General features: G+C 33.2%; 3 protein-coding genes and 1 pseudogene across 3 annotated transcripts; 2 read left to right on the forward strand and 2 right to left on the reverse strand.

Moving 5' to 3' along the window:
• Window positions 1-3,515: 3,515 nt before the first annotated feature.
• On the reverse strand, window positions 3,516-17,910 carry LOC100265434 (stress response protein nst1). Its single transcript, XM_010655050.3, has 4 exons — window positions 17,699-17,910; window positions 15,881-17,517; window positions 14,239-15,326; window positions 3,516-3,837 (listed from the first exon to the last, which is right to left on the reverse strand). Exons 2-4 carry the CDS (start codon window positions 17,378-17,380, stop codon window positions 3,726-3,728), a joined length of 2,700 nt encoding a protein of 899 aa, XP_010653352.1. The 5' UTR covers window positions 17,381-17,517; window positions 17,699-17,910; the 3' UTR covers window positions 3,516-3,725.
• Window positions 17,911-28,452: 10,542 nt separating this feature from the next.
• On the forward strand, window positions 28,453-29,511 carry LOC100249873 (ketol-acid reductoisomerase, chloroplastic-like; annotated as a pseudogene).
• A 9,969-nt stretch (window positions 29,512-39,480) lies between these two features.
• Window positions 39,481-41,602, forward strand: LOC100244745 (adenine/guanine permease AZG1). The gene has a single exon (XM_002266588.4). The coding sequence runs from the start codon at window positions 39,734-39,736 to the stop codon at window positions 41,459-41,461; it is 1,728 nt and encodes a 575-aa protein (XP_002266624.1). The 5' UTR covers window positions 39,481-39,733; the 3' UTR covers window positions 41,462-41,602.
• Window positions 41,603-55,710: 14,108 nt separating this feature from the next.
• CIPK08 (CBL-interacting protein kinase 08) lies at window positions 55,711-57,642 on the reverse strand. Its single transcript, NM_001281109.2, has one exon. It carries the CDS (start codon window positions 57,318-57,320, stop codon window positions 56,013-56,015), a length of 1,308 nt encoding a protein of 435 aa, NP_001268038.2. The 5' UTR covers window positions 57,321-57,642; the 3' UTR covers window positions 55,711-56,012.
• Window positions 57,643-72,089: the final 14,447 nt, after the last annotated feature.

Below are 72,089 nucleotides of genomic sequence, written 5' to 3' on the forward strand. Positions count from 1 at the left end.
TTACATAATAGGAAAATCTGTAACTCAAGGACAATAGAACTAGTTTCAAAAGGTTGATAACTTTTTTTTGTTAGACCATGGACATCAGTTCATTGGTAGACTGAATGCAATGGATTGCTTGTCACTAAGCACTTTGTGTTTCATTATCATTTACGTAGGGTAATAGAGTGCGATTGATTTTCTATAGTAGGATGTTGTGTCACCTTTAAAAATGGATTCTAAAATAGTCAATATTATCCTATAGGTCTCAATGGTCCCCTCTCAAGCTCATATACCTTATTGGCATAGTTTATAAGAGTTTGGTTTATGACTGTTGGACCGGTTCTTGGTTTACTTATGTTCATAAGGACGTTTTAGTAATTATGCAAGGTTGCACATAAGTTAGTGAACAACATCTCTAAAATTAATTAATTGATTAATTTGATGACTATGTGGGGTTAATTAATTAATTACGATCTAATTTGAGCTAAATTAAGTGACTTAAGCCCATATAGGTTCAATTTACTTAAGTTTAGTTAAGAACTTTATAAACACCCTTTAAGAATTAGGGTTTTCATCACTTTTTTCTTCCAACATCCAAAGAGAAAAGGGAGTCTTAGCCTCCACCCTCCCAAACTCCCTATCATTTGTATGTTAAGGAACGAGATTGAGTCATCGGGACGGAAGATCGTGGGTTTACAAGACTTCCGAGGATATCAATTTGACTCTTCAACGCTTAGAATTTAAGGTTTGAGAATATTAAAATCTAAAGGTTAGTATCTTAACTCTAAAGATTAATTTAAAAATAAAAAGAAATAAAAAAATAAAAATTGGTATTACTTTTCTTACTTAAATCTAAGATGCTAACATGAGGGTAGACCAATCATCCCTCCATTATTTAAGGATGATGTAGACAAAAACTCTTTATCTAAAGCCCTTGATTCATCCACCGTACTCTCTCTATACTTTGGCCTCATAAGAGTTTCAAGGAGTTTGAGCTAATCCATCTCCCTAGACTTTCACGATCAAGTCCTAAACTATGATTAGAAAAAATGAAGCACAAAAACTGAAGATCCAATGTATTTCTAAAAAACAAAAATTGTACACTTCTACAACAAATCTAAGAGGGTGATTGTTTTTTTTTACTTTTTGCTGAAAATAATTTGTTTTCAGAATTTAAGTTGTTTGTTTTTCTACTTTTTCATAACTTATTATAAACTTTTTATTGAATAGAAAATGTCAAAATATGTAACTTTTTCTAAATAGAAAAAATAACATATTAGTTTTTCTCTACTTTTTAATACTTAATAGAAACAAAATACTACCAAAACAAACAACCTAATATTTAATATTATTAAGCATTTTATTTAGAATTAAGTAAAAAACAAACATCACCTAAGATTAACCTTGAAACTTAAAAGAAACTAAAGATGGGGAGGGGCCCACAATGAAGTCCATGTTTTCTGAACAATGGAATGTAAAAAAATCAAGAAAATTAAGAGGGCAGCTAAAGGCACCTTCGAGGATAGAAGTAAGAACTAAAAAGCAATTTATAAAGTTATAACCTTGCGTATGTAAAAGTGTTTGAAGTGAAATTGGTGAGGGTTTATATACACAAGCAAATGAAAATGAAAAACCATAATGAATGGAAAATTTTAAAATATTTCCCCTAATTAAGTTTTTTGTTTAATTATTTATACGTATGTCATATATAAAATTTAAAATATTTCTAGATTTTTTTTTTTTTTTAGAAAATGTCCTTATCATAAAAGGATATCCACTCATCTCCTATCAATAATTTGTCAAATTATATGTTTTCCTAAAATATTCTTTCAATTCCATATCAATAATATCTCTCATTATTTCACGTGTTGAAAGTATTATTTATATTTGTCATTATTTATGTCCACTCATATCCCATCAACAATATCTAATTATTTTATATGTTAAGAATATATCATTCCTTCTGTTGTTTTCCGAAAATGCAAAATTTCTTCACCAAGAAAAAGAGGTGATTTGTTAAAGCCTCTCTTGGCCGTTCAAGAACCATATGCCATACATGATTCTGAGCTTGAACAAATTTCATTCATAACTACTCTTGGATTGGACATCCTATTTCTTCGACTCCTTTTCAGTGATTTAAAAGCGGACGGGTTTACCATGAGCTATTTTCAGATTTTCCCGACCTCTTTCTCGTCCAGGATTTCAAGGGGTGTATTTGCATATCCACCATGTTAGTCTCCGATAATTACATATCTAAGCATATTTCATATTTTTTATGCCATACATCCAACCCACCAAACGTGATTCAAATTAGCATATTTAAAAATGATTCAAAAATTATTCACACTGAGTTGCCTATTTTGTAAATTTATTTATTTATTTATTTATTTAATGTATTTTGAATGGCAGAGGGTGGATATGATCCTGGTACATGGCTTCGCTTCAAGTTCAACCAAACGATCCATATTCCAAAATCGACCAACCGACATTCCAATGTGCAAATCAAGTTGCTAAAAAATTCTGTATCATCCATCATTTCAACGGTTAAATCCTCTAGTGAACATGGATATAATCAGATGACGAAATATATAAATATAAATAAGTAGGAATACGAAGGAAGGTGCCTAACTCCCAAAGGGACATATATTCAACCCTTTTGACCCACAATTAAATAATGCTACCTAACAAGATAATACACAAGTACTTCTAATTAAAGTAAGTTTGTGACGCGGAGACAAGCCATGCACCCTGATAATGCCATTGTTTTAATTGCTCCTTACTTATAATAAGGCCATTACTTTGACGCTATTACCAAGATAATAGATCATGATCCACAAATACGCAAATTGTAAGCACTTGTGCACTCAACTCCTTGGCACAACAAAAACTTCGGTGGGATATCATGTACTGTCCCCACCAACTGAGATCAAGGTTCAAGGATACCAAACCCCCATTTCAGGCTCAAGAGCCAACCCCAGAAAGCACAGTGCCAAAACCAAACCAAACCCAAGTGCAACTTTACCCCCTCCCACTTTGCTTCCCTTTTTTTTTTTCACTTTTAAACATTAACTATCCTCAAGATTGAAAGTCAAGCCTCAATTGCTTTTCAATAAAGCCAACTGATTGGGAGTAAGATCTAGAGTTGTACAGAAGAAAAGAGATTCTCAGACAATGCCTCACATTATATGTGGTCATCAATGTAATATCCCTTTCACAACCTTCTATAAATATGCTATTTCTCTAGAAAAACAAATTAATTTTGGAGTTTGGAAAGGAGAATGGGGGTCAACAAGAAAAAATTTCTTCTAAAAGGTATAAACAGCATAATCTATGAACAGATTAAATCCCACAATTGGTCTAATCTCATTGCCCCTCCAATCAACATCAACAACAGCAGCTTGTAAGAGATGGCACAGAGAGGAGGGGGGTTAGCTCCATTAGGTGATCTATTTTTCCTGAAAGACGAATCAAACACCACCTACCTCAAAACTCCAGCAGACCAGAAACTATAGAAATCACTCCTACCTGTCAAGTGAGCAAGTAATGCATGCATACCACGTGTATTCCTATCCATGCTAATGTAAGTAAACATCAATCTCCCTTACAAAGAAGAGAAGGAAGATACAATGCATTCAGTTTTCTGAACTCTCCTCCAAAAGAAGCAGTTTGCCTCTTTGAGCTCAGGAGGTGTATTTAAGTCCCTCATACTGTGTCACTTTTTTTTTTCTTTTTTTCCAATCAAATTACCAAAGAGGCTGTACATCTGGGGTTGAAAATAAACCCCCAATATGGGGCTTCACTGCAGCCGAGTTCCCAACACCCTCCTCCCCTGAGCCGTGCACAGCCCATTCCTTCCTGCAAGAGAAATCAAGTGAAACAAGCATCAGATTACTATCCCGGTATTTGGAACAAGGATGAAAACACATCAATCATGAAGGAGTTAACTGAAAAAAAAAAAAAAAAAGACATCACATCCATGAATCCGAAACAAATAGAACCAAGCACAATCACGACTCCCACCACTGAGTCCATGTACCATTAAAATACAAGCAGATACAGCAGTCAGAAATATCAATCTCAGGCTACCACTCTCAGATAATTTACAAGATTGACATAAAACAGTTGAAGCTGGAAAACTATACATTCCACTATATTTAATAAAATGATAAGCTGAATTAAGAACCCTGCAGTAACATTGCATGTTCAGATCATGCGAAGCTTTACCATTCTCATCACTAATCAAAGGTTTCCCACTCTATCACATGACCACATTCATTATATTTCGTAACATACACCAAGTTGTAATCAATTTTTTCGCAGTACAAGCACTGGTATTTTACTTTATGAATTGCTTTTTGTTCAGCTATATGCACCCAATTCAATGAGCAGAACCCTTGCTGTAAATACATACATGTTTTCATTCAATTTTAATTGATCCAAATAAGTTTTCATTTTTATTTTTTTTTTGATAGGTTGATCCAAATAAGTTTCCATTATTCTAACACACAATCAGAACAGTTATATGTATCAGCAAATACTTCTTTCTATATCCTGTAAGTCTGTAACCCTCCACTATGAAGAGAAGTAGTTTCATCCTATAACTTTTTTCAGGATGTTTAGAATGGCTAATCACTTCTCAATTATTTCATTTTCTGTTAATATGCAAATAACTGACAAGCAAAACCAAGGTAGCAACATTACAATCATAAGGATATATCATCAAGCATCTACTTAATTTTACTTTCCATCAACATAAACACACTTTGCAGATAAAGATTTAATGTCAGAAAGGAAGTTGAGTACTAGTGCAACCCATGTAAAAAGAAGTTAAATAGTGGACGAGGTTGAGTATGACCGTAACAGGTGGGATAAAAAGTTGAACTTACTGAGAAAAATTTAAAAGCTAATAGTTGCGACCCTATAAAGGTATAACAGGTGGAATATGATGTTTCACTGGATATGGGATCCATGAGGATATAATTTCCATTTTATTTTATTCATTTTTTATTACAAAGGTAAAGAAGGGTATTGAGTTTATAAGCAGAAAAGCAAAAGAATAGTGGAACACCAATTCACCTGAGTTTATAAGCATAAAAACAAAAAATAGTAGAATGACAATTCACCTCCTTGGTAATAATATTAATAGATAAATTTATGGGGAGTGTGTGACAAGGAAAATAAGAACTGTTTTCTGTTCTAAAAGTTAGGGTGGGGGGGAAAGAGAAAAACAGGGATGATTCAAAAAAACATGTACAGATAGCATGGTTCAGTGACTAACAGTTAAAAAAACAAAAAATATTGTTCTTAGTTTCTGTAAAAATGCAAGCACATGACAACAGAAAACCATTGAAAAATGAAGATTTTTCATTTTAAAAAATTATAACATTATTCAGTCATAGCTACCAATTAGGCCCTATACATTGGTTATAATTTTTTTTTTAGAGAAAAAGAATTAAAAAAAAAAGTAGATCCTCAAATTTTACTCAGAATATCTCAGTTGGATATGTGTAGTTATCCACATCAGATATGACTGCTTCAAAATACAGATTAGAGAGAGAGAGGACCTTCAACAAATAGACATAATCCACATATTCAGAACTCTCCACCTACATGGGATAACTAGTCATTGCAAATGAACTACAGTCTCATGTTCTAGCATATAAATGTTTGGTAAAACAGAAATTTGATTGCAACCAAGAAATAAATAATAGAATCAAAATAAGACCCCGAAAAGATAATGTTTGCTTTGAAACAGGATTAAGGTATAAATTTTTGAAAATTTATATAGCAATTTTGTAGCCTACATCATGACCCAATATCCGAGGAAGCAAAATACTGTAGTTCATTTCTATTGAAAGTTGACCCCTACAAAATAACAATTAATAGTGCCCTTAGCAGGAAAGAAGAACTGCAGAAGAGATGAGAGGTAAGAACAATGGTTCATCACAAACCTGAGTTTAACAGCCCAGCCAATTTGGATAAGAAAATACAAGAGAAGCAAGAGAGATGACTGGAATGTTGAATGTTAATTAAGGACATTTAAGAGTACACTTAAAAATACCCAAGGGAAAAACCGAAAATTCAGATTTAGATTAGGAGAAATGATATTTAAAACTCCTGTATCAATAAAATATTGCTCTCAATAAAATATAAATAGAAAGCCAACTGTCTATAAGAATACCAGACTAAACAGAGGAAATGTACAAGGGCAAGGTCAACAAAAAGTGCAAAAATACATTAGGGTCGAATGTTTTCAATGTTATGGCTTAGTTCCATATAGAGGTGTTCAATTAATGGACAAATATATGGACCAGGGATAGCAAGGATCAAATTATATCAGTTTTGTATTCAGAAGAATTGAATCAATTAAAGCTTATCTAACCTTTGCTCCAATAAATTTGTTTTACCAGGGCAACTTACCAATATTAATGAACCCAAATGTATATGCATGAAACAAGAATAATCTGCTAGGATAATCTTTCCAGTGTATGTTAAAATAAATAAATAAATAAAATTTCTGCTTATTCAACAAACGCTGCACTAGTTCATAAGTGATTTGCCTGATTAAGCTCTGTCTAGAGTTCAATCGATCAATTTAGGGAAAGCACAGGTTCTCACACATTCATAGTTTTACTGTGAGAGAGTGTATGCATGAGAGACAGAGAGAGAGAAAGAGGAACAAAGCTCAATGTGGATAATGGTGTTCTGTTATATAAATTAGTATCTCCCTTCAAAAGTTATATTCTTCAAAACAGTTGGAATGAACCACACCAAATTGTATAGCTGAATTACAAAATAAACTAACATAGGTATAAGTCAAAAATTAAAAAATTAAAAATTAAATTAAAATTAGAGACTCCATCATATCTGATCATGAAGAAGAAGATCATATAGACTCCATCATATATGATCATTTCAATCAGCTTATGTGCTCCTAAACAGGGCTGCAATATTGAGCAGATTGAACTAGACATCATTTGAGGCCAACTGGATCATAAGCCAAGATTAGGCTGAAAGTTTTAAAGAGGTTGAAGGATTACACTAAGAAATCTCAACCTAAGGTTACATTGGACCTTGGATTGCAGCCTCAACCAACCAGATGAAATTTGAACCCTATCTATTAGTTTTACATATAAAAGATCATCATTCACACAATACAAATAATCCCAGCTATCCTACCCTAACCTGTGGCTAGTTGCATTCACCTGGGGCAGCCTCCTCAACCATTTAGGCCAGAGCTTTAGTTGTGCCCTCTAATCTGACCCAACTGTCCAACTAGCAACCCTACTTTTGTGCGCTTATGCAAAGAATTTCAGTTATTGAGAACCAGCTACCATCATATTGCCTCATCACATTGATTTTACAACAGTAGCTTTTACATAAATATTTTTCTCGTTATGTACTGATCTTAGTTTTTTGTGCACTAATGCAAAGATTTTCAGTTGCCCTAACCTGTGGTTAGTTGCATGGATCTTGGGCAGCCTCTTCAACCATTTAGGCCAGAGCTTTAGTAGCCCTTTAATCTGACCCAACTATCCAACTAGCAACCCTACCTTTGTGCACTTATGCAAGGATTTTCAGTTATTGAGAACCAGCTTCCAACCAATTGCCTCATTACAGTGGTTTTACAACAGTCTCCTTACCATATCCATACAAAAAATAGCAACAATTTTGCAAGAGATTAGTTGCCATGAGGAGATTCCAATTTTGTCAAAACCCTTCTATGACAGAAGCAAATATAGAGTCCTTTCAGTTTACAATTGTGCTATAAGATTTTTTCACTTGCTGAATCCACTAATAAGATCCCAATTAACTTTCAAAGTTCAAACTCCTTACATTTGATTAATTCCATGACACAAAGCACCTCCTTCATATTGGTACTTAATCCACTAATAAAGTTCAACTCATAATCAATTAGTTCCATAACACAAGTGCTTCCACTAGTCTTTGTTACACATGACTGAACCTTGTATATGCATAATAGGTGCACACAGACAAATCAAAAATAAAAAACAAACACTTCATTCCATTGAAATTAAATAAAAAATACAAAAAAGAATGATGAACTATCCTTCAAATAGGGATACATGCCCAAAAAACAAAAACAAGTACAAAAGAGTACAATTCAAGCAGGCACAAATACCTCACACAAAAGACAGCAAGTTAGAGGCCCCTTGCTTGGACAAACTATATGCAATGTGATTAGCTGCTCAAGGAATCCAAGAAATGGGGCTCGACAAAGTTCTAGCCAGGTCAAATAGATTTATGCACTCAAGAATTGAATTTCCAGGGGCATTTTTCAACTCAACAAACCTAGCCTATAGCCACCGTTGAGTCTCCCTCGGCAAAAATATTGTCATCACCGCCAAATTCATAACAGTTAGGCCTTTGAATAAAGCAAGGATCTCAACCTCCACCAATCCCCTTTTTTAATAGGTAAAGATCAAATATATCAACAGCACTTAACAAAGGGCACAAAAAAGGACACACGACGTACACAATGATGACAAAAGTCTAAAACAAGGTGAGGGATAACCCAAAAATAACCACGCCTTAGATAGAACTTAACCACTCTACAAAGTCCATCATAGACAAGGCTCTATAACCTCTATACAGTCTAACCCCTACCAAAAAAAAAATATACATAAAGGATTGTTTAAGTGTTTGGTCAACTTGTTCAAGCTTTTCAAAAGTTCTCCTATTTCTCTCCCGCCAAATAGTCCAAAAGAAGCACAACAGAGCAGTTTTCCAAGCCTTTTTACTCTTCTTTCTGACACGAATCATGTCAACTCAAAAGGACATTTCTCACATAAGGATGCATCACCCATTTTACTCCAAAAAGAGCATAAATCAATTGCCACAAAATAATTACTTCAAGCAGTGAAGGAGGATGTGATCAACCGTTTCTTTTTCTCCTTTGTACATATAGCACCTATTTGGAAACCGTAACCCTTCCTTTTGAGTTGATCTAGTGTTATTATCCTGTCCCATATAGCTTCCCATGAGATAAAATTGACCTGGATGGTACCAAAGAACTGCAAACTATACAACAAGGGAACGCCTCCAACCTTCTGCATGATAAAAGCAATAGAAAAACTTAACCAAGAAGTTGCCACTCTTCATGTTCAGCCAAACAACCTTATCCTTATTATCCCTAACAATGGTCTACGCTTGCAACCTCCTAAAAAAGGCCCCCAACCCCTCTAAATTCCAATCATTATCATGTCTTGTAAACCTAGGGTTCTAACAATCTTCGTCCCATCCAGCTCCTATACCTCAATTGCCCACGCATCTTTGGTAGTGGCAATTGAGAAAAGTTCTAAGAAAGCTTCCCTTAAGGGTACGTCCTACACCATATATCCTTTCAAAATTTCATCCTTTTGCCATTGCCTTCCACAAGCCCACACCACATACCCTTTCCTTACTCCTTTAGAGCACCAACTCCCTTCTCTTTCCCCATACTTCCACGAAATCACCCAATTCCAAAGGGATTCCCTTTCAATCACAAATCTTTAACACTTCTTTCTAATAAGAACCTTGTTAAAAGTGGACAAATTTCTAATTCCCAGACCCTCATTGCTTTTATCCAAACTATAGATCAATTCACCATATGCAACTTTCTCACCAAAGTCCCTACCCCTCAAAAGAAAATTTCTTTGCATCTTTTCTAATCTTGAGGTCACTTCTCCTAGGATAACAAAAACCAGCATGAAGTAAATTGGCAAACTGGACAAAGTGTTTTTTTATTAAAGTTAACCCTCCTCCTTTTAATATTTATTCTCTTCCCAGAACCAGAAGTTTCTAAAAATTTTCCTCCACCACTTCCCAAAGCCAAGAAGATCATAAAGGGGCTCCCAATGGAAAGCCCACACAAGTGTTGAGGATATTGCCCACCCTACTCCCCAAACTCCAAATTGGGATAAGCTTACCTTTTTCCAAATTGATTTTTAAATTAGAAATTGCTTGAAACCATATCAATGCCTAACTCAAATGCTCTATGTGCTCCTACCAAGCATATTGCATAGAATAAAAGTGTCATTTGCAAAGAACATATGAGAGACTTCCAACCCCGCACCTCCTCTTCCCCTAATTGAGAACCTTCTATGAAGGCCCCTTCCTTAGCCCTAATTGGAATATAGGAGAGAGTCTTCATGGCATGGCCAAAATAAAGAGATAAGAGGATAGGAGGACCACCTCGTCTTTATACTCTTTTAACATTGGAAAAAGCCAATGGGAGTCCCATTCACCAAAACAAAAAAACATGCATCATTTGATCCAACTTATCCGCTTGAAGCCAAATCTCATTTTTTCCCAGACCGCTAGTAAAAAAACCCAATTGACAAGATAACACACCTTCTGGATGTCCAGCTTATAGATGACCCCATTGGTGTTGTCTTTTAGCCTTGAGTCAATGGCCTCATTAGCTATCAAAACTGCATCCAAAATTTGTTTCCCCTCCACACATACATGCTAGAAATCCGAGACACTTTTTCAACCACCTTTTTTAATGTATTAGTAGGCTTTTGCTAGAAGCTTGTATAATCCCTCATAAGAGTTGAGTATTCAAAGATGACCATCTTAACCAATATTCACTTATCTAATACATAATTGGTTTCACTTGACTCACCTCAAATTTATCATGCATGAAGTCATCCACAACTAGTAATTCATTTTTAACATTGCCTACAACTATGATAAAGAATGTGAAAACTAATTTCGAAAACAAAGGTAGGCAAGGCAACAATAAAGTATACATCTTATAAGATTTCGGAAAAATCACTCTCACCTCCCACATTTCTGAAATTATGTTAACCTCCCTTTGATTCACTAATAACATCACTAACCCCTAGTCCATAAGTTAATTCCTATAGAAAACTTTGACACCACTAGCCTCTTGTCAGAATTGACATTTTACTAACATCGATTGACTTTGTTAACTAAAAAATGCTAATTATTAGTTTCAAGTTAACTTAGCACAACACTTAAAAAGTAGAACTTACCATACCAATTCAAAGATTCCCAACCATCAAAGACCCCACCATCATTGCCATTTTTGGCTATAATCTCCCATCAAGTCATCTCCATATCATCATAATAAATATCAACAGTTATCATTGCTATCATGAAGCACTGTAACTTAGGTTCACATCCTTAGTCATACCACCTTCATTCCCGCCACATGTGAAATGGATTATCCCTACTCCACAAGTATATCCATGGTTGGCTTGTAGCAGCAACAACTTTTTTTAGTTTCATACTGTAGGCACCCAACAAAGGGAAGTGTGTCATACATACACAGGTGGTATATAAGAGGAACTAAAGAGTAGACCCTTTCAGGATACATCAAGCCTATGTACTTTTATCCAGAATTTAGGCTATCTATAAAGTCCAATAATGTACAATTAGCCAATCTTACTCCTAGCAGGACCCCAGACTGCTCCCAAAGGGATTTAATGAGGGTCATCTCCAGCTCTTAATTTGATTTCTATTTTTTTTAAAAGTTCAGTCATTATGCTCTCTCCAAATGCACCAAAATAAGTAGGGGGAATCATTCATCAAACCACAGCAACCTGAAAATATTCAACAGCAGAACCCAAAGTTGTCTGATCCTAGCGCAGGCTTTGTAAAGGTTGCACCTATTCACCATCAACCAGCCTCTCCTCATGAGAAGGTCTATGGGTAAAATCTTTCCTCTCAAAAAGGATTAAAAAAAAATAAAAAAAACCAATTCTTCATAGGAGCCCTATTTCTCCAAACCTCATAAGCAGGGAACAAAACTGTCTGTTCATCTTTGGAGCCACGAGGTGTTTAAATTGATAGGAGATGGTTGTGGATCAACTTAAAAAGTGGGGGTGGATGGTGTAGGACAACCCTAGGATGGTTGCCTACACACTCAAGGGTAGGTGAGCTAGGGTTTTATTTTAGGATGTAAGGAGAGAAACAAGGAATAAATTTTATGGTAAAGAAAAATATAAGATAAGAAATAGAGATAAAGAAAAAAAACAACGAAGTAAAGATCAAAAAACCTTAGAGTCTCACTAAGGCCTTCTAGGAGTCTCACCTAGAAGAAAATTAGTGGAGTCTCACCATTGAGAGTTGCAACCTTACAATGAAAGAAAACATAATATTATTAATATCAATTCATCTCTTTTATTTACATTGATTAGCCTATTTATAGGCTTCTCTAAGAAATCCAAAGTCTATTAGAAGTCTAATAACCTATTATGATTCTAATTCTAATTATAACATCCAAAGTCTACTAGGACTCTAATAACCTATCATGACTCAAATTCTAATTATATTATAACTCAACTAGCTAATCCTAATTAAACTCCAAAAAATACCAATCTCAATTCAATTTTAATTAATATTAATCATACTTAAAGTTTACTTAGGTCTTCCCTTTCCTCCTTGAATAAACTTTAAAAGGCTTTCCCCCATTAGTGGACTTTAGCTAATAGATACTTCCTTTGTTGTGTGGAAGAAAAGTCTATTGATCATATTCTAATTCATTGCACCCAGGCAAGAGTTTTATGGGAGTTATTATTTGCTCTTTTTGGAGTGATGTGGTTCCTTCCTTATTCGGTTAGAGATACTCTTCTTGGTTGGCATGGTATCAACATGGGCAAGAAGCTAAGTAAGATGTGGATGGCAGCCCCCTTATGTCTTTTTTTGGGTAGTTTGAAAGGAAAGAAATAGAATTGCTTTTAAAAATGAGGAGCTTTCGATTCACAAGATGAAAAATTCTTTTGTATGTAATTTTTGGCTTTGAAGTAAGTCGATTATAGATAAAGGACCTCTTCGTTTAATCAACTCTTTTAATTGGTTGGGTTCTAGATGAGGGCTGGTATTTTTTATATCCCCTCTTCTTTTTGTTCTTGCTTTTTGGCGCCTCTTGTATACCTCTGTATGCTTTGGGTCAGCCTTAAGGCGCCCTTTCTTCTAATATATTTTTTGTGTGTTTACTTATCAAAAAAAAAATTGTCTCTTTAGTACACTTTAAAATCCCCGTTTTGTCCTCTCTCTACCATAAGTTGTCTTCCTCTACTGCTTGTAATCTCACTCCTCCATTTACCAATCCTAAAAATACTTTCAGAACTACTAGACCTAAAGGCTAACCCTGCCATCCTCCACCTCCCACATGTCCACTACTTTAGCATTATTGAAAGAGGAAAGGCTAAACAAAATGGGGAAGGCCTCTTTTAGAGATCAATCCCCTATCCATTTATCTGCCCAGAAATTAGTCCTCATCCCATTCTTGACCACAACAGAAGTTCTGGAATTGAACTCCTCCCATCCTTTTCTAGTATCTTTCACAATCCCACATCATAAACCCCTTTTACTTGTGTGCACCAACCCACATCCACCTTTCTAAATTTACCATGGATAATCCTCCTCCACAAACTGTCGCTCTCATGAGCACATCTCCATCACCACTTGCCTAGAAGAGTCTTATTAAAATAATCCAAATTTCCAGTCACCAAGCCTCCATTCATTTTGTCCTTACAAACCATTGCCCAATTTACAAAATGGATTTTTCCATTTTCTTGATGATTTCCCTGCAAATGTTTGGATTCTATTGAGCCTACCCTTCACTTTTCTGGGAATCTCAAATAAAGACAAAGTAAATTAGGAGGCTGGTGGAGGGATTTAATGAAAGAGAATTCAAAGACAATGGTGGTAGATGTTGAATGCTTTTGGGACCACATAGTGCGCATAGGTTTTCAAGAGAGAAGTTAGCCAGGCAATTGGAAAAATTACGAGATTGAGCAAGATCAAGAGATTTCAAAATGAATATCCCACAGCTACTAAGAATGAATCCCAGACATAGACAAAAACATCATCTCTCATGTCTTATGCCAGTTTGTGATAAAACTTACAACCATAGTGACTAACGTGTTAACTATACCAAGCAGAAATAATTGCTTTTGGTTTTAGACTTTTTAGATGGTCTGCCAAATAAGAATTTCCTTTCTTAGGATCATCACTGCAAAATAAACAATAAAAATAAAAAAGATAGAAAATTTAAAATAAAAAAAAATCTAAAAAATAAATAAATAAACAAGCAAACAAACAAATAAACACATTATCAAGCCTGTAAATGTGCCAAAAGCCCATCTAAGACTTATTATTAGCTTCATCAAAAAGATTTTATTAAAAGAAAAACAAAAACAAAGAAAAAAACCAAAAAAAAAAAACAAGATTGAAGGCATAGCAGTTTGAGAAAGATAGAAATTCAGAGCATTATGAACTTACTTGGACCAACAAGTGGATGGAGACAGCTCAAATGGATGGTTGATAGAGGAACTGCCAGTACTCCCATAAATAATTTCATTCTGAGAAGTCTCCTCCTGAGGATTAAGAGAGAAATGGCTTTCATTACCAGACAATGGCTGGTAGAACGTTTTCTGCAACCATGGGTCATGATCATTTGAACCAGAAACAGGAGAACTAAATGTCCCACCATTTTGGCAATTGCCAAGAAAAACCTTGTGATGAGGAGGAGAGCCAGAAAGTAGTTGATCCTCTTTTGTAAAAAGTGATACCATAGGTTTGTGAGATGAAGGGTTCACAATATCATCCTTGTTTGATCTGTTCAGTTCTGGGGGTAAAAGCCAGCCGGATGGGCCGCCACCTACTAAACCTAAACCATCCTGACCAAGAGGAGAACTGTTCCACATCTGCCAAGTACCCTTATCATTTGCATTACTCAAATCATCCATAGGTAAATGGTGCAGATCCTGGGTCATAGGGGTACCTGGGAAGCGACTGGAATTGCCATGCCTGTCATCACTGATCCGTAATCGTGACAATGGAGACACAATTGGAGATGGAGATGGCCTGTTGACTTCAGCAGATACAGGTACATTCTTTAAAGCATGAGTTCTTTCCAATCCCAAATCTGGTACAAAACCAGCTCCCAGGTCCAACTGAAAATTATCAAGTGACTCAGACACAGGCCCAAGCAAGGACACTGGGTCAGGAACATAGCATGGGTCTTCAAATAGTTCTGGATCTTCAGACATGAATTCATGGGTTCCTTCACCAGCATGAGGAAACAAGGGATCAATTGCAGAAGGAAAACCAGAACTACTACTAGTTGATCCATTTGGAAAGGTAGGCAGATTGAACAGCGATGGCAGCCCAAAATTGATGGGATTATCAAAATGTTGGATTGCTGGTGAATAAGCAGGAAGTTGACTGCTTTGAACTTCTGTTTGGGATTTCCCATTTGGTCTACTAATAACATTTCCAGTTGATGAAGGAGGAGCAGTTGATGAGCGAATAAATAATTGTTGCCATGATTTTTTAGGAGCTGTCCTTGGCTGGGGCTCTGATAGAACCTGCAGTAACAATCTCAACATTATTAAACTCAAGATCGCTCAAGACTCAAAATACAATAGACTGGAATTCATTATCATAAAAAAAAACCATAATTTCCTTGTGGTACCATAAAATATGGCATGTCAGCTCATAGTTCCTGAAGATCGTAAATGAGAATAGATCCCCCAAAAAACAAAAACAAAGGGTTGGAGCTAGAGCAATTTCACATGCCACATGTCAATCAAAAAGGGCTAGTTCTTAAAAAAACAAACAAGAAGTTGGAGCTAGAGCGATCTCACATGCCACATGTCGATCAGAAAAGGGCTAATTCTTCTAATTTTCTGGCATGCCACTGGTAACCACTTGAACATTTAAAAGTCACATTAATGGGCTATAGGCCACATGTTTGACAAGAGGGATAGGCTCAAAAGAAGATAATGTTCACAACATGTCACAAATTTTAACCAGTAAGAGCACAATCAATTTAATCTTTCCACACCTTTCTCTAACGATAAACACACTAAACTAGTGACAAGCCAAAGTACATAAACCTCAAATTAATAAGAGAACTCACAGGGCGGCTGATGTTCTTTTCATCTCCAGTCATACTTAATTTCACACCGACACGATCTAGCGGACAGGTATCCCTCCTGTTGGAAGAAGCTTGTACATGATCTCCAGAACCAATAGGCTTGTTTTCTTTTAAAATAGTAGAAGGGTTACTAGCACCCCTTCCGAAGAAACTGCCTCCACTGAAAGCTTTCGAAGAAGATAAAAAGGTACCCCTCACTCGGTCCAGGTATCGACTTCCAGCATTTCCCCTGTTAAAGTTGCTTGCAGAAACACTCTTTAAACCATATCCCATTTCCGTGCCATGGGCTTTGCTAATTTCTGTCCCAGTTTTCTGATGTTCCCGGCGATCTATCTCACTCTTCCTATCCAACTCCCGCTTTCGCTCACTTTCCTTACCAGCTTTTCTTTCCATCTCCTCTGCATCAGAATTGCTCTTACTAGATCCCTTGTCCCTCTCCTTCCGTCTTTCCTGACGTTTCTTCTCTGCTTCCTTCTTACTATCTTTCTCCCTAAAGGGAGGCTTGCCACGATCTTTCTCAGCCTCCATCTTCTCATCCCTAAGTCTCCTGCGTTCCTCAACCAACCTTGCTACCTCTTCCCTCTGCTTTCTCTCTTCCTCCTCCAGAAGTTCCTTTTCTAATCTAGCTTGTCTCTTCTCTTCAGCTTTTCTTCTTGCCTTTTCTCCTCTACTCTCATTAAAATTTGACCCATTCTCACCCCTCTTGTTCAACATCCCCCTATGCTCAGTGTCAGATGAAGCATCTTCTCCTGACGAACTAACCCTAAAAATCTTTCTCCAAAGCCAACGGATGCTCAAGAAAAATGATGTCAACAGTTTGCACGCAAAAATAACAACACCTGAATAAGATTTCTCTGCTAAACAATTCTCGTCACCCCCAAAAACCCCACCATTACTCCTCCGCCAATGACTGGGCTTACCCTGAAATGAGCCACCAGCCCAATGTCCATTCTCCAACCAATCCTGACCACACATCCACCCATTGTCAGACCATACCTTCCCATTCAATATCTTCCCACCCTTACCGACCAAGTCCTTAATAATCCCAGAATTTGAAATTCCCAATCCAGCTGGCACAGGCAAGTCCAATACTGGTCTCTTCGAAATATGCCCACAATAAGAGCACATAAACCGCCCACCACCCGGATTCTGATCCCGATAGGGAGTCAAACAGTTGCGGCATCTCCGTGTTGCTGTCTTCCGAAGCTTTTGCAGTTCTATTGCTTCAAACCTTTTTCTCTCCCTAAGGCGCGCATTCCTACGGACACGCCATGCCGACAGCTGTGGCATCAAAATTTCATACCAAAATAAGGTAACTAAGAGTACAAACACACACGCCAGCCTGGGTGACGTAATCTCAAATCGAAACGCCGGTGGCAACAGCTGAGAAAGAGCCCACAGTCCTATAAGTGGAATTACTAACCAAGGAAGCATTGTAGCAACCCGGCGAGACCACTTCTGAATCACACAGAGTATACACATTATCCCCTACCCCACACCTATCTTCCCCGTACCCAATACCCCCAATCAACACAGCTCTGCAACACAATCGAAAACCCCAACCCTATCTTCTCCTCCAAACTTCAACAACCCTAACACCGTGATTTGTGAGAAAAAACCTAAATCACAATCCAAAGAAATGAGAAATTAATCAGAATAGCAAGTTTCAGAAATGGATCGGCAAGGGTTTCTCAACATGTCCAAAACGGCGTCGTTCGAGCTCCGATTGCAGCCGTTCGTGGCACCAACAAACAAACAAAACGAATCAATCGAATGGAGAAGAGGGATTCGGAGACTTACAGATTCGGCTACCATGACGAAACAAATTCTGTCCGATGACCGAAATTTCGGAACGGCGCCTGCCGATTCAGGCTTTGAAGCGGTGGTTGGCTCCTTCGTTCGTTCTTACCAGCGAAGAAACTGTGCGAGACAGAATATTAAAAAGATGGGATAAGAAGAGAGATGGAGAAGAAAATGAGGGAATTTAAGGATAAAAACAAAATACATTTATATATCACCCACCACTTCAACCGGCTTCGGCTTTTTTTCCCATTTGCCCTTTTAACTGAACCGGGTTCATCCATTTCCCCTTCTCACCGACTACCACGTGTCAATGTTTATACCATCTGGACCTACAAAACGATATAACTGATAATTAATTTTGAAGATATGACACAAGTAAACTACAGCTGAAGTGTACAAATTATCCTTTACAACACTCTTTCTCTTTTAAGGAAAAAAATCTTAAAAACTTTATTAATTCAACGCCCTACTTTGACCGATTTATCCATCCATTAAAAATATTAAAATTGAAGAAATTTTTTAATGTATGACTTAAATTATCCATGATGATATTAAATGTGGAGTCCGCTGCATTTCTTTGCATTAATATATGGTCACGGGAGATCGACATGCATAAATGAAATGGAGGAGGGCGTGTCAGGCACATTAACCATTTCTACTACACCACCATTCAAAATTGGTACACATACATGGAGTTTCTCCAAATGTATGTTATGTTTCATTCCGGAAAAGTAAAAATATATATATTTAGATAAATAATTTTCTCATTATAAAAAATTAAAGAATGGATATAATTAAAATTATTATAAAATTTATATATTTTTAAATTATTTAATCTTTATTTACAATAATTAAATAAACGAAAAAAATAATAATAATTTATTGACTTTAAATTTATTTTTTTGTTTTTTCTTTTTTTTTCTTTTACTTTTCCCTTTCATTTTTTTTGTCAAACTTTCTAAAACCAAATATACTCTAAATATTTATTAGTTTTGTTGTAATAATTTATCATTAACCAAAGATTTATCATATGCTTAAGGTAACAAATTTCAGGTTATTTAATAACCATAATATTTGGTATTTGATTTTCAACCATATAAAGAACTTAATCAATTAATATTATTATTATATTTATGATGATCATTTCATTGGCATCCCATAATATTTGATACTTAATTATTATGGTTAATTATTTTATTTATGAATTTTATTTTTTTAAAGACTTTAAGTTTAAAAAATAAATTATATAAAATAACATACATATATAAAAATATATCTTATACTTGTATTTATGAGACGATAACATATGATAAAATTTATATAAAAAATTAGTCTACGTAAGAATTGACATATTAGTTCACATAAAAGTGCACGTAGAATGTTAAATAAAGTTATTCATGTTCAAGTAAATTTTAACAATACCATTGTGACCATTATATATATACACAGAGTCGGGTGTATTTCTTGGTCCTCGAACAATACTTGTAGATTCAGGATACAAAAAGAGAGATGTCATTTATTATTCAAACTATAACATGTAATGTTTTTTGTATAGGAGTGGATCAAAGTATGCAATGAGCAAAAGTCATGATAAAGGGTTAGTTTACAAAATTTAAAATTAATAATAAGTTAATACATTTATACTAAACTTTGAGGTGTGTAAGTGGAATTAACTATGTAAAATAAAAATGATACATACAAATTGAATAATATTTTTACAAAGAAATAATAAAAAGTTATCATTTGAATTTATAAAAATATAAATTATAATGTTGAAAATACAATTTTAAAAAGATAATCACAACATTAATAAATATTAGATAAAATGATAACTTAAGTCAATTAGCAATTTCGGTTGGAATTAAAATATAAATCATAACATCGAGAATACAATTTTAAAAGGATAATCACATCATTAAGAAATATTAGATAAGACGATAACTTAAGTCAATTAGCAATTTCAGTTCAAATAAAAAAGAAAACTTATGTATATAACTACTTATTGACTTTTAAAAAGTTAATTTTTATTGACAAATCCATATGATAGATTTTCTGTGAAATAAAAAATATATTTGATCAGGTTTTGCACAAGGGAGTCCATTCTCGGCCCTTATTTTATTAATATATATTATATTTTTTTATTACGAGAAAACGTCACAAATATTTTAATAACGAAGATGGTACAAAATTTCCCGAATGAATAATCTGGTTTCTGTCACCTCTACAAACTTCCTTCTATACACAAATGACGTGTCATTTATATTTTATTAGAGAAAGATATATATATATATATACAGAGAGAGACGAGCTTTGGTAAATGTCGAGATTGGAATTTTCAAGGAAACTTTCCAAATCTGCCTTGGATCATCTCAAGCATATTCTTGGTTCAACGTGGAGACACTTTTGACCAAGTACCAACCCCTTATTTTTCCCAACTATTTTACGGTTCTTTTGACCGAAAAAGATCAAACCCATTAGGGTCATATTTTCTCCCTTAATTTCTCCAATTCAAGTTATTTTACATTTAATTATAATATACAAACTTCTAGAACATTCTTTCTATTTTCAAATTTTTCTTAAAAATTTTTTATTTTCAAATTTATTTATAATATACAAACTTCTAGAACATTCTTTATATTTTCAAAGTTTTTTTAAAGATTTTATAAAAATTTTATATTTTCAAATTCTTATTAAGAGAATTCAAAGGTTCTTATATTCGTTGTTCAACTTTATAACTATTGTTTAGTCTAACTTCACAAAGGTCCTCACAATTTATATGATTAAGATGAACTCATAATTATATAGTTTTAAGGACTTTTCTCGTTATCCGACATAGGATATGGTAAAAATATTTGAAATCATAGTTCTAAAAAATATTATGTTTTTGAAAAAATTTAAAAAAAATTATTTAAAATTTTTTTTTATTAAATGCGTTTTCTAAATTGAAGAATTATTTCCTACTCCAAAAACTAAAGAGTAGTTTTTCCAAACAACCCTGAGTTTTGCTTTGGTTTCCACGGGTCTGGAACCAACCCAAAGGTTTTTCCCAAACATACCTCTGCTTTGGTTTTCATGGGTCTGGAACCAATCCACACAAGGAGTAGAGCGACCATACCGGACTGGGCTGGAACGGCTTCGGTCATCGTATCTCCGATCCAGGATCAGTTGAAACAGACTTGGGCCCAAATAGATGAAAACTGGGCCAGCTCGAAACAATTTTGCTTCCGTACCCCAAACTGCCCGCTCTGCTTACCATGATATGGATATGGATGGATATAAACGTCTATAGCTCTACAAAAATTGTATATTAATACTTCAAATTTTCAATTGGAAACCAAAAATGAAGAGGAATGGAGATCAAAATTGAACATTTCGCTGATGTGGTATATTTGTTTTTTATTTATTTAAAAGATGAGTATATCTGAATTTGACTTAGATTCGAACAAACTTAAATATCATTAAATGTTTAGATTGTTTTTCTTATTATTAGTTATCATATTAGTTATTAAATCATTTATTTTTATTAACATCTTAATATTGTTTAGGTGCTAAATTTATTTATTTTTTTATCTTAATTTTTTTTTATAAAATTAGATATTATATTTTTTTTTCTTATTTTAGTTTTTAAAAATAGTATATCAAATCTTAATATTTTATTTTTCAAAATTAAATGGACTTGTTGATTTTGGTAGAGATTTAGATAAGTATGAATTATATTTTGAGGTTCTAATTAAAAAAATATTGTAATAGATGATATTTTATTTTGGATTTGTTATATATAGCAAATTCATTTCTAACCCAAATTTTATTATTTTAGTATTGTTGATTTTTATTTTTAAATAAAGAATAAGCATATATGGAATTTAATTTCATGAATTATGAGAGAAAAATGGTAGTTACATGCGGTGGAATTTGGATTTCCATTTTGGAATTTTGTGAATTTATTTTAGATTAATTTCTTATCTACAAAATTTAGTGAAATTTAATTTCATAATTATCTGCATACAATAGACACTTTGGAATTTCATGAATTTATGTTAGTTTAATTTTTTTTTATATCTAAATTGGTTTCATTTTTGAGTAACAATTCATGAAAAAAAATTAAATCTAATTTTTCTAATTTTATTTTAAAACTTAAAGTAAAAAAAAAAAAAAAAACCAAACAAACAATGCCTTAATTATGGGATTTTTCCCTTAATTTATTTTCTGTTTGCATGGATTTAAATCATGTGAGATGATCCACATCAATTTATTAAAAACTTTTAAAAGTTAAAATTTTATTCTCATGGAAAACAAAAACTTCCTTTTTACATTGATATTTTCAAAAGAATTCTTTACTAGGTTAAGGAAAGGAAAAAATAAACTAATAAAAAATTTGCTTATACTATTTTGAATACCATGGAAATTAATGTGAGTCTGTATTTGGTTTTCTAAAAGTTTGAAGTAAAAGAAAAATAAAGAAATAATAAATTATAAAACTTTCTCTTATTTAATTGGTCATGTTTGGATTTTCAAAATTTTGAGAAAAAGAAAACATAAAGGAAAAATAAAATAAAATAAAAATGCAATGAAAACTTATAAAAATTTTCTCTTATTTGCTTCGTGATAGAAAATTTGAGGAAATAAAATAAAAAAATTTCTTTTTTACCTTTTTTTTCTTCTAACTTTGTGTTTTTACTTTAATCCAAACAATGTTGAGGTACCTAAATTAGAGGAATCTAGAATAGAAGAGATAGACAAGCAGTTCAAGATTGATCATAAGCACTAAGACCAAAAGTTTTTTTGAAGTCTTCTCTTGATTATTTATATGCTCCTTTTGTAGCTATAGGTCTAGATTCCCTAATGCCAAGCATTTCTCCCATTGGTGAAGGTAGCTTATTAGCCTAAGAGCTTTGGAGTTATACTCTTACTTCCTCTCACATCTATTATAGAAATATTGCATTCATTTTGTTGCTAGTGCACCGCTTGTTGATCCTATATTTGAGATCTCATTTGGGTAAGTTGCACCCTGGATTGATTAATCTCCAAGTGAGGTTAGTGATTTACCTCTCTTTTGATTTGAAGAAGCAAAAATTCTTTAATGAATAATTAATGAGGTGATAAGTTAGGTATGAACTCTTGCTTTCTTTGATTTACCTTTTTTTTATAGGTGTTAGTTGCAAGCCCTACACCTTTTTTTGGGCTTACAACACCTTTTTTTTTTTTTTTTTTGCTTACAACAGATTGATAGTTATCTATTTTTCCTTGAGAGTTAGATGAGCTTCAATTATTGATGGCCAATACCTTTCACAACCAAATTATCAATCTATCAATTGAGAGAGATCCCATTTTCCCTATACCATGAATATGTAATAATAAGTAGAACATTTCCCTTAGTAAATTAAAGTTATTGAATTTTAGGAGAAAACTACTATCAGACAAATGACAATATGATATAGAAGGTTGATTTGGAAAAAAAAAAAAGCATAATCTTTGAATAAATTACTACAAAAGAGAGTGGGTATGTGGAGAAATTAAGATAAGGTGCTAGTTTTTATATATATATAATGCTTCTCTTTTGAAAGATCGAAGTTTCAACCATGGTTTTAGATCACCAAATTCTCCATGTTTTTTCATGGCAACCCATTTTAGCCATGGTCTATTATTTTATCTTTATGGATAACAACCACATTGAATTTGGCTCTCATAGTAGTAATATTAATTGATGTCATTAACCGTGGTAAGAACTCATAAGAATAATACCAATAAAGAAACATCTAGGTTTGAGCAACAACCCTATTATATAAACAATTTGTTTACTTGCTCCCTCTAACAAGGTCATTTAGCTTACATGGGAGTGAAGATTGACCTTGTGGTATTCCTAAGACAATTTATCATTATGTGTTATGTTAGAAAAATTAGGTTAATCTAATCTAAGGCAATCATCCTAGAGGGGGGGAGGAGGGGGGGAATAGGGTGATGGTCTTTTTTTTGCAAATTTAAATTATGTGAATGCAATAGACAATTATATGCAAATATATAATAAAACAATATAAAAACAATTGCATATAAAGTAAGAGAATAGAGAAGAGAGAATGCAAACACAAGATTTTATAATGGTTTGACGCAACCTGACCTATATCTACTCTCTTCTAGTTTCAATCCCAAGCTTAAGGTTCTACTAATTCAAGGTTTTCAACACAAGCTTTCAAGCAATACAATTGAATTATGGTTCCAATAAACCTTATTGGACTTTTGGCTCTAAGTACCCTTTACAATCCTTAAGAAATACCTCACTCTTAAACAACTCTTCAAGTGATACCCCACACTTGAGAATCTCTAAGTGATACCTCACACTTAGATTCTTCCTCTCAAAGATTTACAAATAATTTCATAAAATCTTAGTACAAAAATTTAGGTTCAAATGATACAAGAAAACTATGATTGAATGGTGCACTAAAAAATACCTTCCAAAGGTTCAAATATATTCAAGAAAGGTTTAGGAAGGTTAAACTTTTGAATTAATGAAGATTGGAGTTTTTTAATAGAGGAAAAAAAAATGTCAAACTAGTTGTTTGAGCTAGATGTTGACCGGTTGACTAACCGATAGCATTTAATGCTTGACAAGTGATTGTTGGACCTCAACCGCCCATTGATCGGACGTCAACCAGTTGAATAAATGTTCTGGAAAAGATAGAGAAGGTTTTTGCATTCCTCGACCGGTTGAACTGGGGATCGATTGATTCCTCATTCGATTCAACCAGTTGAGCCATTTTTGGCTCAACAATCATTATTTTCAACTTAAAACCTTTTAAACAAGTTTGAAAAACATTTGACACAAGGTTTTAGTTGAAAACATGAAATCATCGAATTTTAAAGGATTTAAAACAAAATTACTTTTGGATGATTTTGGTGTATAAATTAAAAATGTAATGCATGAAAAACCTAGTATACCAATAACCTTACAAAGAGATCCTATAAAGTTTAGGTCTTGAAAAAAATACTTTTCTTTGAGGTCTTTTTTTTTTTTATTGATTTCTCTTTGACTTGATTTTGTTTTTATGATTGTCACTTTGGAAATCATCTTGCCTAATCACACTTGAAATATAATTATTAGTTCTAAACCTTGTTTTGTTATCATCAAAATCGAGATTAACCAAACCCTGGTTTCACATGTTCCACTCTCTAAGTGTGGATCAATTTCATAAAGCAGCATGCATATAAAAGTGATTTTAAATGTCACTTTCTTAAAGTTATCTAGGAACCTAATTACTTTTGATATCAAAGCCTCTAGGGTTCCTCTCATGCCATGGTGTATTTAAACACTATTTATTATTAATGAACACAAAATATATCATAATGGGCAAAGCCCCTAGTACCCCAAATAATGGTTGAATTGTAATTTTTGAGTGCAAAAACTTTATAATATTATTGGTCAAAAGGGCACTAGAACCTTGAGTGGGCACTATAACCTTGAATCATTTGTCAAAAAGGCACTATGGCATTGAGTGGTTTGATATTTCGTTAGGGGTTTAGCCTACAAATGGTAAATCCAAACCCCCAACAAAAACAATCTAATGAAATCAAAAGATTTTTGGGAAAATATAGTGATTAAACAATTAGTTTGGTGAAAAAAAGACTCACATATCAACCATGGAAGAAATCTCCTCTAGGTTTTCCATAGAGTAAAACTATTATTGAGTAGGAATTTAACTTTTTGTTCAGTTCCCACAAATGGTACCATTGTTTGTGTATAAAAAATAAGCAATGGTGTAAGCTGGTGTTCGACTTTGGTCGTGCAACAAACACTTTTTGTTTGGTTGTGGAAAGCCTACAAAACAAAGGATGTTTGAGGAGGGTCTTAGAGATCCCTTTCCAATGGCTCAATCAATATTTGTTTCATGGAAGAAAAAAATAAGAGAGAAGAAAGAGAGACCCACTTGTCTAGTTTTTTTTTTTCTTTTATAATCGAAATGCTCTTCTCTTTCCTACCCCCAGCCTATAGAATGAAATGGGCTTGCCCTAAATATTGGATTGGGGGCTTGGTTTATTACTAATGCACAAGCCACGGGCTACAATGGGTCTCTCACATGTATTTTTTATTTTTTATTTTATTTTTTCACTTTTCTCTCTTGTTCATTGAATAAATCATCATAGAATTTTCTATTTTTCTCTTTTGTTTTACTTTGATAGTTAATAATAATAAAATATTTTCAAAGAATTTATTCCAAATAGGTATGGAGTTCTTTGTTTTTATTTTCATTTTCAATATGGTACACTTTTGTCTAAAATGAACAAAAAAAGGAAAATTTGTCTATGGTGGTGTAAACCTTCCATTTTGTTTTCCCTTCACCCTATGCTCATGTTATAACGTGTTTAGGACTCTTTTGCTTAGTCATTCGCCGTGTCCCCAGTTAGTCCGTTATTACTCGGTTCGTTATTGATTTTTGAGTCATATTTTGAAGGCCATTTAGGGGTTATTTTAGCTTCTAGCTTGACCATTTGAGGCCCCTTAGGTTTAAGTCCTAAGCTAGTCCCATTTAGCATCCTTAGTTTGGGTTTTTGAGGTAGGTTCTACTTTAGGAAAGTCTCTAGGGTTTTAGAGCTTTTGACAACTTGGTTGGAAATGAGGGCAAGTGTCCTCATCTCGGTCATTCTTTTCCCTTCATAAAAGTCATTTTGGTATCTTGTGAGGGAATACCATTTTTAGGCCACCTTAGGAGACATTCTCTGTTTGTTTGTTTTTTTTTTTCTTAAAGAACATGTTGTATATAGTGGGTTATTAAATAGAAAGTGTGAGGGCATATAGAATATTCTTCTTCTATTAGATGTTTATTAGAGAAATAAAGAAAACTTGAAAAAGAATAAAAGGGAACCGAAGAAGAAATGAAGAAAAAGATGAAGTTCATTGTTTTTCTCATTTTTGGAAAATGAGTGTGAAATAATGTTTGGTTAATCTCGATTTTGATGATAATAAAATAAGGTTTGAAACTAAAGATTATATTTCAAGTGTGATTAGACAAAAAGATTTCCAAAGTGACAATTACAAAGACAAAATTAAGTCAAAGAGAAATCGATAAGAAGAAGAACTCAAAGAGAAGTGTTTTTTAAGACTTAAGCTTCATAGAATATTTTTTTAAGGTTGTTGGTGCACTAGGTTTTTCATGCATTATATTATTTATTTATGCAACAAATTCATCCAATAGTTTTTTTGTTTTAAATATTTTAAAATGAAATGATATCATATTTTCAACTAAAACTTTGTATTAAATGTTTTTCAAACTTGTTTAAAAGGTTTTAAGTTGAAAATGATGGTTGTTAAGTAAAAAACGGCTTAACCAGTTGAATCGGATGAGTAACTGGTTGATCTATTCAACTCAACTAGTCAAGGAGTGCAAAAATCTTCTCTTTCTTTCATAAAACTTGTTCAACCAATCAAGGTTGAACCTTAATGGGTCGATGTTGAACCAATTGGTTGAAGGGCGCTCGAAGTCCAACAATCACTTGTCATGCATTAAATACTAACGGCTAGTCAACCAGTCGAACCAGAGCTCGATCGGACGAACCCTCAACGAATGGTTTGACATTTTTCCTCTATAAAAAGGCTCAAATCTTCATTGTTTATAGAATTTAACCTTCCTAAACTTTTCTTGAATATATTTGAGCATTGGAAGTGTGTTTTTTTAGTACACTTTGTTTTAAAACTTGTATATCTTTAGTGCACCATTAAATCTTAATTTTCTTATATCATTTGAACATAAAGTTTTCTACTATGATTTTGTGAGAATATTTCTTATCCTCATTTGTAAATCTTTGAGAAGAAAATTCTAAGTGTGAGGTATCACTTAGGGGTTCTCAAATGTGGGGTATCACTAAGGGGTTGTTTAAAAGTGAAGTATCTGCTGAGGATTGTAAAAGATGCTTGGATCCAAAAGTCCAAGATGATTGATTGGAACCATATTCCAATTGTATTACTTGAAGGCTTGTGTTGGAAGTCTTGAATTAGTGGAACCTCAAGCTTGGAATTGATGCTAGAGGAGAGTGGACATAGGTCGGGTTGTGTCGAACCACTATAAAAATCTTATGTTTGTATTCTTTTTTTCCTATTTTTTTTTACTTTATATGCAATTGTCTTTATATTATTTTATTATATATTTGCATATAATTCTCTTTTGTATTCACATAATTTAAATTTGAAAAAAAAAAAAGACCATTGCCCTATTCTCGTCTCCTCTAAGGTGATTACCTTGGGTTGAATTAGCCTAATTTTTCTAACAAGGAGAAATGAGCTAAAAGCCCAATAGATTTTGCTAGAGAGAAGTGTTTTTAGGTATGGTTGTTGTAGGTTCCCTGTTCCTCTTTATCACAATATAGTTCTTCATTTTTTATTGCTATTTTTGCATACCATTTCCTTGATTTGGGTATAAATATCAGGCTACATGCATGTCTTCAATTAAGTTCTAGGTTGTCCATGGATTTTTTTGGTATTGTTGATTTATTATTTATTTTTTCATATGGTTTTGTTTGTGGGTAACTTGGTTTTGTTGTATAACATTTGAAAGTTTTACTATTGTTATTATTCTCTTCAAATATATTTTGATATCTCACATGGTTTTCAAGCCTATTGATAAGATAATAAAATGTGGTTTCCTCTTGTTATTTGTATGTTTCTTTTTTATGTTTTGCTTTCTTCATATTCTCCTATATTCTTGTTTCTTCTCATTCATTTTATTTTCTAGAGATTGTTTTTCATTTTACACATTGAGGTTGCACTTATTGTTGTATGTCTAAAATGAATGACGCCTTTTGTGAGAAGACTCTATGTTCAAGGCAAAAAGGTAAATGGTGTAGGAATTAACTTCAATTTTTCTGTTCATCAGGATGTTGATATGGTAGAGCTATGAATGTTGTATTAGGATGGTTAGTTGCCCTTGGTTCTCATTTTACATTTGTCATTTCATTAGAGTAGGAGTATAAAAGTGACATTTCTAAGGAGTGGAGTATTCTACTTAGTACTGTTCATGGAGTTGTGGAGTCCTTGTTTAGAAGGTACACTAAGAATGGAATCAACGAAGATCTAGCTTACACGAATATTGTTGAGTGCATTATAAGAATAATATCAAAGAACATTTCTATAAGGGACATGTTAGTTGTATACAACTCTTTGTCAGAGGATAGGAAAAAAAAAATTTGAGATTGCATATACTACTTCATTTTGTCCTTATATGGACACCTGTATGAGTGTTGTGAATATGTTGCTAATGGGAGTGAGATTCATAGTGTTACCTCAGCTAAGCATCGATTTTATGAAAAAGATGGTATGCTAGTTTTCCCCATGGGTTAGATTGATCAGACACGAATGTGGAAGGTTGGTGAAATACTGTGATCAATATGACCAACTGGTGACTTAGGTCCATTATACCCACTACTGGTGTGTATGTGGCTCTTATAATGGCACAAATTGAGTTTTTAAGAAAGAAATAGTATTAATACTCAAATATCATCAATGAAAATGTGATTGAGTTAGTAGATTCCTTAAATCCCTTCATGCATCCTCGTGGAGTTTTGTTCATGGTTGATAATTATTTAACCACAACACGTCTAGGATAAAGGAAATAGGCCCCATGATTTGATTATACATCATCACCCAATAGGTGTTGATGGTAATGGTTAATGGTGTTCCTATCATTCAAAACCTCACCAACAACTTCCTCTACAATCTTGTGCATGGAGCCATTAAAGTCTGTGCTCAATTAAGACCACCTGTTGACATTTCAATGCTTCTAGATGTAGATTTTGTTTTCTTAGAGTTGTGGCAGTCTAGTAGTTGATAGGACTTGGAAAATTTAGTTAAGTTGCATTACCACCTTCAATGAACTCCATAATATGTTACCACTGGAGACGTTGGGAAACTCTTTCAAATCCCCTACTTCTAACCCTTAATTGATGATGACATGCAGAATTTTTGAGTTTAGAAGTTAATGCAGTACTAGTTAACATTGCCCCCAGAAGACCCCATATTCTACTTACAAGCTAGAGGGCGTGTCTTTGTTGCTCCAAGACCAAAAATTCTCATGCATGCAAAAAAGATTAACATTGTTAATCAACCATTGGCTGAAACTATTAGAAAAGGGACAATGATCCATGAAGATGAGATGTTGGAAAGTCAACTACTAAATAATGAAAAACAATGTGCAAAACACATTATGTTGGTTGATTTGGGGTGAAATGTGTTAGAAAGGTTACCAAATTTGGCTTTATAAAGGTGAAATACATCATCACCCAATAGGTGTTGATGGTAATGGTTAATGGTGTTCCTATCATTCAAAACCTCACCAACAACTTCCTCTACAATCTTGTGCATGGAGCCATTAAAGTCTGTGCTCAATTAAGACCACCTGTTGACATTTCAATGCTTCTAGATGTAGATTTTGTTTTCTTAGAGTTGTGGCAGTCTAGTAGTTGATAGGACTTGGAAAATTTAGTTAAGTTGCATTACCACCTTCAATGAACTCCATAATATGTTACCACTGGAGACGTTGGGAAACTCTTTCAAATCCCCTACTTCTAACCCTTAATTGATGATGACATGCAGAATTTTTGAGTTTAGAAGTTAATGCAGTACTAGTTAACATTGCCCCCAGAAGACCCCATATTCTACTTACAAGCTGAGGGCGTGTCTTTGTTGCTCCAAGACCAAAAATTCTCATGCATGCAAAAAAGATTAACATTGTTAATCAACCATTGGCTGAAACTATTAGAAAAGGGACAATGATCCATGAAGATGAGATGTTGGAAAGTCAACTACTAAATAATGAAAAACAATGTGCAAAACACATTATGTTGGTTGATTTGGGGTGAAATGTGTTAGAAAGGTTACCAAATTTGGCTTTATAAAGGTGAAATACATCATCACCCAATAGGTGTTGATGGTAATGGTTAATGGTGTTCCTATCATTCAAAACCTCACCAACAACTTCCTCTACAATCTTGTGCATGGAGCCATTAAAGTCTGTGCTCAATTAAGACCACCTGTTGACATTTCAATGCTTCTAGATGTAGATTTTGTTTTCTTAGAGTTGTGGCAGTCTAGTAGTTGATAGGACTTGGAAAATTTAGTTAAGTTGCATGACCACCTTCAATGAACTCCATAATATGTTATCACTGGAGACGTTGGGAAACTCTTTCAAATCCCCTACTTCTAACCCTTAATTGATGATGACATGCAGAATTTTTGAGTTTAGAAGTTAATGCAGTACTAGTTAACATTGCCCCCAGAAGACCCCATATTCTACTTACAAGCTAGAGGGCGTGTCTTTGTTGCTCCAAGACCAAAAATTCTCATGCATGCAAAAAAGATTAACATTGTTAATCAACCATTGGCTGAAACTATTAGAAAAGGGACAATGATCCATGAAAATGAGATGTTGGAAAGTCAACTACTAAATAATGAAAAACAATGTGCAAAACACATTATGTTGGTTGATTTGGGGTGAAATGTGTTAGAAAGGTTACCAAATTTGGCTTTATAAAGGTGAAATACATCATCACCCAATAGGTGTTGATGGTAATGGTTAATGGTGTTCCTATCATTCAAAACCTCACCAACAACTTCCTCTACAATCTTGTGCATGGAGCCATTAAAGTCTGTGCTCAATTAAGACCACCTGTTGACATTTCAATGCTTCTAGATGTAGATTTTGTTTTCTTAGAGTTGTGGCAGTCTAGTAGTTGATAGGACTTGGAAAATTTAGTTAAGTTGCATGACCACCTTCAATGAACTCCATAATATGTTACCACTGGAGACGTTGGGAAACTCTTTCAAATCCCCTACTTCTAACCCTTAATTGATGATGACATGCAGAATTTTTGAGTTTAGAAGTTAATGCAGTACTAGTTAACATTGCCCTCAGAAGACCCCATATTCTACTTACAAGCTAGAGGGCGTGTCTTTGTTGCTCCAAGACCAAAAATTCTCATGCATGCAAAAAAGATTAACATTGTTAATCAACCATTGGCTGAAACTATTAGAAAAGGGACAATGATCCATGAAGATGAGATGTTGGAAAGTCAACTACTAAATAATGAAAAACAATGTGCAAAACACATTATGTTGGTTGATTTGGGGTGAAATGTGTTAGAAAGGTTACCAAATTTGGCTTTATAAAGGTGAAAAAGCTTAAAGTTGTTGAGTACTTTTCGCATGTAATGCACATAAGCTCCACAGTTGCAATGGGAAGAGTCTAGGTATGGGCCATTTAGTTGCTCAGACCATTGTCTCTTATATGACACACTGCAAGGATGTCAAATTGCTTAAGGACCCTGGTCCAGTTCGACCGACATTGAACGAGAGTGGTTCAACTGTCAAATCAGACGATGGTTCAGTTCAACTAAGAATTTAGGTTTTAAAACATGCCTCAATTACCAATGGGCCACACCCATTCATGGCCCAACCCACCATGGCCAGCAACCAATTGAGATGTAAACATCTAAATGAGGTTTTTAAAGGTATTTTTATGCTCTTGTTTTTCCGATGTGGGACAAGACAAGTCTAACAGAAAACAATTAGCATTTATATATGCATATAGTTTACGACCTTGGGGCTTGAACCTTGGTCTAAGGGTTCAAGGTGAGCATGATTGCACCAACCTGTTGCTAATTGGTTTATGCCAAGGGTTGTAAAAAACATGATAAAATCATCTCAAATATCTAATATTTTTTTTAAACACTTCCATTTTCCATATGTAATATTATATATGTTTTATTTAATAAACTTTAAAATATTAATATATTTATATAAAAAATGAAAAAATAAATATTATTGATTTTTAATTTTATTAATATTTATATTTAATTTTTTTAATTTTAATAAAATATAAATTATACATTTATGACGTCATCAATTTGACCGCGATTTAACCACTGGTCCGACTACTAAACCGTGAACTGATAACTTTTTCGGCTCGTTGACCAGTCCGATTCTAAAAAACATTGGTTTTAGATGATAAACAAAATGACCATGAGGGCAAAGCTGCCACTCTAGCTCATGCCATTAACTTTATTGAAGTAATTTTTGTTAAGAAATGATCTCAACTTTATTATTATGAGAGTCAACACCCCTAAAATCCCTTTCTTTGGGCCTCAACACTACCAATATCTCGTCCTTTACTTTCACCATATTTTCTTTCCGATGTGTGTTTTTTTTATTTATCTCATGTAACTTCTACATGCTTTTAATTGTTTTTTTTTTTTTTTTAGTTTTCTTTTTTTAATTGAATTAATTCTTGTCCATATTTAAAGATTTCTCTTTAGGAAATTTGGGTCACTAAAATCTTGATTTTAATAAATATTTGCTGCCATTTTTCTTCGAGCATGCACTTTTCACAATTTTCCTTGATTTTAAATAATTTTCAAAATTTCACATTTTTTTTAAGAACATGATTTAATTTTACAATTCCAAATAATGGAATTTTTTCGAGATTTCTATAGTCATTTTTTTATGATCATTAGGAAGATGGAGTTTTGTAGAATTAATTCATGCAAATATAAATTGGGCATTGGTGGGATTCATCAACCATGATACTCTTTTTTTATTATTGATTCTAAATACTATACTTGTTGAACATATATTACCTTTGCCTTGCTAGTGTGATATATGAGATTTATTTATATTTGTCATTATGTACTAACCTTGTTTCTCATTGATGTGGAGGATTAATTTTTGACTCATACATTTTATGATAATTAAAATAGCAAAAGAAGTTGTTTCTTTTTCCATTATCTTATAATAATAACAAGCAAAGGATAAGATTGCTTTTACTTTGTTAGTACAACATTTCTTAAAACATATCTTATTTAATCTTTTGTTTAAGTATAATTAGATAGGTTATAAAATATAAATATTTTGCCAAGATCAAAGATAAAGACGTAACATTATTTTAATCACTAATAAAGAGCCGTTAGCAGTATAGTTTTTAGGAATTAATATAAAGGTATGTCAATTTGCAATTAAGTTAGGCTAAAGTATTATTCTAAGACAATGATACATTAGTTAAGGAGAGATGAAACTTCAAAGGATTCAAAAGTCGTTATTTTTTGGGTAGGTAGTTAAACAATCCCCATACAGGGATGTCCATCAAAATAAAGACTTTCCCTAGTATCCATATACCATTTGAGAGGTTGATCGATCAATCGGTCAACCTATTAGATCACAGAGTGATTATTGTCTTTCAATTAGGTAATAGGTCAATTGATTGTAATAGTAAAAAAGCCTTCAAAGTCAAAAAGAGGGTAAAGAAAAAATGATGTAAAATTTTTAAAATTTTTTATTTTCTATTGTATTTGATTTTTGAAAAATTTCGAGAGAAAGAAAATAACAAGAAAATATGTATTAAAAAAAAAGACAAGGAAAACTTATAAAAAATTTATATTTGATTGTCCATAAAAAAATTTGAGGGAAAAATGATGAAATTTTTTTTTCTTTCTAATTTTCCTCACAATTTTTAAATGAAGTGTGAGAAAATCTCTTAGTTTTTATTTTATTTCCTATTTTCATTCTTTTCCATGCCACCAAAACTTTAAAAAAAAAAAGTATTTTCTTTAATAATTTTTTCCTTTTACTAATAATTTGCGTAAGCGTGTTATCCAAGTTTAAGAATAAATACTTTTTAAAAAAAAAAAATTTAATTTTGTTCTTAAACTTTTTCACGTTATTTAATAAAAACTTTTGTATTTTTTTCTTTTATCTTTCTTCATTTTACTATTTTTAGTCCCTATTTTCTTTGTCTCAAACTTATCGAAGAAACAAATCTAATCTAAAGACTTCAATGGTGTCGACATGAGTTTAAAATATTAGCTTCATAAACCACTAAATAAAGTTTTGTACTTGATTGGTAGTTGAACTATATTTATCATGAACATAATTATATGTAAAGGTAAAAAATATTTAACATTTTTTGAGAGTTCAATTTTATTAGATAACGAACCTCTTAATCAACTAATACAATGATTCCAACACATAGATTAGACAAATATAAATAATTGATTTGGTTGATCATATTATTATATTATTTAATTTCATAACACCCCGCCCCATCGCCCCTACTAGAATTCTATTTAAATTGGTTGATGATTTGACTTATAACAAATCGCAGCCATGGAATGAGCAATCTGATAACCTACTTCATATAATTGAGGCATTACACCACGCGAAGGATTTCGAAAAGCAAAATGACAAAATGAAGAACCATAATTCAAAGTCCAAAACCAAACGCATCCAAGGATAATATATGTGTTATATAATACATATCATATATGATACCATGGTCGTATTCCCATGTAATGCATGTTTTTGTCTCATCCAATAACAAATCCGAAAAACCTTGTCGGCCATATTTCTTATATACCTCCCAAATTATGGAATATATTGTGACATCCTTTTGGAGTTTAGTCACCATCTAACTAACGCCCATTTGGATTTGATGCCAGTATCAAAAGTCAAAAACACTTTCTACCTAATCCCAAACAACTCTGTCAGACTGCCATTGACCTTTTAATACATGAAAAAAAAAAAAGAAAAAAAATGAAAATCCAGCTAAATAAAAACCTAACAGAGTGGAAATTAAGGAGTTTTGGCCCCAAAGTTTTGCTCGTGGCTGATGCAGATTCAGGTCAAATTATAGGACAAGAACCCTGCACTGAGTGTACGAGGAAGATACTAAAATATGGATTGAACATACACGAGGACACCAAAATTGGATAATATAAAGTCAAACAACTTATACCCTAACTATTTAATTAAGATAAGTCTATTATATATATATATATGTATACATAATTTTAAAACTTTTAGACCATTCATTGTGGAATATCGTAACACATCCGACAAAAGATAATGAATACCAAAAAGATTTCATGCAAGATTTGAATCCAATGGGACTAAAAGATGAGGAATTGAGGAGAGGGAGAGAGAGGAGGATAATATATGCCAATTTGTACATCATGAAATCTTGGGAAGACCGTACTGAATGCTTTTATGGAGCAGGAGCCTATATCAACTTTTTCTTTTCCCCCTTTAACTTTCCCTCCATTGAGGGGGTGGGGGTCGGGAAGGGGCAAGGGGAAAGGGAGGAAATAAAAGTAACGATTGAAAGGAAAAATGGGGAGGTGATCATTAGGAGAATCTCAAATTATTGGACTTCTCTTCGAGGCTTCTAGCTTTGTGGGGAGCATTATTCAATATTCATAGCTCTTGTAATGAAATATAGTGTATCTTTGCATACATCTACTGAATCTGCCTCAATTATTTTTCTTAGGCTTGAAGATCCTGGTTGTGGGTTGCCATATCCACCCATCTTAAAGTCATTAGTCCTTTCGACTGCTCGCAAAAAGGAAAAGGCCACCAAGCCTCGAAATGTCGCTGTTGTGCACCTATGTGTCTGTCATGGCTCAGCATTTTGGGCCCATTAAATTAAAAGAAAGGGCCACCGGGGTTAAAACTAGAGACATGATTTTCAATAAATTACCATAAATGACAAAGAACCCTGAGACACAAACGTGTTGCACATCCACAAACAAGGCTTCAAGGTAATAATGATAATCACGTAAACATGTCTTGTTTAAAAAACAAGAAAACTATAGATAAAAAAAGAATTAAAAAAAGTGCAAAGTATATTTAAAAAAAAATAATTTTTATTTCATTCACTGAAACAACAGTATCTTATCTTACATTACCCTCAAATACTCTTATATATCATCAACCTAACTCATGTACATCATTTAACCAATAAAAATATTTTAAGTTTAAAGCTAAAACACATATAAAAGTATTTTAAAATAGTGTAAGATGAATCCTCTTCCAATATCTAAATTGAGAATTACTTTTTAAGATTTTCTTTTTATCCATATGGTACATGTTTACATGGCAATGGCATGGGCTTCAAAGTGTTCCGTACGATATTGATGGGAGCCAATAAAAAATAGAAAATGGAGGTGATCCAAAATGAAGAAAAGACCAGCCATGGTGGGCCGGTGGCAGTTCATCTGTAACCCATTAGAAAGGACCCACCCCTTTTAAAAGGCACTAGGCACGGCCCTCACAAGTCCATTCTGATATGACAGGCCGAAGCTCGTGCGATGTATATGATATTGGGGGCATTTCATCTCCAAACCCACCCCACTCACCCACTCAGAAACGTCCGAGTGGGCGTACAAATTTGATGCCTAATACGGTGCATACACAACTATGAAGGAATACCCAATTCAATGGACTATCCCCAAAGTCAATTTTGGATGGTTAAAACTGTTCACATCGTCGTCTATATCCCATTTCTTTGTGGTTTTTCTCCTCTGCGTATTGAATAATATTATCTTCTTTACAAGTATTTCCGGGAAGCTGATTTTTGTTTGTAAAAGAAGTGTCATTATTTCAAAGGCGATGACTTAAAGGAAGATAATTTTTTAATGGAAACTTTAAAGGGCTTATATGCGGTTGCTTTTGCAGCAGCACCTTATAAAAACAAAAAAGAAAGACGACAATGACCATTTAAAGTACTTTAAGTCGCTGTAAAAAAAAACCAGCTAAAAACTAAGAAAGTAGCCCTGCCATGACCCTACCTTACCTTCGCTTCCCTTTCCCTTGAGCCCAGTATTTTTCTAAGAGTGGTTTGTGGGTCAGACATCATTATAATGCTATGATGCGTTGATGTGACTGGCCAGAAATTGTCATTGTAAATCAGGGGAAAAAAAATTAATAATAATAATAATAAATATGACTGTCGAAATATGAAACAATGAGACATGTTGATGATCATGCCCCCTCTATTATTGAGCGAGTAATCCCTTCAATAATATGTATCAAAATTTATTTATAGATACGTGTCCATGGGACCATGAAGTGGACACCAAATAGATTCAGTTCTACCATTGAAAATTTGGATAAGGGGTTAAAAGAAGGGGATCTTAAGGTGAGTGACACAGTAGCTAGGACAGGCTGAATCACTTGAGGCCAACGAAAGGTCTTGCAAACTCAACATTTGCACTTTTACCATCCATTATATTCCAATATAGGAAAATGAAGACATAAAAAACCACTTTTTTTAGCTTATGAACACTGTAAAGTAAAATCAGAGGACCCCACTACTGGTTTAAAGACCATTCAAAGTCCCATGCCTTAACATTGTGGACCCCAAATTCCATAAATTTGTCTCTTATGTGGGGGAGGGTGGTAGCACATTTGCTTTCCTTTATCTTCTTGTCCAGCCAAGTTGGGGTTGAGAACCTTTTTGGATTAAGGAATAAGAATTTTCTACTTAATAAACATGGCCATAATCTTCGATGTTATGGTGGAAACAATTAAGTGGAGTGGACATGCCTACTACTATTTCTTTCTTCATTTGTGGAATAAGATGCTTTCAAATATACTTCTTTTCTTTCTTTTTGTGAAGGAATTTGAAAGTCATAGTGAGCTACACAATGATGAGATCATAATTTACAAAATGGATGAAGTTAGTCATTAATTTGAAGCTTTTCTTGGGTTAAGTGCCAAGGTTGGAGCTTCAATTGAACAAATTGAGCTCAGTTTTCAATTGGGTCTATGCATTTTTGAAGTGACTATTTGTCTATGAAATAATTATTGTTAAAATTATGGCAAATGATAGGAAATAAAGTTCCTTTATTGAATCAAAGTACATTATTACATGACACTAGGATTGTTGCTAGCAACAAAATTATGTTCTAATCTCTAAATTTGATTGAATTATTAAGTTTCCTCATACATTAAGTCAAGTGTGTCCAAGCCATTTCCAACAATTCCATCATGAAAAATGATATTTATCAAAAACCTTTAGATAGCCTTGGGTGACGCATATTTTATGTACACCAAAAAAATAATATCATTTATTAAAAGTAATAGGAATTTTGATTCATTCAGGATTATAATCTTAATAAATAACAGATTCAATGAGATTTTACCTAATTATATTGATCTCGCTTTTTCAATATATTATATTTTTCTTTCAAAATTTCTTTACGCATGCATAATGTCTAAAAAGTATTGCATGATTATAACATTTTACATTATATTAGGTAGATACTTGTCTTGATAATTTTTTAATATATCTTCTTTTGTTACAATATGACGGTTGGCCTAACATTTTACTATTCCAATGGATTGTGACCCATAATTTCATATCATGCATCTATTCTATCACGACAATAGTGAAAAAATATTAATAAAAGTAATATTTCAATAACACCGACATTAGACATCAACAACCGTTACATGACCATAAAATTAAAGGTTTAGAGAAATTATACACTGAGTTATACGCATTTAAGGTTTACATGAATGATTATTATTGGATTCAAGAGTCTAATGCACTTATACTGCAATTAGGAAAAAAGAAATGCATGTGAAATTTTAGGATGATAATATAAGAAGGAAAATGATTTTTTTTATGTGATACATGTGTTAAGTTTTGCAAATTATTGAAAGATTAGGAGATTTATTGAAGTCCTACGCCTCTTGTTACATATGAAAAGGAATATAATTTTATCATGTGATATATGTGTTACACTTTCCAAATTATTCAAAGCATTGGAGATTTGTGAGGCCCTACACCTCTCTTTGCAAATTTGCAATGAGATAAACCAGAATTTCTTTTGTTTCCTTTGTAAAGGGTGGCAAAATTCAAATAAAAAATGACAAATATAATGGAATTGACTCGTCTTCCTTTTTAGTTTATTCCACCAATTTGTTAGCTTCCCCCATAGTAGGTCCCATTCCAAATTGGGCTGAATATGTCGAACCAGTGTGAAATAGTGATTGGTGACTCCACTGTCTCCGCAAGTAGCAGATAAATCATAAAACCAACCGAAGAAGAAAAAAACGATTATACGAATCAAGGAGCGTGTCCTCTCAAACAATCTGCTAATTGTCACTGTTGTGTATCCTGCTTCTCTCTCAACCTTACAGTCTCAAGTCGCAGACACCACCCTCTCTATTTCCCTCTTCTTCATCTCTATCTCCAAAACCCAGAGCTCAGTGATCCGGCAATGGTGACTCCTCCAAAGCTTGCAATTTCCACTCGCCTAAACGCCTATATAGCCAACACCCGTGTTGGAAAACGCTTCAAACTCGCTGAGAGGAACACCACCTTCACCACCGAGCTCCGAGCCGGCACCGCTACGTTCCTCACCATGGCCTACATCCTGGCCGTTAACGCCAGCATACTCACCGAATCAGGTGGCACATGCTCCGTCTCTGACTGCACCCGACTCTGCTCCGACCCCACCGTCGCCGTAGCCAACTGCACAGGCTCCGGACTCCGAGTCATCCAACCCGATGACTCGTGCAAGTTCCCCCCAGTTAACCAGGGCTACTTGGCGTGTCTGGAGAGAACCCGCAAAGACCTCATCGTAGCCACTGTGGCTTCGTCTCTTATAGGGTGTTTGATAATGGGAACTTTCGCGAACCTTCCTTTGGCTTTGGCTCCTGGAATGGGCACAAATGCCTACTTCGCTTACACAGTTGTTGGGTATCACGGGTCTGGTAAAGTCCCTTACAGCAGTGCCTTAGCGGCCATTTTCATCGAAGGCTTGATCTTTCTCTTCATTTCGGCAGTTGGGTTACGAGCCAGACTCGCCAAACTCGTACCCAAACCGGTTCGAATATCGTCAGCTGCCGGCATCGGTCTCTTCCTCGCTTTCATCGGACTGCAAAACAACCAAGGAATCGGGCTTATCGCGTACAGCTCTTCCACCCTAGTTACACTCGGAGCTTGCCCCAGATCGTCTCGGGCGTCGTTAGCTCCTGTCGTGGCGGCAGCCAACGGCACCGTCACTTTGCTTCCCGGCGGTACCGTCTCCGACGATACTATGTGCTCCAGCGATCGCATGCTAAGTCCCACATTTTGGCTTGGTATGGTGGGTTTCTTTATAATTGCTTATTGTCTAGTGAAAAACATTAAAGGGGCTATGATTTATGGCATAGTGTTTGTAACGGTGGTCTCATGGTTCCGTAACACTCTAGTTACGGCGTTTCCTGACACTGTTTCTGGTAATTCGGCTCATCAGTATTTCAAGAAAATTGTTGATGTGCATGCGATCGAGAGCACTGCTGGGGCACTGAGCTTTAGTGGCATGGGCAAAGGCAATTTTTGGGAAGCATTGTTTACATTTTTATATGTCGATATCCTTGATACCACTGGCACTTTATATTCCATGGCCCGATTCGCTGGCTTTACGGATGATAATGGTGATTTTGAGGGACAGTATTTTGCCTTCATGTCTGATGCTGCCTCAATCGTTGTGGGTTCTCTGCTCGGTACATCACCAGTGACCACGTTTATAGAGTCGTCGACCGGAATCAGGGAAGGTGGGCGAACGGGGCTCACAGCTTTAACAGTGGCCGGCTACTTCTTCATGGCTTTCTTCTTTACGCCGCTGTTGGCGTCCATTCCTGCATGGGCGGTAGGGCCGCCGTTGATACTAGTCGGAGTTTTGATGATGAAGTGTGTGGTGCAGATAGAGTGGGATGATATGAAGCAGGCCATTCCTGCATTTGTGACCATGTTGTTGATGCCATTGACGTACTCCATAGCTTATGGTTTGATAGGTGGTATCTGTACTTATATTGTTTTGCAGCTGTGGGACTGGGGACAGGAACTGTTGGGAAAACTTGGAATCAGGAGACGGCTGAAGAGTGATAGTTTGATTAGTGAAGGGGCCAATGGAGACAACAATGGCACTAATGGAGATGCTAAGAGACATGAGGTTGTTTAGACTAATGGGGCTAGCAACTAGTTAGTTCTTTCTTTTCGCTTTTGTGTTTATACAGTAACTGAAAATGAAAAAGAAAATAGTTGAACAAGTATGGATGTAAGTTCAGTCCAAGAAAATAAAGTTTCTTGTCCATTAATATTATTTGTTAGCATGGCACAATTAGATGGACATCTTTCTAAATTTTGAAATTTCTCAAGATCTTCCAAGATTTTATAGATTTCCCATGAATTGTTTTTCCGCAAACTTTTGAAGAAAACTGAATTGAAAGAAGTCATGAGTTTGTCTGGACATAAAGCAAAGGCTCAAAATGGATTGGCTTCAAGCTTTCTACCCACTAGAGGCAACTTCAGAGATACGCAAATGGGTGGCTTTTCCTCAAAAGGCAGATGGTGGGAATAAAAAAGGGCTCATGAAAATGTTGTGCATATGTGTGACCCCTGGATTTGGGATGTCCAAATTCAGTGTGGTAATAGTCAGCTCAGCGCTCGTACAGTCATACGACTCATACCTACTTTCTTACCAAGGCTATGCCAGGTGTCTGAGCTACAGTGACTCTTATAATCTGATTTGGGGAGCCCAAGAATGCAAGGGACAAAGACCCTCTAATCATCTACTTCCAAAATGACAATTTACTTTTCTAACCGTAAGCAGATGAAGCAACTTCCTTAAATTTAATACTAAAACAAACAGCTAGAAAGACACACGATTCTGCAAAGAGTCGCTTCTGATTTTACATTTCCTTTTCGTGCATGCCACTCCAAACGTAACGGTACACGCATTGGCCACCTTCACATTGTTTAAAACCTTAAAAATTTTTAAACCGCATGGTTTTGCAAAGTCAAAGCTGGGGTGTTTTCCACGTTTTAGGGGGCATTAGTCAAAGGGCGGACAGCTTAATGCTTCTCACCTAACGTAGGACTTGGTTGCACCACTTCATTCAGCGATGCAATGACAAAGGTAGGTATTCCTTGCTGCTTCTGTAACAACATTAAGGATTTTGTGGACCGCAAAAATGTTTTGGTTGGCCTTGACTTGGAGAGCATTGAGCATCCCATTGATAATATGATCGCTTGTCCTATAGAAAGTTTTTCCATGAAGCAACCTCCAAACCAGAGCTTTGGACATGGTCCCAGAATTACTTTCCAGTAAGCCTATGAGCCTGCCATACGGTTTCTGTATTTTGTTGCTTGTAGCCCAATAAAGAATTAATCCACAAATCATCCAAAACTCTTGATATCGTTTCCACTCATATACCTAATTTCTCAGGTCCATGCTCTGTTTTATCCCATAATCCTCTGCTACCTCTTGAGTGGGGTTCTGTATGGGACAGTTTTGGTTTGCTTTGCGAAGAAAGGTTTCTCGCAATGAGAATTGATTACCTTAATCATTAATCATGATTTTGCATAACCTTTTATCGACCCCATAACGTTGATTGAATTGAACCAAATACCATATTTCATTATTCTCCACATTGCCTCTGAGGATCCGCTTTGCCCCTTCTTGGGAGAATTGTTAATCATTGATCTGTTGTGATACACACTATGAGAATAAACCCAATTTTATCAATTTCTCACTTGGTTGGATAACTATTTTGTTTGCTTCCACACCAGGCCCCCTTACATTAAGGACCGTAGAATTTGTCCTCATGTTGCAGCTGTCCCGAGCAATAAAGATTCAAGAATTTGTCCTAATGTTGATCTTGTCATCATGTGTTACCATCCCGATCTGATCGGTGCACTCCTATAACATAAAAGTTCTTCTTTGATCATTGTCATCAGCACAAATTCCTTCTGGCATGCATATTGTTAGAGACTCCATAACTTTCATAAAAGAAAAGTGAAAGCCAAACTTATTGAAGTGTCAATGTTGCTAGTGGACAGAAGAATTTTTATTTCAAACCATTTCCTGAAGGTTTCAAGTAATTTCAGAGGTAAATGGCATATCCTAGAATGTGCTTCAGTCTTGTATTTGTATTGGGTTTTGAGTACTATTACATTAAGGAAACACAATGTTCTGTAAATCCTCTATAAAGAACAATATGCCCAGGCTTTGAGATGACACAGAAAGGCTATACCGCTACTCGTACTTACTTTCATGCCAACACTACTATTAATGAATGTACCGTGTCGACTTCAGAAACCAGTAGCTGAAGGACATTTAACAATTCATCAATATTTCTATAATTTTTTGGATCCATGGACATTAAGATTTATTGAAAGTGGGGCTACTTGGCATGTCACAGATGATGGTTTAATTGAATTATCAGTCAAGGATCTGGAAAAGGTCGCTAAGAGGTTTTAATGGCCATAACCATGTGTAGCTACTTCTTGGTACTTCATGCAGTTAAAAGTCCATTCCTGCATCACTATAGTGGCTGCTGTATAGGACAACATGGGGCAGGACAGCCCATTCTCTGATTCTTGAAATTAATAACATGTTATTGGCATATTCTATAGCCCAGGCTTAGGATTGGTGCTGATGATAATGACTTGCATTTTTTGGATTGGAGTGTATTGTCTGGAATATTTGGAATTTTCAGAGGATTGACGAGTCATAATTTGGTTAATGGAGGAAGCAAGAAAAATAATGGTATCGTGCAGACAGGATGACAAGGCTTTTAGAGTTTAGATTACATTTATTTTCTTCACCTTGGAATATCAGTTGAATTACATATATGTGTTCTCATTTCAGTCCATGGAAGTCTGAAACTGGAACCAATGGGATTATCTCCTAATTCAATGAATATCCTTTGTGATGCATGGTGGTAAAAGCAAGAAATTTTCTGTCTTATTGAAGTAATTTATTCTCTCATCTTAGTAGAAGCCAAGCAGGGCATCTTGCCTCATCTACTAGTCTGATGTCTGAAAAGAGAGAGAGAAAAAAAAATGGAAATGGTTTTCAGGAAGAAACGTTCTTAGGCATCTGTGAAAGCTGTGCTCAAACGTGTTCAATATACGAACATCAATGTGTTATATATATATATATAAAATAGAAAGATATGTGTCATGTGCTCCTTAAATACCATTGAGATTTCTAAGGGAAATCTACTTTAACATTGTTTTCCCTGACTGCATTTTTATACATGTGGATTATCTTTGCAGTTTGTACTTCGATTTCTTCATGGTTTGATCAGCTTTCTGCGCATGAACTTTTGATAGAATTAGTGGTATCCCCTTGAAAAATACAATCACACACAATTTCCATCCTTGGGAACCTGGATATGTAGAGTTATGCTACTTTTTGTCTGTAATTGCTAATAGTTTTCGAAGGAAGCATTGGTTTGTTTGCTTTTCCTTGGCCCTCTATAAAACTAATGGTACTTTCTAATGATCTCATAAGATCCTTTTGGAGTTTTCTTACCTCATAATCCCCCCATTTGTTTTATTGATAATTAGCAAAACACATTTAATCAGAATGGGCTATGGTTATGCTTAACTTCTCTTTGGACTGTTCATGAGTCTAGCCGCAAGCAATTCTTCCCCATGAAATAGATTTTGGAAGGGCACTTGATAAGGGAAATGTAGGTGAAGGTAAATGACTTCACAAATCATGGGGGCAATTCATGGTCGTCTGGAAAGGAGTGAACCAGCCACAAAATTCAATATTGGATCCAGACGGAAGAATTATACTGATAAACAACCCTTTTTGGGCCCTCTCACGGGGTTAGATGAAAGCAATCATGTTTTCTGACTTGTAGAAACCTTGTCAGTTGATCAAACCACTAAGCCATAATGGGCATGAATGCTTTATACTGTTGGTGAGGTATTAATCTAACTACCACTCAGTGTTCAATAGTGTTAATCATTTGCTAATCCTCCATATCTTTCAACTGGTAATGGTCATAGTGAAAGCTGTTCTGTTATTGAGCATCTGAACTGGATTTTCCATGCATATAATGTGTTTTGTCATTAGCATTCTTCAGTGGATGCCAGCAAATTGACATCGCCATCAGCTAAGTAAGGGGGTTGAATCTCATTTATGAGCACATTATTTTTTTCCAAACGTTCGAAAAACAGTCAGAGGAGCAGGTTCAGCCTCAAATCTGCTGTAATCTTTGAAAGTAAAACCCCTCTTCAGCAGCCTAGGCATTCTGTATTCAGACACATGGAAACAATGAAGCGCAGTTTCAGGGTGGGAACTCTTCATTTTCCACATTTCTTGGGTCCAAGCCATGTGGGAAAACTAAATGTGTGAATGCTAGTGCTGGTAGTTTCCCTGGGTCCAGGCCCTTTCTGGTTTTATCACGTTGTCTCTAGATCAGTACATTTATTTGGATAGTAGGCCACAAGGCCCTATAACCTTTAGGCTTCTGGTTGTGGGAAGATGAGAAAGGGCATACATCATCATACATGGCAGGCAAGAAATTTTGATGTGTGTACAAGCTACTGTTCTCTGATGCAATCATTGCTTCACTCTTTTCTTTTTTGAGAATCTCTTTTCCTGACTTTAGATAAGAGGACAAGGAGAGAATCAAATATCAATCTTTGGCTTTGCTTTAGATAAAAGTTTTCTTGTGATGCCCATGAAATTATCAAATTATGACTTCATGAGCCATGGAAATTAGATATTTTGTCATGGAAATACTCTTTGTTCAACATTTTGCACTCTGTGGATCAAAATTGGAAGCTCCAACACCAAGTTTCTTTCATTTTTCTCTGTTCCTTTTCCCCTCATATTAAAGTCTGCTGTTATCCATTTCAACTCTTCTATAACAGTGGTTGAAGAGAAGATAAGGTCATTATTCATCAAGGGTGCTGAGTATCTGTCAACCTCTCAAAGTATTTTTAGTTAATTCAATTCCCTTCGTATTTAGAGGTTGAAGTTCAAACTGAGTAGCAGATAACTTGATGGAAAGTAAATATGGATTCAGTTTTAGTAAATTTTGATATTTTCCGACTGCAATTACTTGCAACCTCTGACTCAAACTCCCAAGGTTCTTAGACAGACACCTCGCTTAATTTTTTTTGAATGGTTTATGTAAACAAAAAGTTGCATACAAATGTATATACTATCTTTAAATTATATATATATATTTTAAAAAAATTATTTTAATATATGTTAGAAAAATATGCATATTAACATCTTCATAAAAATATAGTTATTATTTTTAATTAAAAATGAATAATAATAATAATATAAAAATAATAATAATTAATAATATTTTATTTAAAATGAATAACAAATAAAGTTTAACTTTTTTTAATATGTAAATAAGTCAAGTTTTTCATTACAAGTACACTACATGCACACATTTAGTACTTGATTACGAATATAATATTTTGGAATGCTTTGATTTAATTTGTAATTGATTGAATTGGTTTTTTGAATTCCAAATTAATTTTAAAATTAAAAGATTCATTAAAAAGTTTAAATTACTAATTATGTTTCATTTAATTTAGAATTTGTTTGTCTAGTGATAAAATTCAAAAAATAGAGTTATGTATAAAAGAGAAACAATAAAATTATGAATTATAATACATTAGTTCAAGTGTATATGTATATTTGTAGTAGTAGTTAGATTTATATTTTTTTTATTTCTAAATAATTGTTAAAAATTGTTAATTTATAAATAAATTCAATACAAAGTGTAGCTTGATTCAAAGTTCATTTCTCTATTAAGAAAATTTATAAAAATAGAATTATGTACCAAAAAACAAATAATAGAATCATTGTGAACCAATTTTTATCCATAAATTTTTCATATTCATGGATTTTCTATTTAAGTTTCAAATTATTTTTAAAAATTATATGAATTCATACATTAAGTTTTATTTAATTTTAAATTTATTTGTTTAGTAAAAAATGAAAAAAATATAATCATATGTAAAAGAGAAATGGTAGATTCATTCTATACCAATTTTTGTTCATAAATTATTAATATTAATTGGATTGTTATTTGGATTTCAAGTTATGTTTAAAAATTTCTAAACTCATGAATGACTTCAAGACATAAAAATTTGTTTGATTTAGAATTTATTTGCTTAATGAAAAATTTGTAAAAATATGTATGTGTGTATATATATATAGAGAGACAAGAAATTAGCTAAGTTGGTTAAAATAACTTTTAGTGTATATTACTTTCTAATGTTATCAAGTTTCATGACTTTCTAATACTAATTAAACTAATTTTTGAGTTTCAAATTATTTTGAAAATTAATAAATTTGGCCTATCCAGTATAATTTGATTTGCTTAAAGAAAAATTTTAGAGAAGTTAAAAGAAATTTAGAAAAAAATACGTGTTATTTAAAGGAAGATTATATTTGAAGATTTTCATCTTGGTGTTGGATTATGATGATAGAGGAATAATGATAACATGTTTAATTTTATTTATTTTTTATGGTTTTTAAAATATTTTTCTGTAATTTCCTTTTATTTAAAAAACGGATGAAAATAACTTTTGTTTACTATTTAAAAACTGTTTTTTTTTTCATTTAAAAAAAATTAAAAATAAGGAAGAATAACCAAACAATGTTATAAATTTTAAAAACACTTTTTTGTTTTTAAAAGTAGAAAACTGTTTTGAAATCTAGAAACCATAGCTTAATAATTTAAAATTTCTTCATTTTTAATATTTTTCTTGGATTTGATGATACTGGATTATGTTCTTACAATATTTTATACTTGGATAAAATGAACTATAAGGTATTGTCAATTTATTTTATGTGTATTGAACCCATTTTGATATGTTGCCATGCGAAGAAAACCAAGGGTTTTTTTTTTTTTGTCTTGTTTATCTTTAACAAATCTTGTTCAGTTCAAATTAACGAATGCTGCTTCCCATATTGGGTAAAAGTGCAAACCTATAGCTGCAGAAGTAGGAATCCAAAGACAAGTTCATGAATACCATCAATATCTATTGGAGGGGCAGTAATGAAGGCGATAATAAATACAGAAGTTGCAGTCAATAAGGTCGGGATCATCAAAACACCCAAAACAAACTTGAATCACCAAAATAATTAAAGTCTAACTTTTTGTTTTATTGTGTTTCTTCCTTCTTATTTATTTATTTTTTATTTTTTGGGTTGGGGGTTGGATGACAATGATGATGGTAATTTTTTTGAGTTAACACTTATCATAGTAATAGCAATTTTGAAATGCTACCTTTGTAATTAGTTGATGGGAATTTGGATAAAAATTAAGGGTAAAGAAGCAACAATTTCATAGTCGTTCAATGCTTTTTACGTTAAATTCCTTATATAACGGGGTTAGTGTAATGGTATGTTTTTTTTTGTATAACTATTATCCGCTTTGAAACCAATGGACCTTTATGACTTTAAAATGTGTTTATATAACCAAGAGAAGTTCATATATATAGTGTTTAAAAACTTCTTCTTCCATATAATGTGGGATATCACAATCACATTATATGGAAATATGATGTTTTCATTATATCCCATAAAATTGTAGCAACAAACAAACAGACATAAAATCAAACAGACATAAAATCAAACAAATAGAGGGTTCACAGTAGAATCTAAGATTAACTATGATATCATTTGTAACAACTTGCTCCCTTTTATATAAATATTACTTGCTCTACACCTAATAGACCCTCATAGCTTTGAAACGTGTATAGACAGAAGTTTATATGTATATAGTATCAATAACTTCTTTCATATTTGATGTAAAATATCACAATCAACCGCCAAGATGGTAGAGTCTCTTGATTCAAGAGAGAGTAAAGCAATTTAAGGTAATCAACAATATTTTTCTAAGAACAAATCCCTTAGAAAATATTTTTTTTTTCAAAATTTTTCAAATGGTAGCCTTGAGGCTTATTTATAAGTGTTGTTCAAAGAGGAACCACATTGATGATATAATATAAGTGAAAAAAATTGCATCACGCGCCTATGTTAATAAGCTGATGTAATGTTTACACACTTAATATTATATTGTTGGGATTAAGCCCTAAAAAGTATGACATTATGTAATAGATATAGATTTCTTTATAAATTTATTTATTTATGATTCTTGGTATCCCTTTATTATCACATTTTCATTAATTGGTTATTTGAGCCTACACACCCCACATTGCTTGCATTGTACATAACTTGGATTTATTAGGAGTTGCATAAAAAATCCAAGTCATGGGTTCTTTGTAGAGTGATGAGTAGTCTATAGTTGGTTCATGAAATTGGGAAATCCTTATGAGATGGTAGTGCACTACCTTCTAATTGGAGGGATGCCTTGTCTTAGCCATCACGATGATTTTCTCTTGGTAAGTGCATTAGTGTATGTGATGCACACTGGACAGGACCTGCAGTGAATCATGACATAAAACTATCAATTGTCATGATTCATCAAGTTACTATACTGCATAGACTCTTAACCTTGAAAGAATATTGAATTTATACCAAAGTCAACAGAAGACTTTAACTTACAAGTGAGACCCTAAGGTGGTCACATATCCCTATGGATTGTGTCATTATTGATGAAGGTTGATAGCAACAAGTATTCTCAATAGAGACACCATGATATCTCATTGATCAAGATAATGTGTCTCTTTGGGTGATCCAAGGAACATGCGATCTAGAAGGCTTGGCTATAATATGTTATTTAGTGAAAATTTGACATATGCTTCTTAGAGTTAGGGTATGTCAATTGATCATATAATAAGTGAAATCTATAACTTAAGGATTAAAGATGTAATTTTGATAGGTGATGACACTATTTTGTTATATTATAGATATCAGTTCATAGGGAGTCCGCATATTGTGGATATTAGGTTACAGAGTCACGTTTTGTTACTTTGTTATTTATATAGGGTACTAGAGTGCAATTGATTTTCTTTAATGGAATGTTAAATCAACTTCAGAATTGAATTCTGAGGGAGCCAGTACTCCTATAGAACTTAGTGGTCCCCGCTCTGAATTCATATACTATGATAACATAGTTTATAAGGGTTATATTGACTCAAGGTTCACTCTTGTGCATAAGGACATTTTGGTAATTATGTAAGGTTACACAGGGAATATTGAAATTTTTTTTCTGAATTGGGCTAATTGATTAATTAACTACATAGAGTCATCTATTAATCAATTAGAACCCATTTTGAGTTAGATTAAATAACTTGACCCTTGGTGTGCTCAAGTCACTTAAGCTCAATAGGAAAACCCTAAGGGGCTAGGGTTTTCACAACCTTTTGTGAGACAGTTTTCTTCCACTTTTAGAGAGTGGGAAAGAGAGAGTCAAGATATTTACCCTTATGAAGCCCACACTTTGGAGTATCAAGATTGTAGTTCGAGCCATCAGGTGAAAAATCTTGGGTGTACAAGACCTTTAGACTCTTAAGGTTTCATCTTCACCGAGTGAAATTGATTTGGAATCGTCTAAATCAAAGGTAAGGTTTTTTTAATGTCTTTGCTATGAATCCTAGAATATTAAAAATGTTATTTATGCTTCTATTACATAGGATCTAGAGGTCTAAGATAGTTTGTATGCACCTATACAATCCAAGGCCTGGGAACAAAGAGATTAAGGTTCCTAACATATATATCTATGTCTAAGTGACTCATTAGTAAAATATATGGTAACAATCATTTATTTCTAGTTAAGTGATCTATCTTTCTTGAAATTTGATTAAAACAAATTTAGTAATATTTAGGTCAATATCACCAAATGAGCCTTCCAACTCTATCCATTAAACTAAGACTTTCATATTATCCCATATTTTTCATGACAAGGGCATTAGGCATAATTGAGCTCTTGAAGCCTTGCTTAGACTCAAATAACCATGGAGCATCATGTTGCACTAACATGCCTCGAGGGATGTATAGGTGATAATGTTAAGCTCAAGCAATCCCTTGAAGAATGAGGTAAGGATGACTATTTAAAAATACGGTCATGGTAAGGTAAAGAAGGTATTACCAACATGTGTGAGGATGATGTATATGTAAGGAAGTAACTTTTGATCACTTTCCCTCTTATGTGGGGATGGCTCTTTCCATCATGAGATGAATAGAAGTCATTTTTTAGTATTCACTGTAAATATATATATATATAATAAGTAGATATAATTCAGGGTGACAAAGTTTGATATAATTTGCCAACAAGACTTAAATCCAATACATTTTTCATAAATTTGGGTTGAGTATAATCGAGTTTGGGTCAATTTCGTGTTGACATGTATAACCCGTTTAATAAATTGGTGGTTTTTGGATAAACTTGTATAACACATGTTTGACTTGAATTGATCCATTTAATAATATTGTAATTAACTTAATTATAACTCTAAACTATTTAAGTCTTATTTAACTCATATTATTTTATTTTAAACAAATAGGTTAAGCAAGTCATAAACATATTTGGTTTATGACATTAATTATATAGACTTATACAATATCTAATTTAACTTTATTATTAAATATGACGATTTGATTATTAAATGCGTTATATGACGTGTTACCTGTTTAATAATGATGTACTATTTAAATTTATATTTTTGATATGATTTTATTCGTATTGGGTTTTGGGTTGACCAATGTACTAGAATTACCTGAACTTTAATAAGAGACGAATATGATTCACTAACACAAATCACCACCCCTAGATATAGCACAACAAAGAAGCAAATGTCAAGGTTTAAGCAAAGATAAAGAAATAAAGAATATTCGTAAGGGCTTTGTGAGAGAAAAATCATCCATGTCATGACTCTAAGGTGTATTTACATAATTGTCCTTTTACACTATAATGGATGCATTGTTGTATTCTCATATGCCCAATTGGCATGGAGAAATTTAAGCATCCACACATGGGAATTTGGATGTTGACAGTCAGAAATGAAGGTATCAATGCATGGAAGTTGACAGGTTGATTAAAGAAAAAGAAAATTAGGACTAAGATTAGAAGAGGATGGGAAAATGCAGGTTAACAGTGGCAAGTTTGGAAGAATAATAATAAGGAAAAAGACAGTTTGCCCGCGTCTTGTAAGAACTAAGAAGGGAATAATGTAAAAGAAAATCCAAAATGATGGTGGTTTAGTTTTGATAATTCTGTCTCCATTAATAGGAGTGAGACAAACTCTGATGGGGAAATGTCCACACAACTGTGACAAAAATATCTAAGGGTATAAATGCAATTTTATCGAAATAAAAGGCAAGAAAATTAAAATTTTATTGATTTATCAAATTAATTATTTTTATTTATATTAAAATTTTGCAAAAACTTCGTATACCTAGAAAATAACTTGCCTTCCTGTCTCACAACCAACCCCTGTAACATCCATCATAATTTCATTTGGAGGAAATTATTGCATACGACAATTTCCTATTCGGTAAAAGTCGTCGTACATTATAATGCTTATGCGACACATGACGAAGTTTTGATTTACACATGTGATTTCATCATCGTTTCATTAATTATACAGATAGTGGTAATAAATAAAATATTAATTTTTCTTTGTGACTTATTTCCGAAGTCAAAAAAAAGACTAGAGTTGACATTGACCATCATAGCCTCCTTTCATTTCACCTAGGTAAAACCCATATTTTTGAATCATTGACTATTTTGGGGAAACTGATTTAAGGATTTTTTGTTCTTGGCTACAATATCCCAAACCCATTCCAATAAAAAACCAATTCATTTTTTGTTGGCATATTTCCAAACAGGGCATAAGTGTGCAGATCAGAACAAAATATCAAATAAGGTTTGCAAATGGAGAATCTATTGATAAATTTTCTTTGTATGAGCGAATAAAATAGGGGTTTGTCCACTCAAATTTAGCATGCTGATAAACCATAAGGAAAGGGACTAGACAAAGAGAATAAAGAGACCCAATGTAGTAGGACTGTAGGACCACACGTATAAACCCCAATCCCCCTTCCAACCACAAATAAACAGACAACACATTGTGGATAGGATAGGAAAATATGACCATAAAAAATTAATTGAATCAAATGAAAACCCATATGTTCCTATTTTTGGAATAATTAAATTAAATTAAATTTTAGGGCAGTGAAAATATGCAATCATAGGAGGACACAATGCAGAGGAGGTGGCATTATTGTGATGGAGAAATGAATGGGGTCCCAAGGGCATCTGGGTGGCAACATCATTATAGAGGTGGTCTGGATAAAAGGTATGGTGTTGGACCTGTTGGTTAGGTTATATGATTGAGTTGGTAATAAGAAAAATAGAAAGTTGTACCTTGCAAGAATTTTAAGGAATTATTCCTGTTGTTATTAGCTGTAAATTATGTATTTAATTTTCTGGGTTTGGAAAAAAAAGGGAGGAGATAAGATGGCATATGGCTTGGCCATTAGTGGATGTAGAATATTGAAGCCTTGTCACCATTGTTAAGAATATTTTCTGAGGTGTTGAGTCCAGTTCCAATCATTTTCCTTACTTGCTCTTGTATTTATCACTTTATGACTTTTTCATATTTGATAGTCATTATAAAATTGTGTTTGGCAGGGAGGAAAACCAAAAGAGGCAGAAATGAGAAGAATGAAGAAGTTGAAATTGATTGAGTAATATAATTTTTTATTTTGTTTTTATCTGGTGATTATGGTTCAGATAGAGGTCCCCGTGGTTTGGTTGAAAGGGTCTATTCGGTGGTACAATTTAAAAATGGTTTTATATTTTTTTTTTAAATTTTATAACAATATTTAATATTATTCCCCAAAAATATTTTGACATAAAGAATAATTTAGAGAATAAGTATAAAATTGTTTTCACATATTTAAAAAAAAACATAGAAAAATAAATATGATTTTTCTTAAATACATGTACTTTTTATGCATTTTTATTTATTTTTATTAGATAAATAGACTCAAAATCAACCGAGACTTGTTACATAAAATTTACTAATTATAAAATTTAATAGCTTTTAAAAACAATTTGAAACACACACGTAATTGGATTTGTAAATAAATCTATTGACTTTAAAAAATAATTTAAAATTCAAAGAACAACTCAACCCATTAGAAATTAATAAACAAAAAATACCCCTTTTTCCTCTATACATTATTACACTTACAAATTTTCTAGTCAAACAAATACACTATAAATTAAGCTAAATTTAATGTATTGGATTATTACCGAGTCTAATATTTTTTAAAATAATTTATAATTCAAAAATAGACCTAATCAATATAAGAATATATTAGACCAAAACTAAGTCCAAAATGTGCCATGATTCTACTATTTCTTTTTTTGTACAGAATTATATATATTTTTTTCAAACTTTTTATTAAACAAATAAATTCTAAATCAAGCCGGGTCAAATTAAAATGAGATTTAATGTTTAAATTCTTTAATAAATCTACTAATTTTTAGTTCAAACTTGCAATAATTAATTATAAATTAAATCATAGCTCAAAATACTTTATTTATGATGGAAGACTAAATGCTTACATATAAGAAGAACTTAGTTTACTTATACATTTAAAAAATTAAAATTTATTTGTCTTTAATTTTATTCTAAATAAAATATAATTAACAACTATTTTTAAAAAAATGAATACTATTTATTTTAATAAAAATTAATTATATATTTTAAATATGTTAATATCTATATTTTATAAGATATATTAAAATAATATTTTTAATAAAAAATATAATTTATTATTTTATTATAATATTAATAAAAATGATTTATTTTTTTAATTTATTTGCAATTAACAACTATTTTTATTTTTAATATGATTTGGTTTAAACTTAGTTAATACGATATAAATAGAATTTATAAATTTTTATAAAATTAAAATAGAACATTTATTTTTGAAAGCAAATTCACTTTATTTATTTGAATGAGTTTTTTTTCCTTTTGAAAAGCGTTGTTGTTGCCTAACAACATTATTTTAAAAATAAAAAATTTGTTTTATTACTTAACAAGTCATATTTTAGTTCCTTTCATAGAAAGAAATCAAAGAATTTAAAGTTTGCATTAGAAAGAAAAGTATATTTATCAAAATTCATGTTCTTATAAAGTCCTTAGACAACAAAACAAAACAAACAAATCTAAAACTAGATAATAAGAGGGCATCGATTTGGTAAGAATTATTATCAGTTTTTATCTCTTAAAAATAAAAAATCAGAAATGTATTAAAAATAATTAAGAAATATATTAAAAGATTATTTGAAATTTTAAGTGAAATATATTTTTTAATAATAAATAAATTTTAGCCTACGGTAAATATCTGACCGTGGCATATTATTAAACAAAACGGCTCCACGCCATCGATGTGTCACCTTTTTTTCGGAAAAACAAAGGGGAAAAAAGAGAAAAATGAAAGGGCAAAGAGGGAACTAAAATAAAAATAGCTTGTATATATAGTATCTACAATTGGGTTTCTACTTTACAGAATATCACATGTAGCTCCATTTTAACCATGTTTGAAAAACATAATAAAGAACAAAAATCTATATGAAAAAAAATCAAATTCCGGAGAGAAAAAAAAAAAAGAAGGAAGAATGACGGGGGAGGTTTTTTTTTCTCGCTCTCCATTATTCAACTAAAATATTGAAGAATAGAAAATACAGTTCCAGGAACCTGCGACAGGGGACTGCTTTTGATTCCTGAATCTTCAACCTGGCTGGAGGGCAGCCCTTTCAGCTCTCGGTGCTCGGCTCCTCCGGTTGATAAATCAGTTCGCTGAGCTGCGGCCGGAGTGTGTCTCGCCAGATTTCTTTGCCAGGTCCTAGTCCAGCGTCCACCTCTTTCTTCCTCACCTCTACCAGGACCAGCTTCTCCGTCAACCGATATATCTCCATTATCAAGGCGAAATTACCGTTTTGTCCCTCCAACATCACTCCCCAATTTTCCTTTCTCGTCACTGTTACGTTCTCCTTTTTTGCCACGTCCTCGACCTTTTCTATTATTTTCTCCGGTGACTCGGCCGATACGAATCTTTCACCGGCCACCGAAATGCCGGAATCGTTCAACATACTGGAGAATTCGAAACCGGACGAGAATGAGATAATGTGGAACGCGTTCATGTACTCGGCGTTGTCGTCGTCGTCGTCGTGATCCTTGAAATCAAAATCTTCCACGTGGAATTTAATTTCCTTGTAACCCTTTTGGAACCAAGGGTCACGGATGATCTCATCGACAGTGATTCTCGTCTCTGGATTCGTATCGAGAAGGCGTGATAGAAGGCGTCGCATATCAGGAGAAGTCCATTTCGGACACCGAAACTCGCCTTTATAGATCTTCCGGTACATTCCCATGAGGTTTGGATCGTTGAACGGAAGATAACCGGCGTTCAATACATAGAGAATGATGCCGCAAGTCCAGATATCCACCTTGGTACCATCGTAACCTTTCTTCGCTAGAATCTCCGGCGCCACATACGCCGGGGTACCGCAGAGAGTGTGTAGGAGACCATCGGCCCGGATCTGATCCTTCACGGCGCTGAGACCGAAATCGGAGACTTTAAGGTTCCAATTCTCGTCGAGAAGAAGGTTCTCCGGCTTCAAATCGCGGTGGAAAACGCCTCGGGAGTGGCAATATCCAATGGCGGAGATCAGCTGCTGAAAATACCGGCGACTGAGGTCTTCGCTGAACCGCCCCTTGGCTATTTTTGTAAAGAGCTCACCACCTTTGGCGTACTCCATCACGAAGTAGATCTTCGTTTTCGTCGCCAAGACCTCATACAGCTTAACGATGTGAGGATGCCGTAGCCGGCGCATGATAGAAATCTCCCGCTTCACATGGGCCGTCAATCCTCCTTTCATCACCTTTTTCTTGCTCACCGCCTTGATCGCCACGCTTTGGCCCGTTCGGATGTTCCTTGCGTGGTAGACCTTCGCGAAGGCTCCATAGCCGAGCAACTTTCCAACCGCGTACTTTCCGAACAAAGTTATCTCCGGCTGAATATCTTCGTTCGCCGGATCAGCATCTCCAGTATCGTTCTCCATCTCTGAAACCACAATTTCCGGAGAAGGAACCTCCCGTTATATCAGAAACCGCTCTCGTTGGCATCAAAATTCAATCCAGAGCTACAACATCAACCGCTTTGGGTTTTTCTTACCTTATCCTTAATCTTATCAACTCTCGAGAAACAAACAGGGCTGAAAATGATGAATATAAGAAAGCGAGGAAGGCAACGGGTGGAGGTTTTTCTAGAGCTGGAATGAAACAAAGCGCCTTGATGTGGTGGACCGGTGGTGCTCACTGCTCATACAGGTAACACACAGCCTTTTATTAATTTATTTTTAAAATTATAATGTGAAAACCATGGCTTTAAAGGAAAATATGTCCTGATTCTAACACCATTACGTCATCCTTTTGGGGCTTTTTATATGTTCTTCACTCGGTTAAACGCGACGTTGCGACCATCCACGTGTTCAGCAACATTTTCCGTAGAAGTAATATGGTCGTTGTTGCTTCATGGGTCCCTCTCATATCTTCCGCCTCTTTCCGTCTCGTTACCTGCATCCCACATGCTTTTTATTTCATCTCCCTTTTAATAAATACCATTTTACATGAATTATCAATTTTATATCTTCAACTACAAAAATCTCGGCTGATTTATTTCTGTAATTTTATTTCAAATAATCTAACTTTTCTTTTTCTCATCCCTTTTGTCTTTTTCCTGTCATTTAGACAAAGGAGAAAATCTGGCATATTCCTTATTCCTTTTTTGAGGGAAAAAGTGACCTATGGTTAAGGCTCTATCTCTAGCTTCCTCCGAACGTTTTAACTTGGGTTGCATAATTTGCTTCCTTTGACCCACATTCCTCCTAAATCAAAGCCTTTCTATTAAATTATTGTTAATTCCTTTATTACCCCTCTCCTTCAACGTCTTGCCTTTTCTCCTAATCATTGGTTTTCTTCCCATATTCCCTGATAATCACGCCCATCGATAAGCATAAAATTTCGTTGACCAAGGACGGTAAAAATAAAGTAAAAGAAAGAAAAAAAAGTAGAGGGCAAAATCGTCAGTGCATGCGTAATGAAGGAAGGAGACAAGGGGGTGTATAGGATGAGGATGTGAAATGAAGCGTCAACTTGCATCGCAATAATAACCGTGAAAGCAGGTTCTATGTGACCCGTTCTCACTCCGTCTTAAATACCTCTTTAGAATTAGAATTCAGTCATGTGCAGTTTTGTAAATGGCCGTAGCCAGCCGCTAGCGCCATTCAACATCACTGTTCCCTCTCCTCCACGCCGACCCATCTTCCTGAAGTGGTCCTACTCCTCCTCTCTCTCCTTTTTAGTTTTTACCTCCTACCTAACCTTGCTCATGGTGAAGGCATTCCATTTCCATCCATCTTGTGCTGTTCCAAATAATGCTAAAATCTCTTTACCGATTTGAAGCTCTTCGAAATAATTTAAATATTAGATTAGAGAAACGAATGATGAAGAATCAAGATATGGAATTTTCTTAGCCTCTGTCAGTTAGATTCAAGAAACCCACTCCACGCCCTCGGAATGTGGAAAGAGAAGCAAAAAAATACTTAGAATGTCCAGAATCCGGATCGAATGGACAATATCTAATATTTTAGTATTTCTCGAGACTTAAAATATACGCGAAAATCGGATGCAATCTGTTTAGACTTCAGATGCAATAATTGAGTGGGATCCGTTTTATTTCATTAGATCGAATGGAGCTGTGACATGCATCTTTTCTTCTGCATATCCCATTTCATTAAATTATTCAGATCGATACTGTTTCTATGCTCTAAGTGGAAACTGACATGGTCCATGTTCTTGAACAGGTGGCTCTGCAGCTTTTATGACTGAATTAAGGAAATTTTCTTTTTCCAAAAAATATTCGAGACTTTTTTCATCATTTAAAGTATCAAAACAATTAATTTTAAATAAAATTTTAATGATTAATAGCATTAAATATTAAGTTATTTATTTTTATAATATTTTATTTTTATTAAATATTAAAAAATAAAAAAATTTAATATATATATTTTTATTTTAAAAAAGTTATATATTTTAATTTTTTCTATTTAATAAAAAATTTATAATAAATCATAAAAAATAAAAACAACCAACCTAAATTTTAAAAATAAATAACTTTAAATAAAAAGTCAAAAAACAAACATCATCTAAATTCGTATTTAAAAAAAAAAATACTCAAAAGACAATAGTGCTAATTCTACTAATTTGGTTATCAACCTTTTTTTTTTCCTTTCCGGATAAGTCCTTCCACCTCCTCAATTCCCCCACTTTTCTTTCATGCCCAAACAGAATACATGAATAACCCATCCACAACCACAGAACCCAAATCAATGCAAAAGGAAAAACACAGTTACACAGCTCAGAAATCCCAATTCCTCAAACTCCAAAACCCAAAAGGCCAAGAATACTCCGATTGCACCATCCAGATAAAGCCAAAAAACTAAGCAGTTGTTTGGTAATTATTTTTTGAAATAGTTTTAAAAAATAATTTTTAAAAAAATTCTTGTTTAATGTTTTATAACATAAAATTTTGTTTAAAAATTTAAAATATTTTTAATATATTTAAAATATAATTTTTATATCTAAAATTTATTTTTAATTATTTCATTTGTATTTTTATTTTTTAAATTAATATTTAAAAAATAAATAAAAATAACAGAAAATAATTATGTAGATATTGTCCGTTTTGGGTCCAAGAGGAGCTCTCACGGTTTTAAAACACGTCTATTTAATTAAGAGGAGTCTCTACATATATAGTGATAGAAACTTGCTCCTCTATCGTGGGACATCACAAAATAAAAATAATTTTTAATTATTTAACATATTTTTTATTTTTTTATTTTATAAAATATAAAATTATGCTAAAAAATAATTACCAAAACAGGTTGATTTTGAATCCTTAACAGAAAAAATACCCCACCTATGTAACTTCCCTCCTCTGTGTCAATCAAAACAAAAAAGAAAAGCAAACTCGTACAAGTGAGATTAGGGATGGCAACGTCAACATGGGTTGCCCCACCCCAATCACTCTTTAATTATTTAGACATAATTATGTATTTAGACAAAATTCCAACCCGTTCCTAAAGAAAAGAACGCACGCTTTATCCCATTCCAATCATGTATTTAGACTCCATTCGAAAGGAGTATTTCTCATGCCACCCACCTTCCCCTTTTAATTTTTTTAAAAAATATACATTATATTTTATAATTTAAAAAATTAATATAGTTTATAAATAAATAAATATTATAAATTTGTATCATGATGTGCTTTTTAAAATTTTCTTTTATGTGTTTAAAAAATCAAAAATGAAAAATTAAATTAAATTAATTTTTATTAATTATATGAGCAAACGGTAGGAATGAATAATATTCAAAGCTGTACGAGATTGAAAATTTTTTTTTCAAATCCTTCCCCAACCTGTTTATTATTTTCCCAAACCATAATGATATTCCGATGAGGACACCTAAAACACAAAGGAAAAAAACAAAGTGATTCAAAAGACTTATTCAATGAAGTTCTTTCAATGTTGTCGTTGTTATTATTATTATTATTATTATTTTTGTGGTTACGGTCTTAGAGATTATGGATAGAATGTGATTCAAGCCATGGACCAGGTGGCATCACATGGCACCTCCACTGTAAATTCTGCAAACCTGTAGCTGTAAACCAAACTTGAAGTAGATGATACAAGTAATTCTTCATAAATTCAATTTTCTCCTCTAATGTTTGATAAAAACACAACAAGAAATTACTTTCAACAATAATTTCGTTCAAATTCAATTTTAAAAGCACAAGTAAATAAACATTTAATCATGCTCATAAAATATATTTAAAATGATCATATGTGTGTTAGGTAGAGGGTCTTATCCTTATATTAAATTCAAATTTCTAATAGAGCTTGATTTATAACTTGCTCATGACCCTAATTCTTTATGTAAGATTTCGCTTTTAAAGTTCATTTGGGTTTTGGTATGTTAGACCATTAGGTTGGAGATGTATCTTGGATTCCATAGAGTTAGCTCATAATAATCAATTGAAAGTAGGTATTTGAATGACCTTGTAAAATTAGAGGTGTCAAAAACATAAAGTTTATCTCTCAAAACTTTTGTGTTGTGTGAGCAAAAAGCTCACAAGACTAAAGCAAAAGCACATAAGAAAGATATTATAAGGGAAACGCCCCAAATTGTATTAACTTTATAGTAAACATGGGAAACAATTAACATTTTTGTTGAAACAAGACTACCACAACTTTTTTTAAGGAGCTCATGGAGAGAAACTTAGCATGAGACTCTACTTATACATATCAAGCGTTAACCATGTTTTAGGAATGGACTCACTTAGCCCGCTCATATATAGCTAGTGGATCTTCTCATAACTTAAACTAGTGCTACTTGCCCACTAGTTACATTACTTGCCTTTGCTAATGCCATTTATCATAGTAGTTGCATTGCTCATGATAGCTATTCCATTTTCAATAGCACTCTTTTACTATACCACCTACATAGTGTGGGCCTTAGAGGCCGATTAATCTCATCGAGATGTGTGTTCATTTGTCCAGTATAGAACTTGACTAGAATCCATTAATTACCTTATGAGTAGCAAGGTCATAGATGTAATTGCTATACGTTTCCCAACATAGGCAATCGTTGCATAACATAAATAGCTAGTCGTTTATGATGGCTAAATAGTTGACCGTTATGCATTAATATGCATTGAAGCTACAACAAATGTTAATCATTAGGGCATAAACAATGTTACAAGACCCTTCCACTATGAAAGCACATCAAGATACTAGAGGAAAGGTACACACTCTAACTCATGCTAAAACTTTGCCTGAAATCCCCCAAGCTAACTTAGTTATTGGAGGGGTGTGCTTAGACGACCATTCGACCACTCCTTTTTTTGTAGGTTTATTTAATAACTAAATGGAAACCACTATTCGAAGAAAGATATTGTTTGTCGTCCACCAACACATAGGTCTAATTACACCATCTGATGTCACCTATATCATTTGTGTAGAAATTTGCTTAGCTTGTTCTACGTGTCTAGTAAGCATCTCAACCCATCATTGATTCTATGTCAAATGCTTTGCAAAATCTCATGCTAAGTGTTGTCTTCTTGATGTGTTATAACACCTTCCTTGGGCTTTTCTTAAATTCAATGTGTCACTCCCTTGTGTTTCTAAGTATCATGTCTTAGTGTTTCTAGGACTCTCACCAATGTGAAGTATTACATCATGTTTAGCCTTTATGTGTTATAGAGCCTATTAGTGTATGTAGGTGGTCCCATGCGTTCCAAACCCTTTCTAAGCACAAGTCCTTGATGCAATGTTGCTTTTATGTGCTAAGCCCTCCTATTAGACAATGGCTTGCATCCATTGGGTTGTTGGTTCATGCGTGCCAATCTTGTTCATTCATTCCATCTGAGGCATACTTATCTCATGTCATATGCTACAATCATGCCATATGACATTGTACTCATGTGTATATGCTAGTAAGGATTACTATCACATCTTTTTCATGTCCAAAGCTTCATGTTGTGCTGTAACAACCTACTCCCAACTATATAGATAATGTTCACTTTATATTCAAGGGGCTCTCATGACTTTAAAATGTATTTACATGGTTAAGAAGAGTCTACACTTATATTGTGTCCTCTATGCAAACACAATACCTACTCTCAACTGTATATATATTGTCTGCTTTGTACTCAAGAGACTCTCATGACTTTAAAATGCATTTACATGGTTAAAAAAAGCCCACACTTATATTATGTCATCTATGTAAACACAATGTCTTTGTTGTGTTTCACAGGATTGCGAGACCAAATATATAGACACCCCTCACAGGACTAAACAAACCTTTATATTGGGTTAAGGATTGATTTTTATATCATTTGTATTGACCCACTCTGAATTGTATGGACATTGTCCATTATGGGGTTAAAGGGCTTTCATGACGTTAAAATACATCTATATGATTAAAATGAACCCACACTTATATAATGCAATAAACTTTCTCCCTTATCTGATGTGAGATATTACATGTGCTTTTTAAGTTAACATTATTATTGCCAGTTATGTTCCATCAACACCCCTCAACGACTTACGTTTTTCCCTAAAAACATTTAAGGTAGTTTTCTTTTTTATAAAAGGAAACATTATAAGTGCTTTTATAGACATATTTAATTTTCTAATATTAAAAAAAGTTGAAAGAATATTTTTTTCTCTTGGAAACTCATTTTCAAAGCATGCCCTATAAAAGAAAAATCTTACCTCATTGCGCCAAGCCACCCACATGGTCCCTTGCATGGGTGTTACCATTATATGTCACCATTTTCAATTCATCACATACCACTCATAGCAATGTTCCCTTTCCACTAACATGTTGCTCAACCTTGTAAGCCTCCTTGCTCGTCACTTTGTCTTGAACATTGCATGGTGCACTCATGCTATAGTCATTCATTGGTGTAAGGTGTCACCACATAAGACTTTGATCAACATCAACCTAGTGATGGTGGTGACACTAGGTAAATTGATTTTTGTTTTAATTATTTTCACTAAATTCAGTTGTTCCAAATGATAGTAAGTTTAGAAATATTTTTGGAAGAATGATATTTTAATATATATATATATATTTTCAATTGTTTCACTTTTACAAAAAGCTGAATAGGAGGTTGAACCATGACTTGAACATTGTGGGCCTCCTTGCTCGTCACCTTGTCTTGAACATTGCATGGTGCCCTCATGCTAAAGTCATTCATTGGTGTAAGGTGTCACCACACAAGACTTTGATCAACATCAACCTAGCGATGGTGGTGACACTAGGTAAATTGATTTTTGTTTTAACTATTTTCACTAAATTCAATTGTTCCAAATGATAGTAAGTTTAGAAATATTTTTGGAAGAATGATATTTTAATATATATATATATTTTCAATTGTTTCACTTTTACAAAAAGCTGAATAGGAGGTTGAACCATGACTTGAACATTGTGGGCCTCCTTGCTGGTCACCTTGTCTTGAACATTGCATGGTGCCCTTATGCTATAATCATTCATTGGTGTAAGGTGTCACCACATAAGACTTTGATCAACATCAACCTAGCGATGGTGGTGACACTAGGTAAATTGATTTTTGTTTTAACTATTTTCACTAAATTCAATTGTTTCAAATGATAGTAAGTTTAGAAATATTTTTGGAAGAATGATATTTTAATATATATATTTTCAATTGTTTCACTTTTACAAAAAACTGAATAGGAGGTTGAACCATGACTTGAACATTGTGGGCTTCCTTGTTCATCACCTTGTCTTGAACATTGCATGGTGCCCTCATGCTATAGTCATTCATTGGTGTCACCACATGAAACTTCGATCAACATCAACCTAGCGATAGTGATGACACTAGATAAATTGATTTTTGTTTTAACTATTTTCGCTAAATTCAGTTCTTCCAAATAATAGTAAGTTTAGAAATATTTTTGGAAGAACGATATTTTAATATATATTTTTTCAATTGTTTCACTTTTACAAAAAGCTGAATAGGAGGTTGAACCATGACTCTCCCTTTCCTTTTCTTTTTCATTTTTTAATAAACCCCTCTACAATGGAAACAATATACAAATTGGACAGCAATAGTTTAGCATGTGTACATATTTTCTACTCCAAATGAAATGGAGTTAATTATATTTTATTCCCAAAGTTTGAATAACCTTAAATTAAAATAATTATGCATATTTATGTGAAAAAAAATAAAAGATTTAATTACATTTTCCTAAGTTGGCCATATTACATGGACCTTATTCTAATTGGATAATGAAAAAAATTAATTAACAAGAAATTTTCTTTTTGACATACGGACAATCACCACTTATCATTCTTCTAATTTTCTCCAAAAAAAATTTATGATATTATCTACAATTTTATTGTCATTTCTACCGTCTTGTGAGTAATTAAATGACATATATTTATATATATATATATATATATATATATATATATTTAAAAATATACGCTTTATATTCTCCAACCTTGGCGTGGATTTTCCTGACCAACTGGTCGCTTTATGGGTTATTTAATATTGGATTTGGATGATTTCATCTTGATTTCGTCTATCCTCTTCCCAGCGTGTTGGAATTGGGTTTTTCAACTGCACCATGTTTGATTCGTCAGATTTGAGGGGTTATCCGTGAAAAGTGGAGAACCTTTTCATCCTTATCCACACGCCAGCGGTCTTTTGCTTGCTAATTTAATGAAGCATATCCATATCAATTTCCAGGTGTGGATGATTTTGATTCTCTTGTCGCCATGAAAAGAATACTTTTGGATTAAGCAAACATCCATCTAATTTCCTCTGTATAAATTAACAAAAATAAAAATAAATAGAATTATTTTTATTCACAAACAAACATTTGACATTATCCTAAAATATTCATTATTCTGATAAACGTTTTTAAACTTTCTCTCACTTAAAAATGTTTATTTATTTTTTAAAGTGGTAGAATAAATAAAAGTATTTTTTAAAATCATTGTGAAATAAGTTCTTAGAGTGCTTTTGATATTATTTTTATTTAAAATATTTTTAAAAGGATCACTTGTCTTTTCAAAAAATATTATAAATGGTTTTCTACTAATCAGTTTTTTAAAAATATTTTTAAATATTATTAAATACTTAGGACTAATTTAATAACTATTTTTTAAAATAACTCTGAAAAATAGTTTTTAAAAATTATTTTTTGATTTTTATGGAATAAATATTCATTTAAAAATTTAAAATATTTTAAACTTGTTTTTAATATTTTTAAATATATTTCTAAAATAATTTTTATATCTACGGAATTATTTTATATATTTGTATAATTATTTTTTGAAATAATTTTTTTTTAAAAATGAAGAGAAATAATAAAAATATTTTTAAAAATATTTTATTTTTTATTCTTAAAAATAAAAATGAAAAATAGCTTGGTAATATATATTAATTTTTTATGGAATAAATATTCATTTAATAATTTAAAATATTTTAAACTTGTTTTTAATATTTTTAAATATATTTCTAAAATAATTTTTATATCTACGGAATTATTTTATATATTTGTATAATTATTTTTTGAAATAATTTTTTTTTAAAATGAAGAGAAATAATAAAAATATTTTTAAAAATATTTTATTTTTTATTCTTAAAAATAAAAATGAAAAATAGCTTGGTAATATATATTAATTTTTTTACTCTGAAAAACAGTTGTAAAAAATGGTTACCCCGCTTAAAAAAAAAAAGAAACAGTTTTTTATCAAAAACACGATGGATATGATCGGACTCTGATGGATGCATCGATTCCAAAATGATTGAGAGGTCAATTTCCACTTTCGAAAAGTGACACAATATTTTACTCTTTCTGATCAGTACCATCATTGTCAGTAAATTCCATCCTTTTAATAAATATTTGGGTCCAATTTGAATGAAGTGTAACCCATTTTTACTCCCTTTTGTTTAAAAAAAAATTGTGAGGAAATGGCAGACGCCACCTCATTGATTTGGACGGGTGACCCAAATATAATAAAATATGTGGGTGGTTAACCACAAAGTCATCTCCAGGTCATATAAAAATTAGAAAACGTTACATTTTGGTGCAAAATCCACCCTCTTCGCTTGATTCAAGTACGTCTCATAAAATGTCGAATCATGCTACAATAAAAGTTCAGTCTTGCTATTATTGTATCCACGTAAGATGCCGCCTGGGATCTGTTTTTTTTTAATTTTTTTAAAAATTTATTTTACGTTCAAAATAATTGAGCTTCTCAAATTCACGACTTAATCAGTTGGCCACCCACAACCCTCCATTTGGAGCATTCAAAACTTTAGCATGATGTCACTGTTTTATTATTTAACATGCAATTATTACTACACTTCTTTATTAAATTAAAATGTGTCTTTTTTTTATATATATATATTTTTCGCTCAATAATTTTTTAAATATTCCGATGCCTTTGGCCACGTGATTGCTAAATGTTCTTGAATAAGTGGACTTAATAATTTAATTTAAATTATTAAATAAATTAAATATGTTTGATAAAATAGTTTAATGTATAACTTAAAAGAAAAAAAATAATTTTAAATAATAAATAAAAATAATTTATTTATTTTAAAATCATATTTTTATTTTATTTTTTTTATTTGTAGTTGCTCTAGTTCTTTTTTTATTTATTATTATTCAATTAATTTTTTTATTCTAATTATAATTTGTGAGAATAAATATGTTAATTTGATGATTTAGAATAAATTTTAATTTAATTTTATTAAATAATCTTATTATTTAAGTAATAATTAAATAATAAGTTTTAATTAATATCTTAAACATTAAGTTTTAAGAAAGGAAAAAACAAAAACTTTGTAAAGAAAAGGGAATAGAGTGGTGGCAGATTGAAAAAGCTGGAGAAATGGGGTGTTGACAATTAGGTAGAAAAAAAAGTGAGGCGCGTTTCAGGGGGATTGTGAGTGGATGAAAGGGAGAGGTCCCATCTTGGGCATTATTTTGTTGGCAATTCCTGGTGGAGATCCAGGCGTGTGTGGTCTTGCTTGTTTTGGGTGATGAAGAAAAATAAACATTTGGGCGATTTTTGTGTGCACATGAATGGAGGACAACAGCCATATGTATGAGGGCGATGGGTCATCATACTCTTGAAATTTGAAGAACCAATAATTGGAAATCCAGGGGGGAAGAAGACACTGTCTGGGCAGTGGGCAGGACCATTTTATGAGAATATATAATATAATATATAGAATTAGTGGTGCATTTATTCAAAGCTTAATTGATTGATCGAGCTTGATAATAATTTTCAGAGTTGAAACATGGATGCATGCAGAGGTAGAGAGGGGGTCTTGCAGAATATAATATAAGTGTTTGTTGTTTGAGGCCCTTTAAGGGGCAAAAACAGAATGGACATTGTTTTCTTGGTCTCTTGGGAATGGGAGAGGTGGAGGGTGGCTGCTGGTTGTTCATTTTTAGGCTCGTTGGGGCGGGAGAGGCAGAGGATGTGGCGAAAATACATTTTTTTTCAGGCTCTTTGAGACGAGGAGGAGGTAAAGACTGTTGTAAGCGTGCATACACTCGAATATATATGCGAATTATGGAAGTTGAACTCATTAGAAAAGATTGAGTCACTCAAGACCCACTTGCTTGGCCTTTTCCTAGTCCGTGACCATATTTGGAAATGGTATCCTAAAGTCGGTGTCGCTGATGTTTATTTTTGTACTTATCAAATCCGAATCATTTAAGACCTTAGGTCACATTTGTAAAGTTAAAATATACATAAGTACTTAGAAATTAATTTTGGGGCTCCACAAATGAAGTCTACGCATTGAAGAATTATTTGGACACAAGAAGTAGAGAAGACTTGTCTTGGTTTGACCTTGTGGAGGTAAGGAACCCTCTCACTTTTAGTGTCAAACGGATCTTATTTTGGTTTGAATAGAACGATCGAAGTGGGTTATACACTCATCTTGGATGAGCAAAGTGCCTAAATTGGAAAGGGACATCCCACAACTGGTATTTAATCCAATGAAAAGTTTGTTTTTCCTCCACAACTGGTATTTAATCCAATGAAAAGTTTATTTTTTCTCTATATCTCATATGAAAAAACTTTTTTATAATAATTTTTCCTTTAAAAATAAACTTATTAAAAAGAGTTTATAAAAATCAATACAAACAACAAAAAATAGATACTTTTATTATTTTAGTAAGTTGAATGGTTTGACACTTACTTTATGACATGAAAAACTTCAAAAAACTTCAATAAAAATTCAAAACATTATAATTTTCTTATTAGAAAATGGCATGTGATTAGTGTGAATGATATTGAATTGAACAACTATTTTAAGTCACTTGAAGTGAAAAGGGCCTTGTCAATAGCCCACTTGCTAGCAGGCCTGCCTTATCCCCCTTATGTACACATGGACGAGACCCATTATAGAAAACACTTTTTTAGTTTAGATAAAGATACTTCTATTTGGTATAGTGATTTTAGGAAATGTTTTTAATATTTCTAATACTTAAAATTTTTTATTATTTAAGTGTTAGAAATATTAGAAATATTTTTTGGAATCACTATCAAATGCACTCTAACTAATTTCTGGTAAAAATGCTTCTAATAAATGTATTCCAAAATAAGAAATTGCGGCATTATATTCATGCTACAACAGCATGATCCATTTGAAGGCATTAATTTCAAGTTTGGTCTTGCCAACCGTCAATGTACCAGATTTTAGTTTAGCATGATCCATTTGAAGGCATTAATTTCAAGTTTGGTCTTGCCAACCGTCAATGTACCAGATTTTAGTTCAAACAAGTACCATCTCCTTGTTAATTTTGGAAATTTCAATATTCTTTTTCCTAATAGTTTCCTATTAAGATTGAAGACCTCTAATTCATGTGCTGATATGTTGTCAATTGTCATAAACCATTCTGTATTAATTATGGGTCAAGTACATATTAGGCAAAATATTTTAAAAAAGAGGCCCAACAACTACAACAACCCATTAACGTGCTGGCCCTATTTGATCCAAAATTGTCCATGGGCCCAAACTCGCAGCTTGTATCATACGAAATGAGAAGGCCCACAATGTACCATCTTATGTGAACCATCCAAAGGACCAAAATAGAAAAGTTCTCTCTATTCTCTAACATAGGCCGGAAATCCAAACATTCGGACGAAATAAAATGTAGGTAAGCAAGCACACCTAAATTTGCAAATAAAAAACCTTTAACAAAAGAAAAGGGTTTGGGAAGGGCAAAGAGTGCCACAAGAAACCTACTTTTAAGTGAGGTCCACATTGAAGAGAAAAAAAATGACATTATTGTGAATTGGAGAGTTGTACAAGCCACTCTATTAATGGTTGAAAAGAAAAAATTAATCTAGCTTGTGGGCATTGGTAACTTGAAAGAACATGTATGCTTTTGAGAATTTAGTTACTTCTAGTGTGGAATGTGATTTTGCTCTTATTTTTTAGGTTCATATTCACTAGGGGGATAATAGAAACAATACATAGGAGCGTATGTCCAACCCATGTGATATTATTATATCATATTCATGTCCCCACCCATATGCATAGTTTCTCTTAAAAATAATTTTTTGCATACATTTGGGTCAATATTGGCTTCAACCATTCATGTAGCAGCCATTGAAGTTGGGTTCATCGCCACTGCTCAAATTTGAATTCATCATCAGAATTTCAAATCTCACTATATAAATATAGCATTGAATTGGTATTTTTCAGGTCTCATATACATGCATAGAAGGTTCTTTTAGGTTACGAAAAGTTAATCTTTGATCAAATTCTATACAATTTAATCTTAAAATAAAGCAGTATGGTTCCACGATTTCGATCAAGATTTCGTCATCGAAAATATTCCTTCCTTCCTGCTTGGGCTCTAGACGATGTTCATGAAGGGTAGACTAGGTCATTTTCTCACCTAAAACTTATTCAAATTGTTTCTTCTGCAGTACTATGACACCAAGCCCCCCTTACAAAATGCCATTACAGTGGGTTGTGTTGAAAGCAGCCTTTTCCTGCCTTTAATTTACATTAAAGAATCTGCTGGTACACTGCAGCTAAAGCTAAAGACACATAGTTTAGTTAATTGAATTCTTCAAATCTAAATTTTTATATGCTTTCCGGCATATGGTTTATTCATCCATTCATTTTTGTGTTTTTTGTCATTTGGCATATGGTATATCCTTTCATGAATTGAAATTTTTTGCAATGAATGTGAATATGGATGGGTCATACATGACACATGAAGTTCCATACCTAAATTTATATGAGGAACGTAGCTTATTTAAGTTGGTTGGTGTATTGGTGGGTGGCACAAAAGCATAAAGGAACATTTTATTTTAATCTTTGGCATAGGACCAGCATGTCTCTCTGCAATCATGAAAGTGGTTGTGTCCAACCGCAACCGAACCTAATCTCAAAATCACTACTTCCCAATGCTTCATTATTCATAGCCTCATGGTATATAAACTGATATTTACTCACCCATCACAGGGCAATTCAGTAATTCTAAATTATCAAATTATGTGGAAAAAAATAAAATAAAATTGGTGATGCTCTCCATGTTCTACACTTTACTTGATTTTCACTTTTGCCTTTTTCGGTTTTTAACTGCGTTCAAGCCAAAGGTGTAGCTCACATGAACCCTGCAGCGCCGCAATTCTAGAAGGGGGGCAGCCAATGGATTGACATAAACTTGGTGCGATAATAAACTATAGGAAAGATAAAGAAGAAAAAGAGAATCCATCAAGGACGTGGATATCAGAAATCTTATCCTATGCCTAATAATTTGCCTAGAAATTATATAAATAAAAATTAATAATATTCAGCCAATAATAAGAGATTTTGAAGCAAAATTATACTTGGGGATGGTAAAACTTTGACACAGTGCCACCGTGTTGACTTTGCCTAACCTCATGTTTAGACATCACAAATGTCAACCCCATGAATTTTTCCAATTTGCATTTATGAAAAATCAAATCTTCATTAGTTTTACTTTTTTTTATTTATTTATTTTTTTGTCATAGCTAAAGGCAAGAGGTGGAAATTTTAAGAGTTAATATAAGAACGCACGTCAACTTCATCAAAATAAAAATTATTCCAACAAATAATGGCTACAGTCATCTTGATTTGGCCATCTATCTGTATATGAGTATTGAAATAGAGATGTGGGTTAACATCAGACCAAGTCCACATCAACCCTGCTATTGGTCATGCGTTACAG

The sequence above is a fragment of the Vitis vinifera genome, chromosome 8 (assembly GCF_030704535.1).
Source record: "Vitis vinifera cultivar Pinot Noir 40024 chromosome 8, ASM3070453v1".
NCBI lineage: Eukaryota > Viridiplantae > Streptophyta > Magnoliopsida > Vitales > Vitaceae > Vitis > Vitis vinifera.

Excerpts from the sequence above, each read along its gene's own strand:
- CIPK08 (NM_001281109.2), bottom strand. The coding sequence starts at position 57,320 with ATGGAGAACGATACTGGAGATGCTGATCCGGCGAACGAAGATATTCAG.
- LOC100265434 (XM_010655050.3), bottom strand. The coding sequence starts at position 17,380 with ATGTGTATACTCTGTGTGATTCAGAAGTGGTCTCGCCGGGTTGCTACA. Across the intron at positions 15,327-15,880 it reads AAAAGAACATCAGCCGCCCT|GTTCTATCAGAGCCCCAGCC; the intron begins GTGAGTTCTCTT and ends TTGTTACTGCAG. Across the intron at positions 3,838-14,238 it reads CCATCCACTTGTTGGTCCAA|GAAGGAATGGGCTGTGCACG; the intron begins GTAAGTTCATAA and ends TTTCTCTTGCAG.
- LOC100244745 (XM_002266588.4), top strand. The coding sequence starts at position 39,734 with ATGGTGACTCCTCCAAAGCTTGCAATTTCCACTCGCCTAAACGCCTAT.